Source organism: Somniosus microcephalus, chromosome 4 (assembly GCF_052327205.1).
Source record: "Somniosus microcephalus isolate GS21.2 chromosome 4, FLI_Smic_1.0, whole genome shotgun sequence".
Lineage (NCBI taxonomy): Eukaryota > Metazoa > Chordata > Chondrichthyes > Squaliformes > Somniosidae > Somniosus > Somniosus microcephalus.
In genome coordinates, this window is record NC_140990.1 from 281,264,168 (window position 1) to 281,336,256 (window position 72,089).

The 72,089-nt window shown below is 45.5% G+C and overlaps 1 protein-coding gene across 1 annotated transcript; it reads right to left on the reverse strand.

The window, feature by feature from the left end:
- Positions 1 to 2,407: 2,407 nt before the first annotated feature.
- Positions 2,408 to 46,069, reverse strand: tmem37 (transmembrane protein 37). Its single transcript, XM_085986540.1, has 2 exons — positions 45,616 to 46,069; positions 2,408 to 7,486 (listed from the first exon to the last, which is right to left on the reverse strand). The coding sequence occupies exons 1-2, from the start codon at positions 45,637 to 45,639 to the stop codon at positions 6,911 to 6,913; spliced, it is 600 nt and encodes a 199-aa protein (XP_085842666.1). The 5' UTR covers positions 45,640 to 46,069; the 3' UTR covers positions 2,408 to 6,910.
- Positions 46,070 to 72,089: the final 26,020 nt, after the last annotated feature.

Here is a 72,089-nt window from a genome sequence, read left to right on the forward strand (position 1 = left end):
AAGTTAGGAACTGTGGATGAGCAGAGAGCTTTTGGGGTTCAAGTACAGAAATCACTAAAAGCTAGTAGACAGGTACAAAAATCATTTAAAAGGCTAATGGAATATTGGCCTTTATCTCAATAGGGCTGGAATACAAAGGGGTGGAAGTTATGTTACAGCTGTACAGAGCTCTGGTTAGACCCCGACGGGAGTAACTGCAATGAGTTCTGGGCACCGCATCTCAGGACGGATAGATTGGCCTTGGAGGGGGTGCAGCACAAATTCACCAGAATTATACCTGGGCTAAAAAGAGTTATGAGGACAGGTTGCATAAACTAGGCTTATATTCCTGTGAGTATAGAAGATTAAGAGGTGAACTAATTGAGGTTTTTAAGACGATTAAAGGATTTGATAGGGTAGATAGAGAGAAACTATTTCCTCTGATGGGAGAGTCCAGAACAAAGGGTCTTAAGCTTAAAATTAGTGCTAGGCTGTTCTCATGTCAGAAAACACTTCTTCACACAAAGAGTAGTGGAAATATGGAACACTCTTCCCTCAAAAAGTTGTTGAGGCTAGGTCAATCGAAAGATTCAAAACTGAGATTGATATGTTAGGCAAGGGTATTAAGGGTTATGGAACTAAGGCGAGTAGATGGAGTTAAGATACTGATCAGCATGATCAAATTGAACAGTGGAACAGGCTTGAGGGGCTGAATGGCTTACCTCTGTTTCCATGTTCCTATGATGTATAACTTGTTGATCAATTATCAGAATTAATTTAACAAGTTGTATAAAACAATACTTTATAGGGTACTGATGAATTATTGTCTTGTATTTGAGAAAATTCAACTTATGACCTCAGGTTTTGCACCTGTAAATTGGGCGTTTTGCATCCGAATTATGTGTCGTGATCTGTCACACTCACTCTGGGCCAAGAATGCACCGGACACCATATTGGCTTAAGGCACTCACCTGAAACAGGCGTTAAACTGCTAAAATGTTCAATTGGGTATTACACCAATTGTAGGACCGCAAATGTGAAATTCAGATACAAATGGGTAGAGCTTGCACTGTGCATGCTAGCTGTATCAGGTCTTGAGCGGGCTAACCAGCCATCCTTAAAAGGGACTGATATAGGCCACTCTAAAAAAAAGTCCCAAGATATTTGCTGCTCCTGGGTACATTAAAAAATGCCAGAAGTTCAAGGCCTCTTCCCCCACCTTCCCAGGATCCCCTTCCTCCACCAGACCTGACCTGCAGGCTGCTTCCATGTGAGAGCTTGCCAATTTCCTGCCCTTTCCAACAGATGAACTTCAGTGGGGTACCCATTTCATGCCTGCAGGTTGCCAACAGCATTTAAATGGGACCCAAAACCAAATTTAGCTTGGGCCTCAGAGTGGCACAGACCAGTGCACAGGGCAGTCGCTCTGCCGACTTCATGCCTATTTTGAGTTCAGGATCTCCAAATGTTAATACAAGATCATTTTTATTATAGGTCTTGGCATAAATGTATTGATCTGCTTTTCCAGTTAGGACAGGGTCCGTTGATCAGGCCGGATCATTGATTTAAATTGCTAATAGCTACGCTGATGATAACAGAGGTTTCCTGAAATCTGAGAACTGGCCATTAACAATGCCTTAACGGTCCTTAATAAACAAGTTTTTTCTCTTAATTTGCATCAACACAGTTTATGATGGGAGCAAGACTCGGGTACAAATGAACAAAAAGCCTTCTGGGTTTCTATTGGTTTCGCTCCCCTATTTGAGTTGCTCTATTTCTAGTTAAAATTAACAGAGAGAGAAAAATCTAGCCCTGAAGGGCCTTTTATTATACATTGACAACTATGGAATATCCACCCAGTAGCAATTGGTGCATCTTACACAACAAACATTTACAATGCAGTGTTTAATCTATTCATCTTATTTTTCACTTGAACATATATAAAATAGCATCAGATGTAATTTGCAAAGTATTGACCTTATTGTATCATTAATCATGTTCTCATAAATTCAGTTATTTAGATTACCTTTTAAAAAGTTAAACTATCTGCTATCAGTTTAGACTGGAGAACTGGGGGGAAGTTTTCAGTGCTTTTTATGGTTGAAAATAGGGGTATACTTAAATGCCTGTATCAAACATGAACACACAAACATGCAGGTGTTATAGATGTCTTGTGCAATAGCTGTTTTCATGGGAGAGATGGTTTAAAGATTGCAAATCATAAATAAGGAAATATGAATACACACTAGAGAAATATGAGTTTTTTATGCAATGCTTTAAGACTTTTTCAGAATGAAGCTAACAGGAGTGATTATCACATAAAATTAACTGGAATTGTGCTAATATACTAACTTCCTTAATTAATAATTAAAATAGAACACCATTGAAAAATAGATTAATTAAGTAAATAAGTTCCAAAAGGTTAAAGTAAAAGCATAACTGTAAACAATATGCTTTATTGCAAAATAGTTGATTAGGTAAATAGTACAAGTAAAACACAATAAACGTTACCCTAAATGATCTATAACTAAATGTAAGCTCTCAATTTAAGTAATTATGAAATTCCAACATATAAAATGATTCTCAGACACATATAATTTTTAATAGTAATAGGATTTCTGAACCTTTTCCAAGGCTATTACTAAATTAAAAACCAAACTGAAAATTCAGCTGGAATTGATGAAGTTCTATACAAAATAAATCACCTAGAAGCTTGCCTAATAGCTCAGACATCTGTGCCAAATTAGCTTATCTCACCCAGGATACTACAATTGGCTTCAGCACAACTGGGTCAGGGAGGGGAAAAAACAGTCAGGCTCCCAGTAATAATTACTATCCGGAAACTCCTGCTGAAAGTTTGCATATGTGAATGTTGGGTGATAACTTAGCTATGATTCCCTCATTATCAATTAGCTTACCACCACTCATTGTCAAGATTCATACATGAATAAAGCCACTCAGGTGAGGTGTGTGAGAGCAATAAAAACTCATGGCATCATATCTTAGCAAGGAGTCAATGCAAGGAGAGCAGCTGAGGGGGAAAAAATTGGAAGAAAAAATTTGAAAAACAAACGACAAAATACAGCACAGGACTAAATTTGAGGATGTGTATCCAAAAATGTCCATTCAGGATGAATAAACCGCAAGAATTTTCAGGATGATCAGCAGAAATGCTGTTTTCAAACTCCAAGATTTGCTTGGAAATAAAAGTCAACATAAATTGTTTACAGATGTTTGAATTTGATGAGAAGGATACCTCACGCAGACAGACAAACACAGACAGATCCTTTGCTCACAAATAGTGTAGCTATGAGACAACCATATAGTTTTATTCCCAAGAGTGAAAGTCTAGGATGTTCAACTGCCTTGATGAGGAGTTCCTTTCACTTTACAGGCTTCTCTTCCCCTGTTCCCATTAGTGCCAGTATGATCATACCCTATCACCTTGAAAAAAAATGTTTTTTTGGAAAGTATAAAATTATCTGCACCCACAAACATGATTATGGAATGCTTGAAAATTATACAAAATTTTAAAGGGATTCTATTTAGGCTACATATGAAAGAATACTCAGCCTATAGCTTCAAATTTAAATAAACAGACCTTAGCAACGAGGCACAATTTGTTGTCAAAATAACAGGAAGGCTAATGGCGCTCCCCGTTATTTATGCGCAAATGATACAGCAATTTCAGGCGAGTTGCTGTCCGAGTTGCGCCGCTCCACCGTTAACTTCACAAAATCGGCACCTTGCTGTCTGCCTCACCAGTGAAATGTATTGAATGGCGTGACGTTTCTGTATTTGTGTGGTACAGAAAATTAAGTCTAGTCCATTTCAGTCCAAGTACCCTTTTAACGATGCAATAAATATTAATTACTGTCAAACTCTCTGGCACTGAAAATTAACTATTACAAGTGTGGAACTTAATTGTTGTTGGAGATTTTTTAAATTGAAGTTTTACATTTTTATATTTTTTTTACTTTTCCTTTCTTTCCCTCTTTCTTTCTCTTTCTGTACCTGATTTTGCATTGAATTCACCCACTCTAATGTACACTTCCTTCTCAGTCCTTGCGCTATTAATTTCACAATCCTTCAATCTGATTGGTTAATGAGATACACAGTTGTTTGCCCTGTTCGCTCAGGTTCCAGATGCTCGGTTTCCCTTGCTACAATGTTATCAGCTCGCACTTTCAGCAACTTGCCACACAAAAAAATTAAAAATCTAAATGTGCAAGGGCAATTCTAACTAACGCCAGATTCCATTAGATGACCTGTTACAGCAAATTCTGGCCCAATGAAATGGAATCTGCCAATAGGTTCTAGTCTAAAGCAAACTGTCTGACATTGTATGTATAATCTGACATCCATTTGGCTGAGATGGGATTAAACCACCACACTGGCATGTCACATGAAATAAATTTAAATTTGCAATTAAAAACAATTAAACAGTATGGAGAACTTGGCCACCTCTTTACAGTACTGATAAATGGTGTATATTTAAGTGTGGAAATACAGCATTGAGTAGCACTTCAAAAACAAAATTGGAAACAATGTTTTGTTATTAACGTAGGTAAGTTATGCAATTTTTATCAACCTGAAAATGAACCAACAGTGTCTGGAAAATGCAGAGCATGTCTAAATTAAATTGCTTATAATATTTTTTTAAAGTTATATTCAGAGAAAACAATCTTTTTACAATAAACGTACAATTCAGAGGAGAAAAAAAAGGAAAAAAATAGACTGACTTCACAACAGTGCAAATTTGCAGTCCATCAATCCAAATCAGTATAACTTAAAGCCATTCACAAAATGATACAAGTACAATAGAAATAATTCAGTATATCCGTGTTAATTCAGTAGAGATGATCCAAGCTAGGTGAGATGCAGTCAGTTTGATCAGGCTAAATTCACCTGCAGTTTCATTGTGAAACAGCAGAATTCTTAATTTTATAACAAATCATTGCCAATAAAAATCTTGGTGCAGAGCAAGTCTTAAAATTGTTTAAGATCTTCCTCAATGTGTTTGATCAGTTTAGATCGGATGGTTTAGGAGTTTTGAATTGTATAAAACTTACTAAACCTGCAGTCTGGATAAAGTACAATTTTTCTTGAATGGCACTTCCATTGCAAAAGTAATAACATTATAAAACAAGCAAGTTATTTAAGTGAATTATTAACTGAAGAGTTTATAAATGCATATCATTTAAAATAATTATATTCCATGAGGATATTATGCCTACTCTACACTACCCACTTACAATCTCATCAATATCATAACTTCCTGTAGGAGGTTAGATTTGATTCAGAAGCATGTTATTTGTTAAGTACAGTATTATAGTAAAAGTCTTGAATGTGATCACTTGCTTTTGAAAACAATTATTTTTCTTGTATAAAACTGAAATTTGATGTGATGGCCTTTCCATGTGAATGTGTTTCGTTCTTAATCACTGCATAAACTAGTAAATGTAACTTACAAATGCTTTTCTTCAGACTACCTGTTGCCAACTGTGATGTTTATGAAAGTTCAAAGTTTCTTCCATATGTCATACAATGATCTCTCCAATGTGTGTGATCAAACCAAGAAGTTCCAGGAGATGATGGTGGAAGAAAGTATGAATCACATAAGATGCTTTTACTGTATAAAAACATCAGTTCAGTCTATCGTTATTAGAGTTACTGTTAAATTTGTATTGTGTAGGTCACAAACTACACTGATCAACTCTAATCCATTAAACCCAATGTTTTAATTTTATTCCTGATCATTTATTTCCTGAATTATTGTAAGCATCATTCTTTCCCACAGTGGGCATCACAGGAGTACTTTTGCATGCCTGCACTGTTGGCAGGGAACCTTTTCTGGTGGCAGGACACATCTGAAATTCAGGCACTAGATGCTTGCCATAATTTTCCAAACATATGGGGCAATTTTCCACTATGCCCTGCCACCAGGAGAGGCTCCCCACAGGCAGCACAGACTGATAAAATTACCATCAAGCACTCACATGTCAGGTATACTTTAGTGAGATACAGAGCAAAGTTCCCTCTGTTCTTCCCCAACAATGTACCTCAACACAATCTCAGAAGAGCGCCTGCATTTCACCAGTATTCATTCTTCTAATTCCCCCATTCTCAAAACTTCTCAGTGATTCAGCCAATTTATTGCCAACTTGTGGACAGTTTTATGCAGTGAGCCTATCCCCACCAGAATTGGTTTAAGAACTTTCCACATTCATTTTGCTCATAGCCCTTGCAGTCAAAGCAGAGGAGACTTTCATCCAGCAAATCGGTGTTGGATTCAAATCCAAACCCCAAGAAGGTAAAAAGCACAGTGTTGTAAGCCACGGTGCCATTGTTAATTCATAAAGGATAGCAGTCTTCAAAATAATGCCCTGTGCAGCTGTTATTCCTAAGCCAAGATCCCTTAAAAGATCCAAAGAAAATGGTGAGAATTTTCAAACCGTTTTTAGTTTTGTTAATAATGTTCTCACCTCCCCCACACCACCATAAAAGTAAATCATCTAGATTTGAGTAGTCAGCCAAGTGAGTACTTTTTAATATCACTGCAATGTTTCTAGAAATTAATTTCAGTGAGATTATAAACCCAAGGTGGGGGTAATCCCTCCCACACCCACAAAATATCACTCATATTAAGGTGCTATGATTTGTTGTCTAATTTCTGCATTAAAATTGTTGATTTTTTTAACATATAGAAAAATAGAAACAAAAAACTGCACATTACAATACAAAATACAGAATAATTTTAAAAAGTTAAATGATGAGCTTTGGCCATTTTCACTGAGATTCTAAAAATAGCCAATAATAGCGATACTCATCAAATATTTGAGTACCTGCACTTCACATATACAGATTCTGAGATCAATTTATTTTACCTAAGAAACTAGAGTAAGAATAAACATTAAGCAAATATAATTATTCATATGTCTGCTGAATTATCTTTAACTGAGGGCGTCATGCTGTAAATGTGAAGCCCACTAATACTATTGAGGAAAAAAAGGGAAGCTGCAATGAACTCGCACCAGTACGCTAAACTGAAGCCTGTGAGTGTAATAACGTTCCGCAACTGAATGGCAAAGGTCAACACACCAACAGATGTCATGAAAAAAGCCAGGAGAATTAGCCCTGAGCCATATGCCCACTTGCGCCTGGAGTAGGCATCTTGACAAACTTGAGAGGTGATTAGCATGTCCAGACCAAACATTGCCAGCACTACAGCAATAGTGACGATGATCCGTGTGAAAACTAGACCGGTGTTTAAACCATCAACCTCAGCAACACTGAAATCTGTTGTACATTGAGGCTTGCGGTCATGCTCTATAGTGCAGAAATACCAGAGTCCAAATATCTTCCTGTCTACAAACAGCCAGTGACCATAGCACACAGAAATGGAGGAGAGAACAACTGCTATTGCTGTGCAGAGAATTATCAGACACCTGATGAATGCCTCCAGTACGAATTTTCCAGCCTTCCTGCGTTGGAGCTCTTCCTGTACCTAGAATGAAATGTGCATATTATTAGTGAGAGACATGTCTTCAGAATTCACATTCAACTAATTTTATTTTTTGCTTTCAGTTGTTACACTTAGACAATAGGGCCCATTTCGCCATCCCACAGGGAGCTTCACACTCAGGTAGTGCATCATGGAAAATTTTAATGGATTGGAAAATCACAGACTGCATGTCTGTAATGCACTCCCTGAAGGATTGTGGAATAGGCCCTTATGGCTATAAGCACAATTAAGTGGTTCAGATATCATCATAAACCTTGACAGTGGAATGTCAGATGACAGTGCAAGACAGAGGCACAATCTTGTGCATATACACACACATACACCCTAAATAATTTGAAGGGTAAAAGCTGTGATTTTGACCGTGCAAGTCTCCTGAATCCACCATTATATTGTATGCATTTTATTAGTCTGTATGCAATCGGTTATGCCCATTTTTTAAAAGAGTATTACATTTCTGGGCCTCTTCAGGCCCTGGCTCCTGTTTGGCTTGAGGGCTTCCCGGGGCAGACTTGGGGTTAATATTCCAATCGGGTCCTGATACCATATCGGAACCTGAATTGCATATTTAAATAAGGAAACCCAGTTTCCGCTGGGTGAGGGGGTTATAATTCCCCCTGCCCAGTGTCAGCATCAACACAAGAACATAGGACATTCAGTCCCTCGAGTCTTTTCCGCCATTCAATTTGATCATGGCTGATTTTACCTCGATCCCATTTGCTCCTGATACCCTTACCTAACATTTTAAATCTATCCATAGCCTTTTGGGGAATGGGAGTTCCAGATACCTACCAGCTATTGTGTGAATTAGTGCTCCCTGTTTTCACTCCTGAATGTCCTGGCTCAAATTTTAAGATTATGTCCCCTTGTTCTGGATTTCCTCACCAGAGGAAATCGTTTCTCTTCAGCTATTCTATCGAATCCTTTTATCACCTCGATTAAACCACTCCTCAATCTTCTATACTCAAGGGAATACAAGCCAAGTTTATGCAACCTGTCCTCCTAATTTAACCCTCTAAACCCCAGTATCATTTTGGTGAATCTGTGCTGTACCCACCCCCCCCCAGGCTAATATATTCTTCCTGAGGTGTGGTGCCCAAAACTGCACAGTACTCCAAGGGGGTCTAGGATAACTCCCACCCCCCTTTGTATTCCAGTCCCCTTGAGAAAAAGGCTAACATTTGATTAGCCATTTTAAATGTTTTTATATCTGTCCACTAGCTTTTAGTGATTCCTGTATATGGACCCCAAAATCTCCCTGCTTTTCCATAGTTCCTAGTTTCTTACCATTTAGAAAATTAAAGTATTACAAAATTCCACTTGAAAAATTAACTTACCCATTTTTTAAATGAAAGACCTATTCCTGTCTGCTAAAAGCTACTTAGCATCCAAAGACTGTTCCAAGGTTACTTCCCAAGTCCAAGGTTTCATTTATGATATTTTTTGTCACATTCATTGCTAAAGAATGGACGTGCTGAAGGTGGTTCACCTGCCTTACATTATCCATTATCCAAATTTTGTTCATTCATATACTGCTGCAGATGGATGTTTACAGGAATTCATGAATAAGATTTGTAAACAAGGATATCCATTATTATATATTAAAAACAGTGAGTGATTTCAAGATGTTAAAAGTTATTGCACCCATAGATGGTGCTGTAAAATTAGTTGATTACAATTGGGTCGGAACTAACGTTACATGACAGCTCCTTGCAGGGCACACAGGAATCCCAACTGAGGCAGAACTTCCCCCCTTTTCATCTCAACAGTCTGAGCTAGATTGGAACTAAATCCCAGATGTGAAAGGCCTCTGCTAACCCATTGCACCACCCAGATCCCCAGTTTATAAATCAGGAAGCACTTTGGTTTCTGAATGGCCATTTATATTGGCTGCTGAGTGAAAGGTTGCCTGCACTACTTAAATTGGAGGTGCTTTGTGAAGAAGTACCTCATTCTGAGTGGAGCTAAGCAAAGCGGAAGTTAGCAATGTCACAACAGGGCAGGAAAAGGGCACCTCGGTTCTTGGACACAGCGCTGGAAACTTGGGGCACCGGGTTGATAGGAGGAGACAGGTTCTCTACCCACAGGGGGCCAGGAGGCCTTCCAGACAGACTGTACAAAGGCAGTGGGAGCAGATTGCTGAAGCGGTCAGTGCCACCAGTCTTTCCCCCAGGACCTGGATCCAGTGTTGGAAGAAGTTCAATGACCTCACACAAGTGGTCAAGGTCGATGAATGCGGCTTCAAATGCCATATCTCACCAACTGCATCACTAGCCTCACACACTGCTCAATGCACCAGACACCCATCATTCACCTAACAACAATCTCTTATCAATCACGACTCATATCTCACAATCATAGCTTCAGCTCACCCTCATACATTTACCACTGTTGCAAGACTCACACCCACATCTCACACCTTGCACACAATGACAGCTATTCAACTATGGCAGGCATATCACCCAAACACATTGCTCCACACTCACTCACATACTTTCCTTTCGCTTGCAGGCCAAGGTGGCTCACAACAGGAGGGAGCAGGAGCGCACAGGCAGGGGACAAGCCCACACCCATCCACTGTCTGCGCTGGAAAATAGAGTGCTGCAGATTATTGGGCACCAGGTGGTGGGCGCCGTGGCCACTGGTGACATTGACCCTCTTGGGAACAACAACTGTTTGTTCATCTTTCTTCTCACATCTGACTTGCCCCTCACCTCACAAGCATTTCACACTCTCCAGCTAATCATGCTATATGCATGCATTTCTCCCTTCCTGCTCCCCTCCCCTCACCTGAACGTGACTCTTGTGCCTTTATGCCTTCAGATAATGAGAAAGCACCTGAGGAGCCTGTTCCTGAGGGCACCGTAGAGAGCGAGGCGGGAGAAGAGGAGGAGAGAGAACACACCGCATCACTGCATGTCTCACCCACAGGCACCAGCTCAGATACTGGCACTACGCGTTCTTTAGAGGCTAGTATAGTAGCAGGATCTGCACAAGGTGAGGCACCGGGGATGAGTGGGCTGCAGCAAGGCCAGTGGGAAAGGGTAGCTCAGGGGCCAACTCCCCAGAGAGCGAGATCGCGCGTGAGGTCTGCTGCACAGAACTCAGATGAGGACCTCGATGGGGAGGCCTTTAGAAGAAGGGTGATGGGCATGCACACGGAAATGATAGGTGCAATGGCAAGGGTGCCCGAGAGCCTCTCGGCAATGATAAGGAGCATGGAGGAGTCCGCCTCCAACATTGCACAAGGCTCTGCGCACACCATGGAGCCCATCATTTCCAGTCTGCAAAGGATGGTAGACTCCCAGAGAGACTGTGGCGACCCAGACCCAGATGCCACGTGTGATGGGCGATCTGGCAGCTTCCATTGCAGCACAGGCGGAAGCGACGCAACGTCTTAGTGCTGTAATGCTGTCTATGCTTGATGGCATCCAATCTCAGACTGCTCTCATGCATTCTAAGCTTGATGCCACGCAAGCTCTGACTGCTGTCATCGTGGCTGGGTCTACCACCGTCGACCGGGGCTTTCACGGTGTTGCAGCAGGCCAGCAATCTGTGCTGCAACAGATTGCTAGGGATGTTGAGGTGCTGCTCCGGGGGAGTGGCAGTGGGTCAGTGGAGCAGGAACCTGCTGCCCTCTCTCAGGATGACAGCATTCTTGCTCCCACCACTGGCACTCCGCCATTGTCCTTGTCGCTGCCTGTCATCCAGCCAGCTAAGACTGCTGCCGCCTATGCTGAGGTGGTGCAGTCTACAGCTGGGCCTTCCAAGCCCAGAGCTGGTCGAGGGCGTCCTCCAAGGCCACCGGAAGTCACCCACAAGGACTTCCACCAGTCCTACTGCAGCCACTGGACCAACACTTCGTAGGAGCACTAAAGTAGACAAAGGCACAGTAACGAGAGGCACTAAGGGATTGCACAAGGGTGAATAGTTAATATTTTTGTTGTAAATATGTGTTCACTGATTATTGATAAATTTATTAATTCAGTTTGCATTATTTTGTGGTGTGAGTCATTTCAGCTTTGCGTTGTGATATGGCCTGCGACAGGGATGGAATGATGGGGATGTGATGATGGGGATGTGGTGAACAATGGGGATCTGAAGTTTAATTCATTCAAACCGCAGTCTGATGAGGCGATCACGGAAGGCCAATTGAGTGGCTGCCTCCTCCCTCGCTCCTTTTCCTCCTCATCCTCGTCCTCCTCTTCATCCTCGCCCACCTCCTCCTCCTCTCCCTCCTCCTCCTCTCCCTCCTCCTGAGGTGGTCCCGCAATCCCTGGTGGCAAGGGCTGGGCCCTCATGACGCTTAAGTTGTGGAACATGCAGCAGACCACGATGAAATGGGACATCCGCTCCAGCGAGTACTAGAGGGCTCTTCCTGAGCGATCAAGGCAGCGGAACCGTTGCTTCAGCAGGCCAATGGTCTGCTCGATGATGTTGCTGGTGGCAGCATGGCTCTCATTATATGAGTGCTGGGCAGGAGTGTTGGGGTTGCGGAGGGGAGTCATGAGCAAGGTGGAGAGCAGCCAGCCACAAGCTTAACGTGGTGGCTGGAAGAGTGCTGGCACTCACCGGTCTGGCGCAGGATGAAGGCATCATGGCTGCTGTCAGGACAGAGGACATTGACATTGAGGAATCGCTCTCTGTGGTTGCACACCAACTACACATTAATTGAGTGGTAGCGTTTGCGGTTATGGAAGATCTCAGGATTGTTATACAGTGCCTGCAAAGCCATGTGGATGCAGTCAATGGTACCTTGCACCATGGGGAATCCTGCTATCCTGGCAAAGTTTCATGCAGGCTCATCCTGCTTCTCTCTGGTGACGGCGAAGGAAATGTAGTCCCTTCTCCTACTGTAGAGAACCTCTGTGACAGCGATGGATGGCGAACTGCCGGATGTTAGCTATGTCTCCTGTTGCAGACTGGAAGTATCCGCTGGCGAAGAAATTGAGGGTGACGGTGATCTTGACTGCCACTGAGAGAGCCATGGTCACCCTGATCTGAGGCTGGAGGTCTGGTTGCAGGAGGTGGCAGAGTTCTGTGACCACCTCCTTAGTGAAGCGGATCCTTCTAATACACTGCTCCTCGCTTAATTGGAGGTAGGAGAAGTGCTCTTGGCATACCCTTGGAGGGTAAGGCCTCCTGTTGAGAGCCCTGATGGCCCTCCTCCTCACTCTGGGCAGATGTTTGAGTCCTTCTCGCTGCCTCCGCTCCCTCTGCTGTAGATCCTGGAGGGTGAGGTCAATTGCCAGTACAGCCCCCATTAATGTAACCAAGTGTAGCAGTTTGATTTGTTTAAGAATAAATGTAGCTACTTTTTAGTTGCCACAACACTTCTGATACGAAATTACTGAATGAAACTGTTGGACTATGTGAAACTGACAAGAAACCACTGAAACTCCATTAACCTGATAGCTGTGACTCATTACTGATGATTCCTTTAAATAACGTCCCTGGAGCCAGTTTCCTCGTTCTTCATGTCAGCTCTCCCTGTCGCTGTTTACTCCAGGCACTAAGGTTGGTGGTGACAATCAATTTTGCAGATCGGGCGGTCAGTGAGCATTGCACACTCACTGACGTCACAATCCACCTAGCGTTGAGGTTCCCGCCGATAACTGTTACCGATGGCACTGTGGGGGTGGGGGGGGGATTTGGCATGCGGCGTTGGATTCGCCTCGCCCCGGTGATAATGCTCTAGCACCCTGTTAGCACCATCTACTGGCACTAACAGGAGGCACTAAGGTACCGAATTTTTCCCCCTTTGCTTCTTTTCAATGTTCACTGTAAGCTTTCTTAATTTTACTTCTTTCTTTCACAAAATGCATGTTTAGAACACACAGTTACACTATGTGTGGAACATGTTTTACTTCCTCCCTCTTTTCAGCCAATCCCCTTATGTTGTGTCTATCATTCTCACTGATTCTAAAGATCACCTGTCCTTGTTTGTAATTTTCTTCCTGCCACAACTTCTGTTGCTGAATAGAAGTATTTACCCAGACTATTCCTGCCATAAATGCACAGCGAGCTTTTGCCGGGAGCAACTGGTTTCCTCAAGCGGGCTCCCTTCAACTGCTGGTTGGGTGAAGCGGTCCAGTCCAATCCTATCAGACTTACAAAAGGGGGAATTTTGACTCTCTCTGCTGGCCATGGCTCACCTCATAAAACAATTGCCCGTTAATAAAATGTAGCGGTGATATTAGTCCCATTCAATTTTTTTCAAGCTATTTTCTACCCAATAATCAAGATTACCACTATTTCTAAAAGCAAAACACAGCTGGGATAATGGACACAATCCTTTTCTTTCTGTATAAATAAACTGATCTGCTGGAAAAAAAATTGCTGTTTGTGTGACCGCAGCAATGTTTGGAACAGGTTTGTAATACAATTTTCTCATCCCCCCTTCTCTTACGCTATGCAACAGGCTCCTGCGCCTGTTTGCACCAGACGTAAATATTTTCAGGGTAATTCATTCACAGTAGGTGGGCAATTAGCCCAATTTTTCACCAAGACATTGATTTGAATGAGGAGGTGAAACATGCAGTGAAACCTATGTGCAATCGGAATGTGACAGATCGCAAGTTCGGGATTAGAAAATCTCTGCGAGTAGGGCGTCATACAGACCGTGAATTTAGTGCCATTATATTCTAGAATATCTACAGTGATTATTTGAGTAGATCTAAAGTCCAGTTCTATTTCAGTACATGTGGCCGCCGTTACAGCCTTGTATAAAGCACTAGCATCAGGTCCTGTCAGTTTTCAACTCTTTGTTTTCATTTTATGTAAGCTATATGGAAGTTTATCCAAATAGACCTGTATTGATTCCTAACTAATACCTTAAATTAATCCTTAATAACCTATGGATCCACCATTCACAACTTCTTAAACATGTGATTCTTACCTTGATAGCAGCATCATTAGCAACATTAGTTTCAGCCTGAAGGATTAGTCAGCTGCAGGCTTTAATTGTGTTTGATTTGGCGGAAGGATAGAATTGTTTATGGACTTATCCACTGCTTTTCCCCCAAGGTAATATTAGTTTTATTAGGTTCAGAATATTGTTGAAGCTTTTTTTTTAAAATCCACCTCTCCATCAATTGTAGCTTTCATTGTGTCAATGTGCGTGGAAAACTTTGTTTTTTGTTCACTGAACTCAGGAATTGAGGAAGTCTCCGCAGTTATTTGGGTTATAGTAAAAGAGGATCTTCGGTAGCCTGGTCGCAAAGCAGCATATAACAAAATAGCTAATGGAATGTTTTAGCTATTGTAACATTTAGCTGGTATGTTTCAAAGATCCAGATTAAGGGCTAATTTACTCTTTTCATTGACTGCTTCTTGGGCTCTCTTAGTTAGGTTTCCATTGACAGTATCTGTAAGGTAGCTATGTGGAGTATCCTTCACATTTAGCCTGACATTATAATTTAAATTTGGACAACATCCAGGACAGTGTTTTCAACTAATCTGTTTAGGCAGCAGAGATTGGGGCCTCCTAGTTGAAACTTCTCTCCTCTTAATTGGTGTTACTTTGGAACGGCTTCCACAGTGTATGATGGATGCCAGAATGATGAAGAAAGTAAGATTAAGTACCTTGTAGAGTCTTCATTGCTATGATGTACAGAGGGGCCCATTTTCATTTTAGGAGGTCATCCGCAGAACAAAAGAGGCACAGCAAAGGTAAGTTTGAAATTATTTTTGTCAGGCCAGCAGAAGCAGGAGCTTCCCTCCAGGCCCCACAAAAATAATCTGGGCCACTTCCAGATGCGCTAAATCCCGAACTTGCGATCTGTCAAGTTCTAACTTGACAAATCATCCGCTGTGACTGTAAAATCCTTATTGCTGGTGCAGAGTTGGGCTAATTGCCCACCAACTGTCCAGCAATTATGCAGGAAAATTTTATGGCTGGTGCAAATAGGCTCAGGAGCCTGTTTGCACAGCGTAAGGGGAGGGGGATATGCAGCAGCTTGAAATATACATCCGTCAGGATAAAAAAATCTTCCAAGAAATATCTATATCCACTTAACTAGCAACTCTTTTTAATTATTACAACTGATCCCAACAAAACTTGCAGAGACAAATAGGCAAAGGGGGAAAACAGTCTACCAAGAATGAGAAACGGATTTATTTATTAATATAACTGGGGTGAGTGAGAGACTGAATTATTTATTAATATAACTGGGGTGAGTGAGAAACTGATTTATTTATTTATATAACTGGGGTGAGTGAGAGACTGCTTTATTTATTAATATAACTGGGGTGAATGAGACGAAAAAAATCATGAATGGACATTGGAGATTTATGTTTCTTGACTGGAGCACCGCCCCACGTGATCCCAGGTACGTTTACGCACAGTGTGCCCCAGGAAATCTGTGGGCCACTACACCGCGCTCAACTCCGCAGTGAAACAATGCAAGTTTTAGAAGGGGGCCTAGAATTAGGTAAGTGCGGATTTCCTTTGGAGGTAGGCGATGTACTCCTTAGTTACACAGCTGACCGTAATTTCAGGGCCATTATTCCACTAAATTAGTTGGTAATTTAAAAAAAAAATCTACAGTATAAACTGAACTGAACACAAGCATGTCTATACTGTATATCATAGAGAATCATAGAAAGTTACAGCACGGAAGGAGGCCATTTCAGCCCATCGTGTCTGCACCGGCCAACAAAGAGCTATCCTGCCTGATCCCAATTCCCAGCTCTTGGTCCGTAGCCCTGCAGGTTACAGCATCCCAAGTGCACATCCAAGTACTTTTTAAATGTGGTTAGGGTTCCTGCCTCTACCACCCTTTCAGGCAGTGAGTTCCAGACCCCCACAACACTCTGGGTGAAGAAATTTCCCCTAAAATCCCCTCTAAACCTTCCACCAATTACTTTAAATCTGTGCCCCCTGGTTTTTGATCCCTCTGCTAAGTGAAATAGGTCCTTTCTATCCACTTTATCTAGGCCCCTCATAATTTTATACACCTCAATAATGTCTCTCCTCAGCCTCCTCTGTTCCAAGGAAAACAGACCCAGTCTATCCTCATAGCGAAGATTCTCTACTCCCGGCAACATCCTTGTAAATCTCCTCTGTACCCTCTCTAGTGCAATCATATCTTTCCTGTAATGTGGTGACCAGAACTGCACGCAGTACTCTAGCTGAGGCCTAACTAGTGTTTTATACAGTTGAAGCATAACCCCCCTGCTCTTGTATTCTATGCCACAGCTAATAAAGGCAAGCATTCCGTATGCCTTCTTAACCACCTTATCTACCTGGCCTGCTACCTTCAGGGATCTGTGGACATGCACTCCAAGGTCCTTTTGTTCCTCTACACTACTCAGTGCCCTACCATTTAATGTGTATTCCCTTTCCTTGTTAGCCCTCCCCAAATCCATTCTCCGGATTGCATTCCATTTGCTACTGTTCTGCCCACCTGACCAATGTATTGATATCTTCCTGCAGTCTATAGCTTCCTTCTTCAGTATCAACCACACAGCCGATTTTAGTATCATCTGCAAACTTCTTAATCATACCCCCTAAATTCAAGTCAAGATCGTTGATATATACCACAAAAAGCAAGGGACCTAGTACTGAGCCCTGCGGAACCCCACTGGAAACAGCCTTCCAGTCACAAAAACACCCATCAACCATTACCCTCTGCTTCCTGTCTCCGAGCCAGTTTTGAATCCAACTTGACACTTTGCTCTGGATCCCATGGGCTTTTAACTTCGTGACCAGTCTGCCATGTGGAACCTTATCAAAAGCCTTGCTAAAGTCAATATACACTACATCAAATGCACTACCCTCATCTGCCCTCGTTGTTATCTCCTCAAAAAATTCAATCAAGTTTGTCAGACACGACCTTCCCTTAACAAATCCGTGCTGACTATCCTTGATTAATCCGTGTCTTTCTAAATGAAAATTTATTCTGTCCTTTAGAATTCTTTCCAATAATTTTCCCACCACCGAGGTTAGGCTGACTGGCCTGTAATTACTCGGTCTATCTTTTTCTCCCTTTTTAAACAAGGGTACCACATAAGCAGTCCTCCAGCACCACACCTGAAGCCAGAGAGGATTGAAAAATGATGGTCAGGGCCTCTGCTATTTCCTCTTTTGCTTTGCTTAACAGCCTGGGATACATTTCATCCGGGCCTGGGGATTTATCCACTTTTAAAGCTGCTAAACCCCTTAATACTTCCTCTCTCACTATGTTTATTTCATCTAAAATTCCACACTCCTCCCCCCCGATAGCAATGTCTACTTCGCCCCTCTCCTTTGTGAAAACAGACGCAAATTATTCATTAAGAACCCTACCGACGTCTCCCGCCTCCACACACAGATTACCCTCATGATCTCGAATAGGCCCTATACTTTCTTTAGTTATCCTCTTACTCTTAATATATTTATAAAACATCTTTGGGTTTTCCTTGATTTTACTTGCCAAGAATTTTTCATGTTCACTCTTTGCTTTCCTAATATCATTTTTAATTGCACCCCTGTACTTTCTGTACTCCTCTAAAGATTCTGGAGTATTTAGCCCTCGGTAACTGTCATACGCCTCCTTTTTTTTCTTTATCCTACCCTTTATGTCTCTCGATATCCGGGGGGCTCTAGATTTGTTAGTCCCACCTTTTTTATTTAAGAGCACATGTTTGGTCTGAACCCTCCGGATCTCCTCCTTGAATGCCTCCCACTGCTCTGACACTGATTTACCTTCAAGTAGCTGTTTCCAGTCCACTATGGCTAAATCCCCTCGGAGCTTAGCAAAATTTGCTTTTCCCCAATTTAGAATTTTTATTCCTGGTCTATCCTTGTCCTTTTCCATAACTACCTTAAATCTGACAGAATTATGGTCACTAGCACCAAAATGCTCCCCCACTGATATGCCTTCTACCTGCCCAGCTTCATTCCCTAAAACTAAGTCCAGAACCACCCCCTCCCTTGTTGGGCTTCCTACATACTGGCTAAAAAACTTCTCCTGGATGCATTTTAGGAATTCCGCACCTTCAATACCCTTCACACTAATTTTATCCCTGGTGTGAAGATGCCGGTGTTGGACTGGGGTGGACAAATGTAAGAAGTCACACAACACCAGGTTATAGTCCAACAGTTTTATTTGAAATCACAAGCTTTCGGAGCGCTGCTCCTTCATCACCTGATGAAGGAGCAGCGCTCCGAAAGCTTGTGATTTCAAATAAAACTGTTGGACTATAACCTGGTGTTGTGTAATTTTATCCCAGTTAATATTGGGGTAGTTGAAATCCCCTACTATTACTGCCCTATAGTTTTTGCACTTCTCAGAAATTTGTCCACATATTTGTTCTTCTATCTCCCTCTCACTGTTTGGGGGTCTGGAGTACACTCCCAGCAGTGTGATCGCCCCTTTTTTGTTTTTCAATTCGACCCATATGGCCTCGTTTGATGATCCCTCCAACATATCATCCCTCCTCACAGCTGTAATAGTTTCTTTAATCAATACCACGACCCTGCCTCCCTTTTTACCTCCCTCTCTATCCCGTCTGAAAATCCTGTAACCAGGAATGTTGAGCTGCCATACCTGCCCCTCTTTCAGCCACATCTCTGTAATAGCTATAATATCATAGTCCCAAGTATCTACTTGTGCCCTCAGCTCATCTGCCTTGTTCGCTATACTCCTTGCACTGAAGTATATACCATTTAGTACAGGCAAACCTCCTTGTTGACTACCATCTAGCCCTTGATTCCTCTGTCCTTCCAATTTACTTTCTACATTTTTGTTTTCCAATTCCAGTTTTTCTTCCCTCCCTATTGACTCTATACTTAGGTTCCCATCCCCCTGCCAAGCTAGTGTAAACCCTCCCCAACAGCATTAGCAAACCCTCCCGTGAGGATATTGGTCCCATTCCCATTGAGGTGCAACCCATCTGGCTTGTAGAGGTCCCACCTCCCCCAGAAACAATTCCAATTCCTCAGGAATCTAAAGCCCTTCCTCCTACACCATCTCTCCAGCCACGCATTCATCTGCTCTATCTTCCTATTTCTGAACTCACTAGCACGTGGCACTGGTAGTAATCCGAAGATTACTACTTTTGAGGTTGTGCTTTTTAACCTCTTTCCTAGCTTCCTAAACTCTGCCTGCAGGACCTCATCCCTCTTCCTACCTATGTCATTGGTATCGATATACCACGACCTCTAGCTGTTCACCCTCCCCCCTCAGAATGCCCTGCAGCCGTTCAGTGATATCCTTGACCCTGGAACCAGGGAGGCAACATACCATCCTGGAGTCACATCTGCGGCCACAGAAACGCCTGTCTGCTCCCCTACCTATTGAATCCCCTATCACTATTGCTCTCCCTCTCCTCTTCCCCCCGCCGCCTGTGCAGCTGAACCTTCCATGGTGCTGTGGACTTGGCTCTGGCTGCACTCCCCAGAGGAACCATCACCCTCACCAGTACTCAGCACTGAATACTGGCTGGTGAGCAAGATGGGCTCAGGGGACTCCTGCACTACCTGCCTGGTCCTCCTCTTCTGTCTGGTGGTCACCCATTCCCTCTCTGCCTGCACACTCTTAAGCTGCGGGGTGACCACCTCCCGAAACGTGCTATCCAAGTAGCTCTCAGCCTTGCGAATGCACAGCAGTGACTATAGTTGCCGCTCAAGCTCCATAACCCGGTGCTCGAGCTGCTGTAGCTGGCGACACTTCCCGCACATGTGGTCATCCAGACCACGGGAGGTGTCCAGGACTTCCCACATGGCACAGGATGTGCATTCCACGGGTGTTAGCTGCCCTGCCGTACCTCTAATTAACCTCTAATTTACTAACCTAACTGGAATAAACTTAAAAACTTTAAGAAAGCCAAGTAAAAACTTACCAGATACTCACCAGTCAGTTCTCTCCTCTTGTGCCGACATCACTTTTGACTTCTGATGTCACTCTTTGAAAATTCTGCCGGTGCCAAGTTGGTACCGCCGCTGCCGCCTCGCCGCTCCGCCCAGGTCCGCACTGCCGCTGCTGCTGCTGTGGGGCCTACCTGCGCCTCAGGCTCTCTTTATACCGCCGCTGCTGCCTCGCCGCTCCTCCCAGGCCCACACTGCCGCTGCTGCTGTGGCTCATATTTCAAGTAGGCCAAAAGGAGGGTTTGACTAACTCGCAGATATCATAAAACTCACAGTAAACACATAGGGGGTCATTTTAACTCTTGCTGCAATTAAAATACCCGGGTTAGTTGCCCACCGGAAAGCCACCTGGATCCTTTGTGTAATTATTAACTTCTTTAAGAGTGTCGTTTTAGAAAGGCTGGCTCATATTTTATACTTTGTTGGAACTTGGGCTCGAGTATTTTTTTTTAGCTGCTTGGTTGAATTTTTATTTTCTTCCTGTCATCATACATGTGTAAATAATTTTACATGTTATAGACTTTTGGGGTGACGTAGACTTTTAGGGCTAGAAATTGCGTAGCGCACCGTTTGGGACGAAAACCATTGCGGGAGCGCAAAAGTATCACCGGGCGCTACACAATTGATTCCGACGGGAACTTGTGGTTTAGCGCTCCAAGAGGGAAGTGGTGCGCTAAATCAAGCGCTACCACTTCCCTTCGAGCATTAAAGGGAGCGAGAGGGGCGGGAGCAGCAGAGCGCTGCACAATGTTCCGCGCAGCGCTGCCGGTTTTACAGGCTCCTTCCCTCCCTTAAAGAGAAGGGCCAATGCTGCGGTCATTGAAGGCTAAGGCTGGGAATGGTTGTCAACGGCACCTGCGATATGCGCATAGCAACCCCAAGCACTCTAAGAGAGTGCAGGTCTGATCAATTGCGGGCTGGAAAAAAAATCAAAATACAGCACACTGGGGACATTATTACATTTTGGCCTATCTGACCACCACTGCCTTTAATTAGCGCTCCCCAAGCGGCCAGCTGAGGTAACAACACCTCCTGCAGCTGCTGGTGTTGATGCCCGGCGATGCTGCAGGGGGCAGAAGCGAATTTTGCATCCGGGGCGATAACAGGGTGCTACGCACCGGATGATGTCACGATCTCTGGCGCGCAGGAGATCGAGGTGGTAAGTTTTAGCGCCAGGGCTAACCCGCCATGGAGGTTCGCGGGCGTCGGTAATTTCACCGTGCCCGGTCGGTAAGCCCTTAGCGCCCTGTTATCGCCCCCGGAGGCGCTAACGGGAGGCGCAAAGGGGGACAATTTCTCCCCCTTAGAATATATAAAATGTCTGTTCTATAAAATTTCTAATTTACTCACTGTAGGAAGAATATGTAATGTCCATATCCAGTGCACATAATAAATCGCTGGTCAATCAGAAATGTGACAATGATCAAACCGTGCCTACACCCAAAGTATGTATATATAAGTACCCGGTCACCTATAATTTATCTGAATTGATATTTATCAAACAAAGACCATTTTTTTTGATAAGCTGAAAGTTTCTCTGCTTGCTTAAAACTTCAATGAGCATAGTTTAAAAATGCAAAAATATTTATCAAATATTTTGACCCACAAAATGGCATTATCTTTTATTTTCCTATCCTCTTAAACTTCATTATTTAAGTTCTTCAGGACCATATCACCTGGGCTCACGAATTGTATTTTTTTAATATTCATTCTGGGGATTTGGGCAAGGCCAGCATTTATTGTCCATCCCTAGTTGCCCTTAAGGTGGTGGCGAGCCTTCTTTTTGAACCGCTGCAGTCCATGTGGTGAAGGTACTCGCACAGTGCGGTTAAGTAGAACCAGGATTTTGACGCAGCAACCATGAAGGAACTGCAATATATGTCCAAATCGGGATGGTGTGTGACTTGGAGGGGAACTTGGAGGTGATGGTGTTCCCATGCACCTGCTGCCCTTGTCCTTCTAGGTGGTGGAGGTCATGAGTTTGGGAGGTGCTGCCGAAGAAGCCTTGGCGAGTTGCGCAGTGCATCTTGTAGATGGTACACACTGCAGCCATGGAGCGGCGGTGGCGGAGGGAGTAGATGTTTAAGGTGGTGGACAGGCTGCCGATCAAGCGGACTGCTTTGTCCTAGCTTCTTGAGTATTGTTGCAGTTGCATCTATCCAAGTAAGTGGAGGGTAACCCATCACACTCCTGACTGGTGCCTGTAGGTGGTGGAGAGGCTTTGGGAGTCAGGAGGTGAGGAACTTGCCACAGAATATCCAGCCTCTGACCTGCTCTAGTAGCTACAAATTGTTGGCTGGTTCAGTTTTGTTTCTGGTCAATTCTCACCTCAACTCTGGAATTCAGCTCTTTCATCCATGTTTGGACCAAGGCTGTTAATAGGTCTGAAGCAAAGTGGTCCTGGTGAACCCAAACTGAGCATCAGTGAGCAGGTTATTGATGAGTAAGTACTGCTTGATAGAACTGTTAATGACTCCACTGTATATCTGTATCACTCCAAGAACATGTGTATATTTTGTATAATTCTATAAAAATATATGATTTAAAAATGAGCTTCAAAAACCTGAGACTTTGTTGCTGCCATTCATTCTTATTTACCTAGACCAACTGCTATAATTATGGATGTAAATGTTACTTTCTGGAGGGGAGTATTGATGTGTTCTGAATCAAAAATCTATGTTCATTCCAAGCAACATGCCTAGCCTACACTCATTGACATAACAAACTAGTTTAAAAACAAAAGGTTTATCACTAGGCTAAAACAACTTTGCATCTTTTCAATGCAAGTAACTACAGTACTGGTAAAATAGTGCTGAATTTAAAATTAGTCTTTACTCCTGTAATTTCTCCAGGGAGCTTGTTTGAACTAGCTCAATCGCAAGCAAATTATTTGCAAAGTAGCCATTTCTTAATAAAGGAAATAAAACATTGAGCTTGAGTTTAAAACATAGCTGGATTTTCAGTTCACACTCAGAATAGCTAATGATTGTAGTGAACAATCGTATATTTACAATTGTATTATTTATATATACGAACAAGTTGTATATTTTCCTTAAAATGTTGTTTCCAGTAGGTGGCACAATTTGATGCAGAAAAACAAAGCACAATCGCAAATCAATAAGATGTTGCAGTACTACTCAGTTATTCTGCAACACATTGCCAGTGCAATTTGTACAAGAAGATGACAAAGCAAAGATTTGAAAATCACATTGACAATCAATTTTCCAATCCTTTGGGTGAGATACGGGTGATTCACATTAAGAATTAGTGATTTATGGGAAGAAAACCAAATGGTACCAATTAAATAATATGACTGGCAGGATACAAGTGAGCTAAGACAAGTGTTATTTTTCACAAACCACCAATCCCTAAATGTAATTCTTCACCAATTACAAACAAAAAATTGGGATTGAGGGGAACACCCAGGATACATTCCCTGTAGGAGCTTTGATACACTTGCATCCGATATTCTCCCCTATCTCCGTATCTAAAGCCTCATTATGAGCTGCATGCTCAATGTAATTTGGTAATCTTCTGCTTTTAAGATGTCTCTAGCAAGATTTGAGGTATTTTAATTTTTTTTAAAACTTATTTTCAGCAAAGTATCTATTCTGTTTAGGCATGAACACTTTTGCCTTTTTATAGTGTGCACTTGTCATGTGTTCCACTACTAGTCTGCAAAGGTACAATTTGGAGAGGTAATCTCAGCTCAGCATTTGACTTCAAGATTTGTGCTGAAAGTTAAAGATCCATTCCAGCTATTGACACCCAAGATACCTCTCTTGATCTGTAGATTTCATATGATGTCCAAGCCCTGTGAAGCTTGTGCAAAGTTCAACAAAAGGACTTCTTGTGGTTATTTCATAAGTGGAAGGCCAGCCTGATTATCAATGTCTCAGCTCAACTCATCTCAATTTAAGAAACAGGTTTAGATATAGGTGATTGTCTAAAGTAATCCACAAAAATGAACGGATCCAAGTATTATGCGTGAGCTTACAAGCTGAGAAGCAGAAGTTAGGATCTTCTGAGGTTGACTAAACCTCCTTCAGCTCCAATCACAGAGTTGCTTGATCATAAGACCTTCCAACTGTTCCATTGGCAAGAAACCTCAAACTTTAAAAAGTAAAAATTTCCCTGCCTAATTCTGTCAGTAACATTGCCACTAGAGTAAACTTGCGTAACAGTGCTACCATTAGCACTTCGGCTCCAGCCAAGATACCTATCATGGTTGGCACCAACATTTAAATATCAATTACATGGCAAGAGGATCCAGTTGTGCTTAGGAAACTTAATTATAAATGCTCTACCGCTCACAAATGCAAGAGAAAATATTAACCGAGAAAAAGTCTTAAATAGAATATCTATAGGTTTCTCTTAAAACCATGTCCATTTCCATTTTGACTCTCGTAAGGTAGAGTAAGATTTCTTCAATCAGCTGAAGCTCCTGCATTAATGCAGATGTTGGTGTGACAAAAATAGAATTCTTGTCTTGATATGATTATATCATTTTTAAAACGTAATGGCAACCTAACTTAAAATTGGTCTGCTGGAAACGTCTTTAGGAAATTTAATTTGTTCTGAAGTAAGGTATTAAAAATTGGGCATAAAAAGGGCAAGACAGACAGGATTCACCTGCAGAAAAGCAGGTTTATAACGGGCAAAGCCACAGAATGTTCGAGGCTGAAATATACTAACCACACCTATGCTTGACTTGCAGAAATGAAACTTACAGAGGCAAGACAGGCATGACTCATTTCCAGGAAAATGAAACTTAGAGGCAAGACAGGCATGACTCATTTCCAGGAAAATGAAACTTAGAGGCAAGACAGGCATGACTCATTTCCAGGAAAATGAAACTTGTACTATGTGTTAACTCTGTATGAACAGCCACTTGTACTATGTGTTAACTCTGTATGAACAGCCACTCCCGGATAGTGATTAATGTGTAAACTTTTAAATTGATTGGATCTCCGAGGAGGTATGGCTGGCAAAATGTGTATAAATGTGTGGATCTTTGAAAGGCTCGTTGGAGTTGGACTCATGTAGGGACGTGAGAAGTTCTCCCCAGGTCTGAATAAACCGTTGTGACTTCAATTATTTGGTCTGTCTTTCTTACAACAAGCCGGTGACATCAACCTTGTATATCACTTGGTCCACACTTTGGGGGCTTACTTCAATTGGCGACGAGGATGGGATGCGCGATCGGAACAAAACTCTCGGTTAACGATAACCTAAGACGGGTGAGTACGTTTAAATTACCACCTATAAAATTAGAGGTTAATTGCTGGCAAGACATCAAGTAAGATCGACGTACAAAAAGAACTATAAAAAGAAAGACACCTTTAATTTAAGGCGGTTAAAACTGCCGGACTGTGGTACTGGAAAACAGGGGTTTAGAAACCTGGTAGGCCCACGAGATACGGCTCTTAAGAAATAGTTAAACGGGTTGTTTTAACACTTGGTGAAGGACGAGTCCTTCTGGCCGAAAAAAAAAGTAAGCCGGCAGGGGCGGCAAATCCCCTAACCCAGGGAGGCGGGAAATCCTGTTAAGCCGAGAGGCGATGAAACATCAGTAAATGAATGAATGATTGTACAATCGTGAGTAAATGAAATAACTCAATAGTCACAAAGAGGTTAAAACGGACAAGGGCGAGGTCTGTCCCAAACGCCTAGCCTGAGCCGGAATTAAGAGGACAGTAGTCCCACGTGATGGCCAGGATCAAGTAGGACGTAGGGAGTTACAGACCCCACAGTAACAAAATCTCGTGACTAAAGGGGTGGTGTGTGTGGAACGAAACAGAGTGATTGACAGGAACTAACTAAGGTAACGCTATAGTGGCAAACAACATAACGTACAAACCTAATTTACCAACGTGAATTAAGTATTAAACGTAACATTTGGATATGGCTAAGAAAGGAGGAGAAGAACCCTGGGGAGAAATCTGGGGGGACCCGGGTTCTGTAACACGCTATGTCTTTGACAAAAATAAAAAGTTAATAAAGAAAATGAAAAAGGCAGGGTGGGATGCAGACGATAAACCAGAGGTACAGAGAGAATGGTGGAAGAAACAAACAAAAGATCAATTGGAAAAAGCGCACATTATTGTAGCAGCATGTTATAACTGGGAATGCCTGTTCTAGCGACAGGATCATAAACAGTGTCCAGTAGCCGCAACTGCCCCAAAACCGGATGACTCTCGGGAAAGGCTATATCCGGAGCCGACCTGGGAAACCGTATTCAGGACACGAGTCGGCAGCCCAGGAACTGGTTCCAGTGGCACCGATAGCTTTACAATATAGACCAGCAGTCCCTGCAGCCCCGGCGGCAGGTGGGAACCCAGCAACAGCGGGCAGGCCGGCCTCAACAACGCTGACCTATACACCATTGAGCTTGCAGGATCGGGTAATTCTCCTTAACGAATTACCAATCTTAAAACACCGCCAGAATAATAAGACGTTTTGGCACAAATTGCGCAAAATACGCATAAATCATGCCCTACATAATATAGATCTCGATCAATTGGTACGGGCCAAATATCCTGAGGAACAGTGGAGATTGGTATTGGGCAATCACGGGAATGGCCAGTGGGCCACACCCACGGGACAAACAATCCGACAATTAACCACTGAGTTTGACCAATTCAAGGCCACGGTGGAAACAGCAATGGGACAGGCCCCCGTAAATTGGGCAGCTATAAGCGGGATCACACAGAAAAATGGAGAAAGCGCCATCGATTATGGGAAACGAAAGTGGGCAGCCTTTGAGGGTAACTGTGGAATTCCAGGCCCCCTAAACAAAGACAACGCTTGCTTTCTGCAAACATTTAAACAAGGACTAAGTCCGATGCACCAGAGTGCAATAAAAATGGGGCTAGTGGTCCACAATAATTGGGATGATTTAATACAATGGACGTGTGAAGTAGATAATCAGGCCCAAGAACAAGCCAAACTTAAAATAGCTGCCCTAAAGATGGATAGCGACCATGAAGATGCATTAAGTGTGGCGGCATGCTTCAGTTGCGGGCAGGAGGGCCACATGAAAAGGGATTGCCCGAAGCAACAAAATGAGGGAGGTAATCAGACATCTCAGCAAAAGGTTTCCTGTCATAATTGTGGAAAACCAGGACATAGGAAACAACAATGTTGGAAGAAAGGAGGAAGAAGGGAAGGTAAGGGACCTAGACAAGGAGGAAAACCGGGGTTCAGCATTGGAGGGTCAGAGAGTAGTGAGGAAAACGTGGCAAAATTGATCAAGAAGGGATCCAAGACAGCATGCGCCATCAGCGCTCTCCGAATAATAGACCCCAAGTGGGACAAAAAGGGAGGGTGGGAGGAAATTTGCCACCGATTCCCCAAACTATGGGCCAAACACAAACAGGACTGCGGACTGGTTAAGATTAACCCAGTCAGAGTCCCCGGACCAACCCACCGACCCCATAAACAATACCCACTTAAAGCGGAGGCACGGACAGCCGTACTGAGTATCGTATTGGAACTAGTTAAACAAGGAATTTTGTGAGAAACAGTGTCCGGCACCAACTCTCTAGTATGGCCCGTAAAGAAACCTGATGCGTCATATCGACTTACAATCGATTACACAGCCTTAAATAAAGTGACCCCAAAGGAATATCCGATTGTAACAAGCCCAGCTACTATCTTTAACGGTTTAAAACCAGAACATAAAATATTCACTGTGTTAGACATCGCAAACGGATTCTGGTCTATTCCCCTGCATGAGGAATCACAAGAAAAATTTGCCTTTACAGTGGACGGCAAACAGTATACATGGACATGGGTCCCACAAGGATTCCATAATAGTCCAGCCATTTTTCACCGCCACATGGCCAGAGCTCTGGAAGACCTAAATTTAGAGGATGAAAATAGTACCCTCTTACAATACGTGAATGACCTCCTAATAGCGTCAGAAACGAAAGAGGGACATAAGGGGGTCCTAACAAAGGTCTTTTCAGCCCTACGGGATGCGGGTTTTAAGGCAAACCCAGCCAAAGCCCAGGTAGGAAAATTGGAAGTCACATACCTGGGGTATAGGGTCAGCATGGAAAAAAGGGCTATGCCAGAGGAAAGGAAAGAGGCAATCAGCCGAATGCCCAGGCCCGTAAACGAGAGAAGAGTACGGCTGGTACTCGGTCTCTAACTTTAGCAGGAACTTTATAGAAGGCTTCTCACACATGGCAGCGCCCCTATATGAATTAACAAAGGGGGGCAGGGCAGCAGAAGAACCCATGGAGTGGACAAACACACAGGAAGAAGCATTTTCCAAACTTAAATACACCCTGACTGCCGCCCCCACGTTAGGATTACCTGACCAAGAAAGACCGTATCACATATTCTGTCACAATCATGATGGACACTATAGCGGCGTAGTAGCCCAGGAACACGGAGGAAACATGAGATCGGTGGCCTACTATTCTACTAGACGATCCCCCATCAGGCAGGTCTGCCCCGCTGTGTGGCCGCTATAGATTGTGCCAGATGGTCAGTACAAGTCAGTGAACCGATCATAATGACCGGAGATATTGTATTACACACCCAGCACACCCTGGTAGAATTACTTAATACGGGACGACTGAAGTCTGTCTCGACTGCTCGACGAGCAGCCTGGGAGGCGGTACTATTACCTAGGAACATCAATACAGATAGTCAGGGATATGGGGCAGAACCCTGCCTCCATGATGATCATGGAAGGGGAGGACCACCAATGTATTAATGAGGCAGAGCCAGAAAATGACCTAGATAAAATGAAGGAAATACCATTGGCCGAAGCGGACTTGGAGTTATATGTAGATGGATCCCAAAAATATGTACAGGGAAAGCCGAGGACAGGCTGGGCAGTGGTGACTGAGGATGGAACGGTGTTACAAGCCGGAACCCTCCCCGGGGATAAATCCGCTCAAGTAGCGGAATTGACAGCTCTGACGAAAGCCCTGAGGATGGCCGCGGGAAAAAGGGCCAATATCTATACAGACAGCCGCTATGCCTTCGGAATAGTGCACGATTACATGGCCTCCTGGAGCAGGAGGGGATATGTCATCTCCGGGGGAACTCCCATCCAACATTTAAACATAGTAAAATCATTGGTGGAAGCCGCGCACGGGCCAACTGAGGTAGCCGTAGTAACATAGAAACATAGAAGATAGGAGCAGGAGTAGGCCATTCGGCCCTTCGAGCCTGCTCCGCCATTCAATGAGATCATGGCTGATCATCAAAATTCAGTACCCTGTCCCTGCCTTCTCCCCATATCCCTTGATCCCTTTAGCCTCAAGAAATATATCCAACTCTTTCTTGAATATATTTAATGAATTGGCCTCCACCGCCCTCTGTGGCAGAGAATTCCACAGGTTCACCACTCTCTGGGTGAAGAAATTCCTCCTCATTTCAGTCCTAAATGGCTTACCCCTTATCCTTAGACTATGACCCCTGGTTCTAGACTCCCCGGCCATCAGAAACATCCTTTCTGTATCTAGTCTGTCCAGACCTGACAGAATTTTATAGGTTTCGATGAGATCCCCTCTCAATCTTCGAAACTCCAGTGAGTATAAGCCCAATCGACACAATCTCTCCTCGTACGTCATTCCTGCCATCCCAGGTATCAGCCTGGTGAATCTTCGCTGCACTCCCTCCCTCAGGTAAGGTGACCAAAACTGCACACAATACTCAAGGTGCGGTCTCACCAAGGCCCTGTACAACTGCAGCAAGACATCCTTCTTCTTGTACTCGAACCCTCTTGCTACGAAGGCCAACTTACCATTTGCCTTCTTAACCGCCTGCTGCACCTGCATGCTTACCTTCAGCGACTGGTGCACAATAACACCCAGGTCTCTTTGCACTTCCCCTTCTCCCAATCTATTGCCATTCAAATAATAATCTGCCTTCCTGTTTTTGCCACCAAAGTGGATAACCTCACATTTATCCACATTATACTGCATTTGCCATGTTTCTGCCCAATCACCCAACCTGTCCAAATCGTACTGGAGTTTCTCGACATCCTCCTCACAGCTTACCCTCCCAACCAGCTTTGTGTCGTCTGCAAATTTGGAGATATTACATCCAATTCCCTCGTCCAGATCATTAATATATATTGTGAACAGCTGGGGTCCTAGGACCGATCCTTGCGGTACCCCACTAGTCACTGCCTGACATTTGGAAAACGACCCGTTTATTCCAACTCTTTGCTTTCTGTCCGCCAACCAGTTCTCTATCCAAGTCAATACCTTGCCCCCAATCCCATGTGCCTTAATTTTGCACGCTAATCTCTTATGCGGGACCTTATCAAAAGCCTTCTGAAAGTCCAAATACACCACATCCACTGGTTCTCCCTTATCTATTTTACCAGTTACATCCTCAAAACATTCCAGTAGATTAGTCAAGCATGATTTACCTTTTGTAAATCCATGTTGACTTTGTCCGATCCTGTCACTGCTTTCCAAGTGCTCTGCTATTACATCTTTTATAATAGACTCTAGCATTTTCCCCACTACCGATGTCAGGCTTACCGGTCTATAATTCCCCGCTTTTTCTCTACCACCTTTTTTGAATAGTGGGGTAACATTAGCTACCCGCCAATCCATGGGTACTGTTCCAGAGTCTATCGAGTTCTGGAAGATGACCAGCAATGCATCTACTATCTCTAGGGCCACTTCCTTAAGTACCCTGGGATGTAGACCATCAGGCCCTGGGGATTTATCGGCCTTCAGTCCCATCAATTTTCCTAACACCATTTCCCTACAGATATTGATTTCTTTCAGTTCCTCACTCTCATTAGACCCTATGTTCCCCGGCATCTCTGGGAGGTTATTTGTGTCCTCCTTTGTGAAGACAGAACCAAAGTATGTATTTAGTTGGTCTGCCATTTCTTTGTTCCCCATTATAAATTCCCCTGATTCTGACTGTAAGGGACCTATTGTAGGATTCGCAAAATCCAGAAAATACAGTCTAGGTTGGTAAAACCCCTGAAATGGCCACATTGTGAGAACACAAGATGGAGTTGGCAGTTCTCATGGCTCAGTTCAAAAGGACACACCAACAGTATCTTACAGCAGCCTGAGTCATCACCAATTAGAAGATTCCAGAACTTACTGCTATTGATATGATAATATGGTTACAGCAGTACCGAACTCGTAAACAAAAGTATTTGCACCTGGAGGTGCGCTAATTGCTAGCAAAATGCAAACCCATCTCTGAAATCGCTGAGCACAGAAAAAAAAACATTATCTGTACCAAACTCAGAGGGACACAGGACAGATCCCATCAGTTTCATTTACAAGACATTAAAATAAAGTACTTGCTTTTGTCAAAGCAGCCTGCCCATTACCTTGACAAAAGAAAACCCCTGATTTGGCGCCGAGATAAGGACAAGGAAACAGTATAACTGTGGAGGGAGAATCGACAGCAAGACTTCTTTTTCATTCAGTGAGATTCAGACAGATCCATCACAGATTCACACAGACACAAGGTCAAGGACAGAGCGAGGAGGACCCACAAGATTGTGCAGGAGAGCAGATTCAGAAGTTCAGTCCAGATCCAAGACCATCAGGAGTTCGAAGGCCGAGTGGAGAGGAGACGGTTCGAGGAGTTCGGAGGACTTTCAAGATTGTGCAGGAGAGATATTCAGCCAGACTCAGACAGATCCACAAGATTCACCAGAAGCAGTGAAGTCCAAGTCCAGATACCATCAGGAGTTCGAAGACCGTGCGGAAGAGGAGACGGCTTGAGGAGTTCGGAGGACTTCCAAGTTTGTGCAGGAGAGCGGGTCCAGGAGCCGGTCCCATAAGGAAGATTGGAAATCCCGGACGTAACAAGGAGTACGAGGGTTTTAAAATTCTGGTGAGCATAAAGGCCCAACTCTACCTAACTGACATAGTTGAGGTATATTTTAGCAACGGGAGGGTTTGTAACATTAAGGGTTTTGTAATTCAGGAGTGTGATTTATCCCTCGATGTGTCCGTGCGCTTTTCCCACCCCCGTTTTAGTATACCGCTGATTAAGAATTGTTGTATGATTTAAGATAGTCAAAGTTATTCCTTGTGTGTTAAATTTTTGTTCCCATTGGGAGACGTGCTAATGATTTTTGTCTAAATTGATTCTTGCATTCTCTGTGTTTATTCTCCTTGAAAATAAAGATATTTCTGATTTAAAACTCACCTTGTCTCACCTGATCCATTTGTCTTCCGAGTCACAAGTTGGGCCACACATCAAGGCTGTCTGGCAATAAGCCCAGTGTATAGAACCGGTGAGGGGGGAGCGCTTCGGAACCGCTCACGAGCAGTGCGAAATCAAAACCGATCTAGCACACCATAAGCTCGTTAAAACGACCCCTTACACTATGGGTCAAAGCGCACACCAAGGGAAAGACCCCTCAAGAACAAGGTAATAGGGCAGCAGATTTAGCCGCCAAAGCCATAACTGAAGTACCATGTGCCAGCGCAAAACCAATAGGAGGAACCCCAGTACCCCTTGCGCCCATCGAGTATAATATTGTCAAATTGCATCAAGAAATACCAGAAGTCGAGTTAAAAATCTGGGAAGAAAAGGGAGTGGCACGGTCAAGGGATGGGGTGTGGAGAAAGGAAGGTCGGGTATGTGCACCCAGCTGTATCCAACAAGAACTAATGAGGTTGTACCATGGGCAGGCCCACACCGGGGCCAGCCGAATGACAGGTAACCTAGGCCGATGTTGGTGGTGGCCCGGACTGTCAAACAGTGTGAGGAAGTACTGCAAGGATTGCCACATTTGCGCGCAATGCAATACTGGGAAGCCGGTGAAGGTAAAGTGGGGTAGACAGCCAAGACCAAAGGGACCCTGGGAGAAAATACAAATTGACTTCACGGGGCCCCTAGTTAAAAGCAAAGGAAAGATGTATTGCTTGGTGGTAATTGACCAGTTCACCCGGTGGGTGGATACTTTCGCCACCCGAAACTGTACCGCTGGCACAGTAGCCTGGATCATGGCAGAATAAATAATACCTAGGTGGGGAGTCCCCTTACAAATAGACTCAGATAACGGGGCACACTTTACTGGAAAGGTAATGAAGGAAGCTAGTGCCCTGCTAGGGGTAAAACAAAGGTTCCATATACCATGTCATCCAGAGAGTTCGGGTATGGTAGAGAGGATGAACCAGACACTCAAACGATCCCTCACCAAAGTAATTGAAGAAACAGGACAAGGGTGGGCAGAGTTGTTACCCATGATTCTGATGAGGCTGAGAGCCACACCAAATAGGACAACCGGAGCTAATGACGGGACGGGCCATGGCACTCCCCGAAGGAATAGCCACAGGGGGGGGGAGGAAGTAGGACCTTTGAAAGACAGAATTGGTAGCTTTGCGAAACAATTATGCACAGAACTACACGGGTTAAGGCAGGAGGCCAGAGACCAGCAGATAATTAGGGACCTAGAAAAGGACACAGAGGAACAAAGGAAAGTGTTACCTGGGGTGGGAAGCCAGGTAATGGGGCAGTAATTCCTCCCCAAACGCGTGAGTACGGAAGGGGTACTCACGTGTCTGGCCGGAGGAAATGCCGGTTTTCAGCATGCACAGCGCATGCGCTGAAAACCGGCATTTCCTCTCCTCTCACCCAAGAGTTGAAGAGGCTAGCGCGTGCGCTGTAGGGGGCAGCGCGTGCGTCTTGGATTTCCTCTGTTTTGGGGGATTTGCGCATGTGTAAAGGCCTCCGGTCTTTACGCTTGTAAAAAGCACACGTAAGTATTTATTTTTACAGGTAAGTGGTGTTTTAGTGCAATTTAGAAAAAGAATTTCCACAGGTTTATTATTTTAAAGAATCTACAATAAGGCAAGTTTAGTTTTAGACCCTTTTAAAAAAAAAAATTTTCAACAAAAAAAAATTATTGTTTAAATTATTTTTTTAAACTTATTTATACTTAATTTAATGATTGGGGTGTTTTTAAAAATTTTATTTAAAGTTTAAGTAGTGTTTTGGGGTGCAGTACTTCTCATGAGTTTGAAAGTTCTTACTCTCAAACTTATGAATGAAGTTTCCCCTCCCCTGATTGGCTGAACAGTGCTCACCTGATCCCAGCCGGCACATCGCACTAACTACGCCGCTGGGTCAGGTTAGCACAGCGCGCCGACATCAGAACCTGGCCACTGAAAGGAAATCCACTGCGGGCCAGGTTTCAGATGTCGGCGTGCAGGGTGAGTGCATATCGGGGGCTTGCACGCGCGGCAAGCTCCCGACACCAAATTCTGGGCCAATGTCTAAAATCCTGCTAGTGAAACCGGGACTAAGGCTCCGGTGGGAAGGACCATATGAGGTGCTATGACCAGTGATACATGTGCGTGTGTAGACATACACGGCACAGGAAAAGGGAGGTGGAAACACTGGACACAGCTGAAATTATATAAGGATTCCAATGAGTAACCCGGAAATCGCACCTTACATGGAGAGCGAGGATTACTGGCATAGGGTCCAACAGGAAAGGGATAACCTCATGCTCGCACTAACAACATCATGCTGCATGATGCTAGTAGTATTCTTCGTAGTATGTATATTTAAATACCTCTGGGAAATTAGCCAGGAGAGAAGGGGCATGCATCCACCAGCAAACCAACCAAGAGAAGGGATTGAATTAGTGAGGATAAATTGAAAATTAGAATAAGTACAACAACTCTTTAAAAATCCATAGAAATGGAACACCAAATGCTGGATGACTGTGGGACTAATGTGTGCATATCAGGAAATATGGCAGGATAATACAGGGCCCGAAATGATAAAAGTAGTAAAATTGGAATAATTAATCGCTGGTGACGACCAGCCTTGTATTTCCACAGGACACACCAGAGGAGGAACCGAACGACGAAGACAGCCGACAGGCAACAAACAGAATGATTAAATAGTTGTTTTTATATGGCCTTTTAGGCCTAAGGGCGCCCGATAATGTGGAAGGAAACCCCGATACGACAGGGAATAGTTGTCATGGAAGTTCGCCAGTCAGCTAAATCTCTCGAGTTGTTGGGTTTGCATCGGGGTCCCAACACACTCGAGGGGAGGGATCCCCATGATGGCAGGCAAGGGATACGAGTACCCCGAGATAGTCGAATGGCTGGTAAGACAGAACGCCAGCTATGGTAACTATTCATGGGTAAACAACATGTGGACGGGGATGTGGAGGTCAGCTGGATACCCACTGAACAAATTTGAGGGCTGGTACCTGACTACCTTCGATGCAACCAGGCCACCTCCCTCGTTGACACTGATGGGAGAGCACCAGGGAGTATGGTGTCTTAACAAAACCAGGAACAAGGGACAGTTAATGGGGTGGAGCATCTGTGATAACTTCAATGAAGTAGTGTTGGACTATAAAATCAAAAATAATGTAGTCGTTCCATCAGGCGATTTTATTTCCTTAGACTGGACCAATGTAACCAATAAGACAAGCGGAGGAAAGTGGGATGATCGGAATACCGCATTGCAATCATGGAGCGATGTGTTCCGGGCTAATCAAACCATACACGCCTATAATGGCACGTATTTTATATGCGGGGAAAGGGCGTACCCCTGGCTGCCATCCAACTGGAGAGGATCATGCTACCTCGGCTATGTACAGCCGTATGTAACCCACCACAGAACCCTAACCGACGCCCAACAAGAGGTCCCAATGGGCAGGAGCAAGCGGGCGGTGCAAACCTGGGAAAAGGGTATGGCCATAATGTGGCCTTTTTATGGGGTACATTGAAACGGACCAATTAAATACATTATTTGAACAAGTAGCCAATGATACGGCCGGGGTAGCCAGATCAATAAATGAAGAATTGGTAGCCGAGTGTACAGTATCAATGCAGAACCGGATGGCCCTAGATTACTTATTAGCTAAAGAAGGAGGGACCTGCGCCATAATAGGGCCATCATGTTGTACTTACATTCCAGATAACTCGGAGAAGATTGAGGATCTCGCCAACCACATACAGGAAGTGGCTAGGAAAACTAGAAATTCCCCCACCTCCTCCTATTTTGATAATTGGGGGATCAGGATGGTCGGGGACGTTGGGCGCCTCAGTGATACAAGGCATAATGATATTCCTCATGATTGTTATTACAATATACTGTGTATTTTTGCTGCTCAAGTGCCTCTGCACCAGAGTGAGTAAAGCCGAAATTGGTGCCGTGACAGAAGCCGAAACTAAAGGGAGGGAGGTTGAGAAGTTAATTGTAGAAAACTCCTCCACCTCTCCAAGGCAAATGGTGTAGGAATTGATCTGAAGCCCTTAAATTACAAGGGATTAATTGGGCATGGTAAATAATGACCAGGCCAGCCAACCGTAAGACGGAGGTGGCAGAAGGAGGAGTGGGGAATGAGGATTGGTGAGTGATGACAGTCTCGAATGGGCACGCCACACACCCGACGCGGGAACGAAGGGCAAGCTTGAATAGAAAGCTTAAACCATTAATGCAGGGTCTAAGGGGCCCTGGGAATGGTTACACCGGAATGAATGTATAAAAGGAAAGACCACCACAAAGGAAAGACCACCATACCGCGTGGGGGGAAGTGGGCCGCCAGATTGATAGCCTATATACACATGTATAACCTAGACTGGTAGAAGGCCAGAAAGTGCACCTCAGGCAGACATCAGGAAGTGGAAGTACATGTTGACCTGTTTTGGAACAATTGTCCAAAAGGTCAAAAGGGGGGACTGAAGTAAGATATTAAAAATTGGACATAAAAAGGGCAAGACACACAGGATTCACCTGCAGAAAAGCAGGTTTATAATGGGCAAAGCCACAGAATGTTCGAAGATGAAATATACTAACTACTCCTATGCTTGACTCGCAGAAACGAAACTTAGAGGCAAGACAGGCATGCCTCATTTCCAGGAAAATGAACCTTACAGAGGCAAGACAGGCATGACTCATTTCCAGGAAAATGAAACTTGTACTATGTGTTAACTCTGTATGAACAGCCACTTGTACTATGTGTTAACTCTGTATGAACAGCCACTTGTACTATGTGTTAACTCTGTATGAACAGCCACTCCCGGATAGTGATTAATGTGTAAACTTTTTAATTGATTGGATCTCCGAGGAGGTATGGCTGGCAAAATGTGTATAAATGAGTGGATCTTTGAAAGACTCATTGGAGTTGGACTTGCGTAGGGACGTGAGAAGTTCTCCCCAGGCCTGAATAAACCGTTATGACTTCAATTATTTGGTTTGTCTTTCTTACAACAAGCCAGTGACGTCGACCTTGTATATCACTTGGTCCGCACTTTGGGGGCTTACTTCAGTTCTGTGGTAAAGGTTAATCTGTGGATAGCTAATCAATGTTCCTGCTGCAATGCAAATAACCTGTATTATTGTTAGATTAGCTAAGCATACTTTGTGCTAAGTATTCATCTGAATCATCGGTCAAACTTTAACCTTGCTATCTTATTTAATGTGGTCCCCTCCTATTTCTCATCTTATTGCTGCCCCTCAGCAACATCATCCGAAAACACAATGTCAGATTCCATATGTACGCTGATAACACCCAGCTCTACCTCACCACCACCTCTCTCAGCCCCTCCTCTGTCTCTGATTTTTTACACTGCTTGACCGACATCCAGTCCTGGATGAGCAGAAATTTCCTCCAACTAAAAATTAGGAAGCCCAAAGCCATTGTCTTCAATCCCTGCCAAGGGAATGGTAGCATAGTGGTAATGTTACTGGGCTAGTAATCCAGAGGCCTGGACTAATGATCCAGAGACATAAGTTCAAATCCCACCATAGTAGCTGGGGAATTTAAATTGAATTAAATAAATCTGGAATAAAAAGCTAGTATCAGTAATGGTGACCATGAAACTAATAGATTGTCGTAAAAACCCATCTGGTTCGTTAATGCCCTTTAGGGAAGGAAATCTGCGGTCCTTACCTGGTCTGGCCTATATGTGACTCCAAACCCACAGCAATGTGGTTGACTGTTAACTGCCCTATGAAATGGCCTAGTAAGCCACTCAGTACCGGACCAGCACATTCAACCCTGCAAAGTCCTCCTCACCAACATCTGGGGGCTTGTGCCAAAATTGGGAGAGCTGTCCCACAGACTAGTCAAGCAACAGCCTGACATAGTCATATTAACAGATTCATGCCTTTCAGCCAATTGTCCTAAACTCCTCCATCACCATCCCTTGGTATGTCCTGTCCCACCAGCAGGACAGACCCTCCAGGGTGGCTGGTACAGTTGGGAAGGAGTGGCCCTGGGAGTCCTCAACATTGACTCCTGACCCCATGAAGTCTCATGGCTTCAGGTCAAGCATGGGCAAGGAAATCTCCTGCTGATTACCACCTACTGCCCTCCCTCAGCTGATGAATCAGTACTCCTCCATGTTGAACACCACTTGGAAGAAGCACTGAGAGTAGCAAGGGCACAGAATGTACTCTGGGTGGGGGACTTCAATGTCCATCACCAAGAGTGGCTCAGTAGCACCACTACTGGCCGAGTCCTGAAGGACATAGCTTGTGACTGGTGGTGAGGGAAAAACCTACTTGACCTCGTCCTCACCAAACTACCTGTTGGAGATGCATCTGTCCATGACAGCATTGACCACAGTCATTGTGGCGACGAAGTCCCGTCTTCACACTGATGACACCCTCCATCATGTTGTGTGGCACTACCACCTTGCTAAATGGGAAAGATTCAGAACAGATCTAGCAGCTCAAAACTGAGCATTCATGAGGCGCTGTGGGCCATCAGCAGCAGCAAAATTGTATTCCACCACAATCTGTAACCTCATTGCCTGGCATATCCCTCACTCTACCATTATCATCAAGCCAGGTGACCACCCCTGGTTCAATAAGGAGTGTAGAAGAGGTGTACCTAAATATGAGGTGCCAACTTGGGGAAGTGGCAACACAGGACTACATGCATGCTAAAAAGTGGAAGCAGCATGCTATAGACATGGCTAAGCGATCCCACAATCAATGGATCAGATCAAAGCTCGACAGTCCTGCCAGCCACAGCCAGTCGTGAATGGTGGTGGACCTTTAAACAACTAAGGGGAGGAGGAGGCTCTATGAATATCCCTATCCTCAATGATGGTGGAGCCCAGCACGTGAGTGTAAAAGACAAGGCTGAAGCGTTTGCAACCATCTTTAGCCAGAAGTTGCCGACTGGATGTTCCATATCACCCTCCTCATGAGGTCCCCGCCATCATGAAAGCCAGTCTTCAGCCAATTCGATTCACTCCATATGATATCAAGAAACGGCTGAGCGCACTGGATACAGCAAAAGCTATGGGCCCCAACAACATCCCGGCTGTTGTGCTCCAGAATTAGCCACGCATTTAGCCAAGTTGTTCCAGTACAGCTACAACACTGGCATCTATCCGACAATGTGGAAAACTGCCCAGGTATGTCCTGTCCACAAAAAGCAGGACAAATCCAACCCAGACAATTACAGCCCCATCAGTCTACTCTCAATCATTAGCAAAGTGATGAAAAGTGTCATCGACAGTGCTATCAAGCGGCACCTACTCACTGATGTCCAGTTTGGGTTCCGCCAAGACCACTCGGCTACCGACCTCATTACAGCTTTGGTCCAAACATGGACAAAGGAGCTGAATTTGAGAGGCGGGGTGAGAGTGACTGCCCTTGACATCAAGGCAGCATTTGACCGAGTGCGACATCAAGGAGCCCTAGTAAAACTGAAGTCAATGGGAATCGGGGGAAAAACTCTCCACTGGCTGGAATCATACCTAGCACAAAGGAAGATGGTTGTGGTGGTTGGTGGTCAATCATCACAGCCCCAGGACATCGCTGCAGGTGTTCCTCAGGGCAGTGTCCTATGCCCAACCATCTTCATCAATGACCTTTCCTCAATCTTAAGGTAAAAAATGGGGACGTTCGCTGATGACTGCACTATGTTCAGTGCCATTCGCAACTCCTCAGATAATGAAGCAGTCCGTGCCCACACGCAACAAGACCTGCACGGCATTCAGGCTTGGGCTGATAAGTGGCAGGTAACATTCGCGCCACAGAAGTGCCAGGCAATGACTTTCTCCAACAAGCGAGAGTCTAACCACCGCCCCTTGACATTCAACGGCATTACCATCACCGAATCCCACACCATCAACATCCTGGGGTCACCATTGACCAGAAACTTAACTGGACCAGCCACATAAATACTGTCATAACAAGAGCAGGTCAGAGGCTGGGTATTCTGCGGTGAGTGTCTCAGCTCCTGACTCCCCAAAGCCTTTCCACCATCTACAAGGCACAAGTAAGGAGTGTAATGGAATACTCTCCACTTGCCTGGTTGAGTGCAGCTCCACCAATACTCAAGAAGCTCTACACCATCCAGGACAAAGCAGCCCGCTTGATAGGCACCCCATCCACCACCTTAAACATTCACTCCCTCCACCACCGGCATACCGTGGCTGCAGTGTGTACCATCTACAAGATGCACTGCAGCAACTCGCCAAGGCTCCTTCGACAGCACCTCCCAAACCCGCGACCTCTACCACCTAGAAGGATAAGAGCAGCGGGCGCATGGGAACACCACCACCTCCAAGTTCCCCTCCAAGTCACACACCATCCTGACTTGGAAGTATATCGCCGATCCTTCATGGTTGCTGGGTCAAAATCTTGGAACTCCCTCCCTAACAGCACTGTGGGAGTACCTTCACTGCACGGACTGCAGCAGTTCAAGAAGGTGACTCAGCACCATCTTCTCAAGGGCAACTAGGGATGGGCAATAAATGCTGGCCTTGCCAGCGACGCCCAGGTCCCATGAACAAATTTTAAAAAACTCTGTTCCCTAGCCACCGACTACATCCCTTTTCCTGGTCACTGTCTGTGGCTGAACCATACATTTCACAACCTTGGCATCCCATTTGCTCCTTCACCAAGACCGTTTACTATCACCTTCATAACATTGTCCAATTCCGCTCATGCCTCAGCTCATCTGCTGCTGAAACCCTCATCCATTACCTCTAGACTTGACTATTCCAATGCTCTCCTGACTGGCCACCCATCTTACATTCTCCATAAACTTGAACTCGTCTAAAACTCTTCTGCCCGTATCCTAACTTGCACCAAGTCCCATTCATCCATCACACATGTGCTCGCTGACCTACATCGGTTTCCGGGCCAGCAACGCCTCGAATTTTTAATTTTCATCCTTGTTTTCAAATCCATCCATGGCCTCACCCCTCTCTATCTCTGTAACCTCGTCCAACTCTACAACCTTCCGAGATTTCTGCATTCTTCCAATTATGGCCTCTTGCGCATCCCTGATATTAATCGCTCCACCATTGATGGCCGTGCTTTCAGCTGACTGGGCCCTTGGCTCTGGAATTCCCTCGCTCAGCCTCTCTACTTCTTTCTCCTCCTTTAAGATGCCCCTTAAAACCTACCTCTTTGACCAAACCTTTGGTCACCTATCTCCTTATGTGGCTTGGTGTCAAATTTTGTTTGATAACGCTCCTGTGATGCACCTTGGGACGTTTAACTACATTAAAGATGCTATATAAATGCAAGATGTTAATGTTGTCTGACATAAATGCATTTTCATTGTTATTTCATGTCAATGCCTAGTTGCCCAAAAGATAGCCATTGTTAAATTTCCTGGGATTGATGTGACCACATGTCATTCATCAACCTACTGCCCTGTTAATGTAGGTGATTGCTCCCTTCATCAAATTTGGCTGCTGAGGAAGACCTTCAAAGAAATCACTTTTAACTTCAAAAGGAAAAGCATCCCAACTAGCCAGAGACTCTCTAAGCCTGAGCATGTCAGAAGGGTGTAACAAAATGCATTATGAAAAAGAAATCCTGAAACGAAAAATTTTGTTGGTGTTAAGTTTTTGGGACTATTTCATCTACCTGCAGCAAGTGTGACATTTAAAAAGGACAAATTGACCACATGTGCACTGTTTCAAAATCTTTTACACAATTATTGTACCGCTTAATATTTTGTTTATATCTTTGCTTCTGTATATTGTTTAAGCATAAATAAATTTGATTGGTAATTTTATCTAGTACTAAAGTTGCGATATTTTCCATCTTCCAGATTAACAGGAAACTTTGTAGGAACCCTCATAAATTTCAGTGCACAATATTACTGCTAAAAAGCCCTGTGCTACACTAGCTCAGTATGGCAGAGTGAAGGGTACAAGTTTCAGATTGTAAGGTAAGGAGGGGACAGTCTGGTTATAGAAATTATTGTCCGACTGTTTGAATGAGAGAAGGGTGTTAGAAACCGTAGCAGTCAGCATTGAGGTGCCAGCCCAGCACTGCTGCCTTCACTGCCACCAGTAGATTCGGGTTTTTCATCAGTTCAAGAATGCCTGGTTCTCTGGTAGTCATTCAGAGTGGCTGGGTAACTTCCCTAAGCACAAGTCACTGGAGCTTTCAAAGAACAGAAAATGTTGGAAATACATAGCAGGTCAATCAGCATCTGTAAAGAGAAAAGACGGGCTGTAATGTTTCAGGTGTGTACCCTACATCAGACTCAATAAAGGTTACACACTCAAAATGTCACAGCTTGTCTTTTCTCTTTACAGATGCTGGCTGACCTGCAGTGTATGTCTAGCATTTACTATTTATATTTCAGATTTCCACCTTTTAACATTTTTCCTTTTTATTTCACAGGAATTCTTTACTGATAAATAAGGGCACAAGGGATGATGATTAGGAAGATCAGATACTTAATTTCCCAAAACATTATTAAAGAGGGAATAGTAACATCCTCCTCCCCCCTTTAATATAAACATATAACTACTTGTCTTGAGCTTTATGTCCCAGAGAGCTCTGAAACTAGCATGGTGGACTTATCCATCAAATATGCCTCCCAGCTTTTCACCTTTCACCCATTCTTCATCCATATGTCCTTTCATGAGAAAAGCATTGGAACGCTTAGGTTGATTCATATCAGGCCTATATTGATGCAATAGACTACACAGAGCTCCCATGATTACTGACGTACAATCTATGGTTGACTTTACCTGTGGTGTTCAGATGCAGCTTCAGTTTGGAATTTCTTTGATGCAGTGGAAACCCCCCAAAAAAGGAATCTAATAATTTAGATAACTAAATAATACTTTAGCAAGTTTCTAGCAGCAGCAACAAATTCCAAAAGCTATCCCCGGACATGGTCCTACCCACCTCATGAAACCTGTGTATATTCACGTATCTATCTCTCCAAAAGTGGCTCCTTTCAGATCAAGAGAAGTTTTATGTCAAGAGCCAAAAGGTTCAGACAAGAAGGACAGCAAGGAGCCATGAAGGGGTTCAATCTGCCCTGATTCTCTGTAAACATGACTCTCAGGGTATATTTTAACTGGGAGTGGAGTTCAGGCAGGCAGGGGGCGGGGTGAGCATCAATAGCCTTCTCCTCAAGGCGAATAGTATAGATGCATTTAAAGGGCAGCTTAATAAGTACATGAGGGAGAAAGAAATAGAAGAAATGCTGAGTTAGTGAGAGGAAGTATGGTTTGAGGCTCGTGTGGAGCATCAACACTAACATAGACCAGTTGGGCCGAATGTCCTGTTTCTATGCTGTAAATTCTATGCCATTCTGTATGGTAAACTACAAATAAGATTTATTAAAATGTAAAAATTAAGCAGTAACAGAAAATCAATAGAGCATACTCCTTTTGATCAGACGTTTTAATTTACACTTCCTCGTATATAAAAAAAAATGCAACACTTCACTAACTTTTCTAATATTACTGAACCTGGGCCAGCGCCCATTAAAAATTTATGCATGGCCCTGAATCTAATCTCAGAGCCTTCAGAAGTTTGTCTCTGTATCAACAGAACCAGAAGAACTAAGGCTCCTGAGTATGTATCAGCCTAAGCATGGGGGCTGTCAATCTAGCTCTACTCTCAGACACACCCCTGCTGGACATCAGTCATACTGTCATCGGTCTGAGGTGATTGAATAAACAATCAAAATACTGAGGTGATTGCTTACAGTCACCACCCAAACAAAAAGCAGACTGACTCCCCATAAGAAAAATGTGGATTGCTTTTGCAGTAAAATGTCAAACTGGCCTAACCATTGATGGTTCCATGACATACATAGGACAGCTTTCTGATTGATTTATTTTAGTGGGGATGGCTGAGGAAGGAATGCGACCAGGACACTGACGGAATTCCCTGATCTTTAAATGGTGCCACGGGATCTTTTACATCCACTGGCACAGACAGATAGGCCCTCAGATTAACATACCATCTGAAAGACAGCACTGCATACAATTACAGCACTCCCTCAGTGCTACAATGAAGTGTCAGCAAGTATTCTTATTTGTATATGGAGTTGAGTGAATCAGAAAGGATATTAGGATATCAGTATGTGAGGAAATATTCCTCATCCTGAGAATGTAAATTAATTCTGCATACAAACGTTCCCTCCCACCTTTCTTCCCTTGTTTCTGTTGTAGTTGTTCATTTTTGTATGAGGTGCTTGAGGAAAGATTATTCTATCTGACTGTCTTACTATTTAGATATACTTACTTTCACTGTTCTTTTTTCCAAAATGTATTATGTCTTATTTTTCTTTAATGAACTCCATCTGCTACATATCTGTTCACCCTGCTATTGTTTATGTCTGCCTCCCCTGTTATTGTTTATGTCTGCCTCCCCTGCTATTGTTTATGTCTGCCTCCCCTGCTATTGTTTATGTCTGCCTCCCCTGCTATTGTTTATGTCTGCCTCCCCTGTTATTGTTTATGTCTGCCTCCCCTGCTATTGTTTATGTCTGCCTCCCCTGTTATTGTTTATGTCTGCCTCCCCTGTTATTGTTTATGTCTGCCTCCCCTGCTATTGTTTATGTCTGCCTCCCCTGTTATTGTTTATGTCTGCCTCCCCTGCTATTGTTTATGTCTGCCTCCCCTGTTATTGTTTATGTCTGCCTCTCCTGCTATTGTTTATGTCTGCCTCCCCTGTTATTGTTTATGTCTGCCTCCCCTGTTATTGTTTATGTCTGCCTCCCCTGCTATTGTTTATGTCTGCCTCCCCTGCTATTGTTTATGTCTGCCTCTTGCATTCTTCCTCACAATCTGCCCTTAATTTGGTCTCATCAGGAAACTTCACTTGTCTTGTGCCTAGATCATTTATATAGTGGAAAAAAGATCCCTGGGTGCATCACTACCCATATCAATCTTACATTAACATTTTTAATTTGGTGCTTCTCACATCTGTTAAGCTTCCCCTCTACCTAAACTCATCCAATGCCTTTCAAATCTGAAAAGGCACTATATAAATACAAGTTGTTGTTGTTGTAAAAAAAAACTGTTGAGAGCGAGTATACCTTTAACAGGAGAGCAGTCTTCATGATGTTTGGAGTGAAAAGACAGCACGGCGGGCAGCAGTGATCAGGGAAGGCGAAGCTGCTTCTTTCCAGACATCGAAGAATTCTCGATCATTTCTGGAGTCAAAAGTCCGACAAACATTGGACTGGGTTTTATGATTAACGAGCTGCGGTAGGCAGAGGCTGAGGAAACGGCCAGGTTGCAAAACTCTTTTGCTGACTTGGCTGGAACAGCAGGCGCTCTGCGGTTCGTTGGTAAACCGGGGGAGGCGGGTCTGTGTCTGATTTCAGTGGGCCCCGGTGATGCAGAAACATCGGTTTACTGGTGCTCTGTAAACGCTACGTGCTTTCACGCACGGATGAGGTTTATGAGCCGGTGACTTATCACCGGTTATCAGGTTGAAAAGTCCAGTTTAAAACTGCATTAGATTACGGGTGAATGATTCCAACCCTTGTAAACCCACCCCCTTCTATATATGTAAAGTCCCCATGTAAAACCCCCTAATATACAATTCAGTGTAAACATGAGTGAGAAGAAATGTGTTGAGAAAGTACATAGGCCAGTTACACTCAGGGTACCGAGGAATCCTCAGCAACTCCAACTTAATTCTGTGGCAGGAGATGCACATTTACACTGTAATGGTAACAAAGTAGTGTTGCTGCAACTAACTTCAGAGTGAACCAGAGTAAGACTTCCGCCTGCAGGGAGGATATCACATGTTAAAGAAAGGGATGATCTGCATCGATTTCTTAAGCGTTTTTAAACAACATAAACCAATCTTTAGCATTTGGAGCAAATAGGTTGTGTGACACATTTGGGGCTGTATGATATGAAACTGTTGGTTGAGCGGTGACTGTAGTTGTGAAATGATTGCCGCAATTCCTACACGCAGTCACCATGGATGGGAAGCAATGGGCGTGTGTGACAGAAGTGGGCTGATTAGACAGCTCTCAAGCAGTGCCAGTGGCTCATTTACATAACTGTCAGGAACAAAACTAAGGGGAGGTTTTTAACATTGTATAGTTTGACAGGGTGGTTGGGAGAAGCTGTTTCCACTTGTGGGTGAGTCCAGAGCAAGGGGCATAAATATAAGATAGCTGCTAACCGATCTTAAAAGAATTTAGGAGGAATTTCTTTACATAGTGAGTGGTGAGAATCTAGAACATTGCCACCTGTTGTGGTTGCAATAGATAGCAATGACGCATTTAAGTGGACAAATGTAAGAAGTCACACAACACCAGGTTATAGTCCAACAGCTTTATTTGAAATCACAAATGGCAGTTGGAAAGGTTACCTGTAAACATCTGACATGATTCTCTGACTATATAAGCTGTGTCTTTATGCATTTCTCCACTTCACCTGATGAAGGAGCAGCCCGAAAGCTTGTGATTTCAAATAAAGCTGTTGGACTATAACCTGGTGTTGTGTGACTTCTTACATTTGTCCACCCCAGTCCAACTCCGGCATCTCCACACCATGGCATTTAAGTGGAGATTTGATGTACTCATGAGGGAGAAAGGTTTAGAGGAATACAGGGTTTAGGGTGGGAATTAGAGTGGGTGGAGGCTCCTGTGGAGTACAAACATCAGCATAGACCAGTTGGGCTCAATGGCTTGCTCCTGTGCTATAGCTTTTATGTAATTCAATGTACTATTTCATGGCTGTTAAAGCAGCATCCCCTCAGAGTGATTCAGGCAGCAGAAATGGTGATCTGGATTTTGCGGTGGTTATGGCGGGGTACTCTCGGATTACGCCATCATACCGCCTTTGAAATCCACCACAAGTTCAGGATTTCCGCCTGTGCTTGCGTATGTGCGAAATCTTGAACTTGCGGTCTGTCAACGTATGCGCATAGCCAAAGAAACACGAAGTGTGGAGTTGGCTATTTGCCCACCAACTGACCAGCAATTGTGCACGAAAATTTTATGGTTGATGCGAACAGGCGCAGGGCCTGTTTGCATCAGCGTAAGGGGGTACCTCAGGCATGTTTTAAACATTTTCATCTCGGAAATCATATAGTTTAACTATATCAAATGTGTTTTTCTTGTTTCTGGAAATATTAGTTTTAATGATGTCGATAATTATTATCAGCAAAATTAAATTTTTAGTGAAGTTGGTGGAATGAAGCTAATTAGGAAATTAAATTCCAATCCTGTAAATTGTAATTAAATCTGATTACGGGATGTCATTAAATCTGATTACGATGCAAAATCTAATTCAGTTTTCTGATTGGAGGTCCAGGCCCACGTGATCCCAGGTACGCTTCCGCACAGGCTGTGTCCCTGGGATCCGTGGGCCATTACGCTGCCCTCCTACTCGCAGCATCAGAGCGCATGTTTTCGCAGGAAGGCCGCCATCAGGTAGGTGTGTATTCTTTTCGTAGGTCGGCGGCGTACTCCAGAGGTATGCTGCCGACCACAATTTATGGCCCATTGAGTAGTCCAGTAGTGTGTTCTGTTTTGTCCTGATAAAGGGTATCTGCCTCATTATAATTTCTTTCAATTGCTGTTATCAGACAGGGCTCCAGAGGTATCCCTGATCTCCCAAGATCCATCCATTTATGGTCAGGAACAACAGTAGGAATCTAGACTGGTGTAGAATGAATTATGTCAGCTTCCTGGATACCTGGCATGATGCAATTTTGATGGTCACATACAACCTTCATGTAGATCAAATACAAGCCCTTCCTGTTTATTTATGCATTAGCATTGTTGAAAGGAGCCCATAAAGCCATGTAGGTTACATCAATGCGGCCTTGCGCCTTGGGGAATTCAGCCACTATGAAAAGTAGACACCTCCCCCATCGATCTTCCTCATCCTTCAGAAAATCAATGAAATTATTGGCCTTGGCAAGCTATGCTGCATTGACCTACTGAATGCAGCAATGCACTGTATGCAGACTGATGTGCCATGTACCACCTCTGAAAGGAGTCAGCGGCATAAAAGCTTCAAGGCAGTAATGACTTTTACCACCACAGGTAAAGATGTGCAAGTCATAAAGGAGGTTTGAAGGAGATGGGAAAATTCCTTGCCTGTTTCCCCGATGAGAGATGAGCACCAAGAAACAGTGGCTGCGATTTACCCTACCTCGGCCGGTCCGTGGCGTGCAATGTCAGTGGCAGGTCTCGGCCCCACTGTCTCCATCCTGACCTCTGAAATGACTTTCTGAAGATTGGACTTGTTAAGTCCGGCCAGCAAGTTTCCCGGTCAATTGGAGGAAACGGGTCTGATGATGACACATCATCAGCCTGTTTCCTTAAAGGGAACTTGCCCAAATTTATTTTGACATTTGTGCCGTCAGTGTTCTACAGCATTGAGGTGCTGCAAACACTGACAAGCACTGCAAAAAGGCACAGGACTGCGCCCAGATTTTCCCATGATTCCCTCCATATACTTATGGAGGGAGTCACAGCACGCAGGGAGGTCCCCTTCCCTTCCCATTGGCAAAAGAAACCTCCCCAGGACACCAACACAGCCTGTTTGCACATTGCACAGGAGGGCACAAGCAGGGATGTCGTCAGGAGGACCAGGCTGCAGTGGCGCAAACCTTACAATGATCTCAGTAGATCAGGAACCGTTACTGCAAAGCCACACTCAACCTCATCCTGCTGTGCCACTCATCACATCCCCATCACTCTGCCATCCCTACCCTACTCCTGCACATCCTTACACCAACCTACCTTGCATGTCCACCCATCCCTCTCTACCTATATTATCACTTCCCCATTTCACTAGCCACCCCTCATACTCATCGTAGTGCAATCATACCAACTAACGACACACAACGGTTGGCACTTGGAGGTTTCAGTCAATGTTCATGTAAAGTTTCTGTTAATGTGCTGTCAAACATTGAAATCTTTATTTTCAACACTTTGCATTCTTGGACAGATTTGTGTGTACCTGTGGAAGTGGCTTAGTGAGTTGCAGTGAATGGTGAGACATAATGGTACCCCCCGCAATGCTGATGAGTGTGAAAGGAATGGCTTGGGCAATGTAGGGATGCTTTATGTTGTTGGTGTGGGGTAGTGCCAACCTGGTGCATCGTATGGCAGTCAGGGTGTACAGCATCAAGTGAAGTAAATCTGGCCATGGTGAGGCCATCCCTGGCCTCCCGGGCAGCAATGTGGTCGGGTGCTGATGCCCTCCTATGCAGCATCAGCTGATTGCGGAGAAGGTTGGTTGTTGGTGCTGCTGGTGATGCTGGTGTTGGGGCTGATCGTGATGTGATTCTGAGGATCAAGGTGAGAGAGTTTCAAGGGCACCCATGCTGATGGAATAGATGGTAGGTGAAGTATAGATGACAGAAGCAATCTGTGAATGGTAATGAGGTCAGACTGGATGGAGACTTGTGTGAAGACTTGCAACATCCTGAAACTGTAGTGGGAATGCAGGTTAGAGAAGCTAGTGGTTAAGGGAACATTTCTCAATCAGCTGGGAGCTTTGAGTTGACATTTGAAGCTGACCACTCATCAGCTGATTCAATGGCCACTGACCTCCCGCCTCAGCTTCACAGACGAGGTCTAGGCACAGTGGGAAACTACTAATGATTTTAATTGCCATCCCCGCCGCTGCCTGACTGGTCTGCTCCGCGCTGGCAGACCCGACATTGGGAAAGTCCAGTGTGCGCATTTTGACAGAGCGTTCCCGACCCACTGCCAATCATTTTAAATTTAACATTTGACCCGCCACCCAACCCGTCCGCTGAGCACCGGCAAAATTCTGGCTAGCTTTTCTGAAATGTCCAGGTAACTGTGTGATCTGCACACAGAGCTTTTTAGATAGTTGTGGATCCGCTGACCCTTCTCCGATGCACGTGTAGTTGCCTTTGCGTTACACTGAGGAGCTCCTCTTTCTCATCTTCTTAAGGGCAAGGGGAATTCCCCAAGGAATGCCCATGGCATGCTCAGGGTGATTTGTGTTACAAACTTCAGATCTGCTTTAGATATTCTGGCAGCTACAGCGGTGCTGATCACTTCCATAAATGATCTGAGTGTCTTATATTCAGGAGTGTGCCTGTACTGCCAAATATCTAATTGTACAATAACATAACTGGAGGGTTGTAACAAATGACCCCCTTTGTGATCCGAACTGCATATTATATCTTTTGCATGTGTCCTCAGCCTGTGGCTTTTTAAATCTGTGCAAAATCACTAAATCATAGCTTATTCTCAAATCCTTTCCATAAAGACCAAAACAAGATCAAAAATCCCAAAATGCGACACTATGTTAGGCAAAGTGTCCTGAATGGCAGATGATCCAATTCAAACCAAACAAAAGATCCAGAAACATAGAAGCATAGAAGATAGGAGCAGGAGTAGGCCATTCGGCCCCTCGAGCCTGCTCCGCCATTTAATGAGATCATGGCTGATCATCCAAATTCAGTACCCTGTCCCTGCTTTCTCCCCATATCCCTTGATCCCTTTAGCCTTAAGAAATATATCTAACTCCTTCTTGGATATATTTAATGAATTGGCCTCAACTGCCTTCTGTGGTAGAGAATTCCACAGGTTCACCACGCTCTGGGTGAAGAAATTCCTCCTCATCTCAGTCCTAAATGGCTTACCCCTTATCTTTAGGCTGTGACCCCTGGTTCTGGACTCTCCCGCCATCAGGAACATCCTTCCTGCATCTAGTCTGTCTAGTCCTGTTAGAAATTTATAAGTTTCAATGAGATCCCCTCTCATTCTTCTAAACTCTAGTGAATATAAGCCTAATCAACCCAATCTCTCTTCATACGTCATTCCTGCCATCCCAGGTATCAGTCTGGTGAATCTTCGCTGCACTCCCTCCATGGCAAGAACATCCTCAGATAAGGCAACCAAAACTGCACACAATACTCAATGTGTGGTCTCACCAAGGCCCTGTACAACTGCAGCAAGACATCCTTGCTCCTGTACTCGAATCCTCTTGCTATGAAGGCCAGCATACCATTTGCCTTCTTAACCGTCTGCTGCACCTGCATGCTTACCTTCAGCGACTGGTGCACAAGGACACCCTGGTCTCGTTGCACTTCCCCTTCTCCCAATCTATTGCCGTTCAGATAATCATCTGCCTTCCTGTTTTTGCCACCAAAGTGGATAACCTCGCATTTATCCACATTATACTGCATCTGCCATGCATCTGCCCAATCACCCAACCTGTCCAAATCATACTGGAGTTTCTCTGCATCCTCCTCACAGCACACACGCCCAGCCAGCTTTGTGTCGTCTGCAAACTTGGAGATATTACATCTAGTTCCCTTGTCTAGATCATTAATATATATTGTGAAATAGCTGGGGTCTGTTAGATCCGTGGTTCAGTGGATAAATAATTACACGGATGCTGTACATAAACAAATAACAGGTCTTTACTGGAGGAGGGTCATCTCTAGACTGGGGTACAGAGGCATGCGCACAGCTTATATACCGGTGTGGTTACTGCCGGTACTACAGTATACAGCAGCTGTAAAAAGTAGTTCTGACTTAAAGCACATATACTACAATTCCTCCCTTTTTAGATTAATAATACCCCCTTAATATTCAAATAACAATTACATTTTTACATGTACATTCAATAACAAAAGTCCATTTATAGATTCAGTCTTTGGGGTGGCTTCCTGACCCTTTCGGGATAGCGCCTTTCCGGAGGTTCTTGTTCTTGGTGCAGAGGCGATTCTGACCCCTTTTCATCGGGTAGTTCATCGGGTTCCACTGCTACTGGGTCTGAAGTAGATGCTACCGGTATGTCGGGTTCATCCCCAGGTACTCGAGACATGGGGTTGACGCCTTCCTGTGACGCTAAGATCTGATCGATGTGGCGTCTCACAATGTTCTCCCCGACATCCACTGTGTACATTAATGGCCCCTGCCTTGTACATATCGTTCCGGGTTGCCACTTCTCTGTTCGATAGTCACGGGCCAAGACTGGTTGCCCTACATTGAAGCTCCTTGTCGGCTTCTCGTTGATGTGCTGGAATTGTTTGTCCTCAACATTTCTTCGCACATTTGGTCTGAGCAAGTCCAGATGAGATCTCAACCTTTGGTTAAAGAACATCATGGCCGGGGTCTGGTTGGTAACTGCATGTGTCGCGTTTCGGTAGGCTAATAAGAAATTGTCCATCTTATGCTGTAGTGGAATTTCCTCGTCGCACATGGCCTTTATCGCCTTCTTAAAGGCTTGTACGAACCTCTCAGCCAATCCATTGGTTGCTGGATGATACGGGGCGGATGTGTAATGCCTTACCCCATTCCTTTTCATGAATTTTTGGAACTCGTCGGACACAAACTGTGGTCCATTATGAGAGCAGATCTGCTCTGGCAAACCATTTCTGGCAAATATGGTCCGTAGGACTGCAATCGTTTTCTCTGTAGTGGTTGAAGACATCTTTATCACCTCAGGCCACTTTGAATGAGCATCCACTGCTATTAAGAACATTGGGTCCATGAATGGACCAGCGAAATCAATGTGCACCCATTGCCATGGAGAGGAGGGCCACTCCCATGGGTGTAGAGGGGCATGTGGTGGTGCATTTTGGACCTTCTGGCATCCTAAGCAGCTCTTAGTTAGGTCTTCGATTTGTTGATCGATTCCCGGCCACCACACATAAGCCCTAGCAAGGCTTTTCATTTTCACTCCCCCCAGATGACCTTCATGTAGCTCCTTTAGCACTCTCTCCCTTAACTTGGGTGGAATCACCACTCTGGATCCACACATCACTGTCCCCTGGCATACTGACAGCTGTTCTCTTCTGGATGAGAATGCTGGCAACAGTGAGTCGCCATGTGTTGGCCATCCCCTCACCGGCAATTCATATACCCGTGACAGCGTCGGATCATTGTGGGTCTCCTTCTCTATATCTGCGTTTGTTACTGGCAATCGTTCAATTATCGACGAATAAAATATCTCGATAGGGTTCACTGCTGGTGCTTCCTCCACCATAGGCAGTGGCAGGCGCGATAGCCCATCAGCGTTCCCATGCTGTTTCGTGCGTTTATATTCTATTTCATATTGAGTCGCCCCCAGAAACAGGGACCATCTTTGTAACCGCTGTGCAGTCATTACTGGCACGCCCTTCTTAGGATTAAAGATGGAAACAAGTGGTTGGTGGTCCGTCAGCAAGGTGAACTTCTGCCCATGCAGATAATGGTAGAATTTTTTTACTCCCCATACTAGGCTGAGGGCCTCCCTGTCAATCTGGGTGTAGTTGCGCTTGGCTGAGGTTAGTGACCGAGACGCAAAGGCTACTAGCCTCTCCAACCCGTCTGGGAATTTGTGCGACAGCACCGCTTCAATGCCATAGGGTGATGCATCACATGCCAAACAAATTGGTAGTGCTGGGTTGAAATGGGCCAACACCTCTTTTGATGTGATCAATTCTTTACACTTCTGGAAAGCTCGTCTACGTTCGTCATCCCACTTCCATGGTACCCCTGTTTGCAGTAGGGTGTTCAGCGGGTGTAATACCGTAGACAAATTTGGTAAGAATTTGTGGTAATAGTTTACCAGCCCGAGGAACGACTTCAGTTGTGACACATTTTCCGGTGCTGGAGCCTTGACTACTGCCTCAATCTTGTCAGGGGACTTATGTAACCACTCTTCATTGATGACATGGCCGCAATACGAGATCTGTTTCTGGAAAAACTCGCACTTGTGGCGATTAGCTCGTAGCCCATGTTCCTTTAATCCTTCTCCAAGTTGGCGAGGTGATCACTGTCATTTTCGCCTGTGACCAAGATGTCGTCCAAATAACACTGGGTCCCTGGAATCCCTTGCAGGACCTGATCCATCGCCCTTTGCCAGATAGCCAGAGCCGAGGCTATTCCAAACACCAGCCAGTTGTATTGATAGAGACCTTTATGGGTGTTGATCGTAAGGTAATGTTTCGAAGCTTCTTCTACCTCCATTTGCAAGTACGCCTGGGCTAGATCAATTTTGGTGAAGCGTTTACCACCAGATAGCGAGGCAAAAATATCCTCAATTCGTGGAAGCGGATATTGCATCGTGTGAAGGACTGGGTTCACTGTCACCTTAAAGTCCCCACAGATGCGGACCTTCTTTGGTTCCCCAGGCGTATTACTCAACGACCTCTTCATTACAGGAACGATGGGTGTAGCCCACTCACTCCAGTCCACTTTGGACAGTACTCCTGAACGTTCCAACCCTTCCAGCTCTGCTTCAACCGCTGGTCTGATCGCATAAGGCACTGGTCTGGCCTTCAGAAACTTTGGGCTTGCATTATCCTCTATTTTAATTGTTGCTGTTATTCCTTTTAGTGTTCCTAGTCCCTCCTGGAACACTTCTTTTGCGTCAGTTAGCATTTTTGACAGTCGTCCAGGTGTGACGTCGTCATCCTTTTTGGCCTCCACCTTCAGTGCCTGTATGGAATGCCAATCTAAATGTATCTTCCGGATCCATTCACGTCCTAGCAGTGGTGGTCCTCCATTTGGCAATACATATATATCTATTTTAGGTATTTCCTGACCTTTATATGTCACTTTCACCCTTATTTTTCCTTTGGGGTAGACCTTTTGCACCGTATACGTCTTCAAGACAATCTCTGTAGCTTTCAAGGGTATGTGTGAAAATAGCCGCTTGTAGTCTCTTTGATTTATGACTGTTAGAGCTGACCCTGTGTCCAATTCCATTTCCACTTGGACTCCGTCTATCTTGAGTGTAACCCAGATAGTCTGGTGATCCTCCATTTCGGTTACATTATGTAGTTTCAGACAACCCAGCTCCTTGCTTCCGGAGTCTGTGTCACTTTTCTGTTCGTCTGAACCACTGCCCTTCACCTGGTGTACCTTTTTGTACTTCTCCTGTGGAGATTTCTTACTGTTGGTTTTCTTCCCAGACCTGCAGACTCTTGCTATGTGTCCTGCTTTTCCACACTGTCTGCACACTTGGTCCTTGAACCAACAATCCTTCTGGTCATGTGTTGTTCTGCCGCAGCGATAACACTTCCCTGTTCCATAGGTCATTTCGTTGGTGCCATATTCTTGCGGTCTCCGTTGTATCTCTGCAGTGCCCCTTGCGGCTGCTTCGTGTGCTACTGCCATACTGAAAGCTTTGTCCAGCGTAAGGTCCTTTTCTGATAGAAGCCGTTTCTGGGTTCCTTCACTTTGTAGCCCACACACAAACTTGTCCCTTAACGTGTCTGCTAGTCCCGCTCCAAACTGGCAGTATTTTGATAGCTTGCGCAGTTCCGTTAGGTACTCAGCATTGCTTTTGTCTTTGTGTTGGTTCCTTTTATGGAACTTAAATCGTTCTGCTATCAGCAGCGGTGTGGTCCTGTAGGATTTCTACTATGTTTTCAAAATTCTTGTTTACCGGCTTCTCTGGGGTTATTAGATTTCGCAGTAACCCATAAGTTTTTGCACCCATGGAATTTAACAGAACCAGTGCTTTATTAGCATCTGGCACTTCATTCGCCCTGCAGTACACCTCAATATGTTCCACATATGTCGCCCAATCTTTGACTTCATTGTCGAATGTAGAGATACTGCCACTCTTCAGCATCCTTGGTTGTGCGTTAACTATCCCCAATGGCGCCTCCCGCGCTTCCCCTTCTTCTCCGCTGGCACAAAATGGCATCTCCTGCGCTTTCCTTCCTTCCCGCGCTCGCCCGTCTTCTCCGCTGCGGCTTCACAAAATGGCGTCTCCCGCGCTCTTCCTTCTTCTCCGCGGCTCAATGGCGCCTCCCGCACTCTCCCTGCTTCTCCGCGGCTCAATGGTGTCTCCCCTTGCTTCGCCCCACGGACCCTGATCAGCCCGTGATCCCTGGCTGTGCTCTGCGCGTTCTTCTCTTGATATTTGTCGACGCCACTCAGTCTAGAACCCGGCTGTTTCTTACCCTCTCTCTCTCCGGTTTGCAGTATTTTCCCTCTTTCTTACCCCGTCAACGCTGCCCGGCTCTCTCTCTCTGCCGTCGGTCGGCTCCAGCCGCCGCTGCTCGGGAAGGGTCTGCTCTGGACCTGTCATCGGTCTCTTACTGCTCGTTGTGGCTGGGGAACCAAGCCCGGCTCTCCACAGCCTCCCCAGCAAAGTTGGATCTCTGCCTGACTGCTGGGCGGTTGCTCGCGGTCGACGCCCGTGTTCCTGGACTCAACTATTTTTTTTGTTTTTTTTTATGTTGCAGGTAGATTCGCATCAACACTCGTCGCCACTGTTAGATCCGTGGTTCAGTGGATAAATAATTACACGGATGCTGTACATAAACAAATAACAGGTCTTTACTGGAGAAGGGTCATCTCTAGACTGGGGTACAGAGGCATGCGCACAGCTTATATACCGGTGTGGTTACTGCCGGCACTACAGTATACAGGAGCTGTAAAAAGTAGTTCTGACTTAAAGCACATACACTACAGGGTCCTAGCACCGATCCCTGCGGTACCCCACCAGTCACTGCCTGCCACTTGGAAAAAGACCCATTTATTCCAACTCTTTGCTTCCTGTCTGCCAACCAGTTCTCTATCCAAGTCAGTACCTTACCCCCAATCCCATGTGCTTTACCTTTGCACGCTAATCTCTTATGCGGGACCTTATCGAAAGCCTTCTGAAAGTCCAAATACACCACATCCACTGATTCTCCCTTGTCTATTCTACCAGTTACATCCTCAAAAAATTCCAGTAGATTAGTCAAGCATGATTTACCTTTTGTAAATCCATGTTGACTTTGTCCGATCCTGTCGCTGTTTTCCAAGTGCTTTGCTATTACATCTTTTATAATGGACTCTAGCATTTTCCCCACTACCGATGTCAGGCTTACCGGTCTATACAGTAATTCCCTGTTTTCTCTATAGCACCTTTTTTAAATAGCGGGGTTACATTAGCTACCCTCCAATCCATGGGTACTGTTCCAGAGTCTATCGAATTTTGGAAGATGACCAGCAATGCATCTACTATTTCTAGGGCCACTTCCTTAAGTACCCTAGAATGTAGATTATCAGGAGAAAAAGGGTAAATTAAAGATCCAATCTAACAATAGTGCAATGCAAAGAAACCAAAAAGCCCCCAAAATAAAGATGGCTAAATCTCAGCCTGTGCAGCTGCAGTAGTGTGCTGTGCTCCGAATTGTACAGATGCACCAAGGTGATGTTACCAGTGATGCAATGTATCTGAATTTATGGGGCAACGAGATCACACCCCCAAATATATAAAATGAGATCTGTTTCACAGAGCAGTGCAATCTCCTGCTTCCCCAGTGCAAGCCTATCAGAAAACTCAGAGCAAGTGCAATTCTGGTCCATGGCCTCTGTCCACAGTACTCCACAGCCTCTGCACTTAGCAGGACATTCCCTGCCATCACGTGGAATTTCAGCCCATATTCCAAAAGGAATAGTTAATTCTGCAATTGCTGCCAACCTACTGTTTTTCTCGGCTACTGTTGCTATCTAATTGCTGTTAATAAATTTATTTTGTACTTTATAGCCTAAACCATGGTCTGAATCTTTATTCACTACAATTTCCTAGATATTGAGCAGATAAAGGCACACTCCAATTCATACAGCATGAAGGCTCACCTATTCGAGTGGTCTTCGGCATTGAACTTGAGGAGAATATTGTAACGTCCGTGTGTAATTGAGACACGGACTGCAGGAGTTGGTTATAACGGGTGTTTACTGAATGGAGACAAAACTGGAACTACTATACAAAGTTACTGTACAGGCTTATATACCGGGGTGGTCACTACTGGTACTGCAGTATACAGGGGCTGCAGAATATAGTTCCTTCTTCAAAGTACATACACTACAATTCCTCCCCTTTTAGCTAAACAGTACATAACATTCGATTAATAATTAAATAACATATTTACAATTACAGTTGCTATATACATTAGCTGAAGTTAAGCAATTATAAATTCAGTCTTTGAGGAGGCTTCCTGATTCTGTCCGGATAACGCCTCTTTGGGTTATCAGGTTCTTCTGGCAAAGTTGATTCAGGATCAACGTCGTTGTTTGGTTCGCCTGCTTCCAATATCACCGATTCTGAGGTAGATGCAATTGGTACTTTGGTTTCATCACCAGGTGTATCGGATCGTGGTGTGGATTTGACGTTTTCCAGTGACTCTAGAATCTGGTCAGCATGGCGTCTTACAATGCTCTCTCCAACGTCCACGGTATATATTAGAGGTCCTTGCCGTGTGCAGATCGTTCCTGGCTGCCATTTCTCTGAGCGGTAGTCCCGGGCCAAAACTGGTTGACCTATCTTAAAACTCCTGGTCGGCCTTTCATTCATATTCTGAAACTGCCTGTTCTCCACATCTCTTCTGACGTTTGGCTTAACCAAATCCAAGCAGCATCGTAGTCTTCGATTGAAGAACATCATGGCTGGAGTTTGGTTGGTAACCGCATGTGTCGCATTCCGGTAGGCAAACAAGAAGTTATCCACCTTGTGTTGTAGGGGTATGTCTTCATTACACATTGCCTTGATAGCCTTCTTGAATGTTTGAACAAACCTCTCAGCCAATCCATTGGTGGCTGGATGATATGGGGCGGATGTGTAATGCTTAACACCATTGTTCTTTAAGAACCTCCGGAACTCTTCAGACACAAACTGTGGTCCATTGTCGGAACAAATCTGTTCAGGCAGCCCATTTCTGGCGAATATGGTTCGTAAGACTGTGATGGTTTTTTCTGTGGTGGTTGAGGACATTTTTATTACCTCTGGCCACTTTGAATGTGCATCCACCAGAATTAAAAACATCGAGTCCATAAATGGACCAGCAAAATCAATGTGTACCCTTTGCCATGGAGATGAGGGCCACTCCCATGGATGTAGAGGGGCTTGTGGTGGGGCGTTTTGGACCTTCTGGCATCCTGTACAGCTCTTGGTCATCTCTTCGATTTCTCTATCGATTCCCGGCCACCACACAAACGCTCTGGCTAAGTTCTTCATTTTTACCCCTCCCAGATCACCCTCATGAAGCTCATTGAGCACTCTATCCTTCAATTTGGGTGGAATTACTACTCTGGATCCACACATCAAGGTTCCTCGGCACACTGACAGCTGTTCTCTTCTCGGCGAGAATGCTGGCAACAGTGGTTCGCCATGTGCTGGCCATCCCTTCACCGTTAAATCATAGACCCTGGAGAGTGTCGGGTCATTTCGTGTTTCCTTTTCTATGTTTGCATTCGTCACAGGTAGACATTCGACTATGGTCGAGTGGAATATCTCCACAGGATCCACTGCAGGTGCTTCTTCCACCGTCGGCAACGGTAGGCGCGACAATCCATCAGCATTCCCATGCTGTTTAGTTCTTTTGTACTCGATGTCATATTGGTGTGCCCCTAGGAAAAGGGACCACCTCTGTAGCCGTTGTGCTGTCATTATCGGGACGCCCTTCTTAGGGTTGAAAATGGAGACAAGAGGTTGATGATCAGTTAGTAGAGTAAATTTCTGTCCGTGCAGGTAGTGATTGAACTTCTTCACCCCCCACACCAGGCTGAGGGCCTCTCTGTCAATCTGGGTGTAGTTACGCTCGGCTGCAGTTAACGAGCGTGACGCAAAAGCTATCGGCCTCTCTGAACCATCAAGGAATTTATGTGACAGTACCGCTCCAACGCCGTAGGGAGACGCATCACACGCCAGTCTTATCGGTAGTGATGGGTTGTAGTGAGCCAATACTTCTCTTGAAGTGATCAGGCCTTTACACTTCTGAAAGGCCCGCTTACATTCATCGCTCCATTTCCATGCTACTCCAGTTTGTAGCAGGGCGTTCAGTGGGTGCAGAATTGTGGACAAATTCGGCAAAAACTTATGGTAGTAATTCACCAATCCGAGGAATGACCTCAGTTGCGACACATTTTCAGGCGCTGGAGCCTTAACTACCGCTTCAATTTTGTCTGGGGACTTATGTAACCCCTCTTCATCAATCACGTGGCCACAATACGATATTTGTTTCTTAAAAAACTCGCACTTGGGGCGATTGGCTCGTAGCCCATGTTCTCTTAGTCTAGTGAGCACCTGCTCTAGGTTGGCAAGGTGTTCACTGTCATTTTCACCTGTCACTAGGATGTCGTCCAAGTAACACTGAGTCCCCGGAATCCCTTGCAGGACTTGTTCCATCGCTCTTTGCCATATAGCCGGAGCTGATGCAACTCCGAATACCAGTCGATTATACTGGTAAAGACCTTTGTGAGTGTTTATCGTGAGATATTTCCTAGAGGATTCTTCAACCTCCATCTGCAAATATGCTTGCGCTAGGTCAATTTTTGTAAAACATTTCCCTCCAGATAGTGAGGTGAAAATATCTTCTATCCTCGGAAGAGGATACTGTACTGTGTGAAGGACTGGGTTCACAGTCACCTTGAAGTCCCCACAGATGTGAACCATCCTTGGCTCCTCAGACTTATTGTTTAACGTTTTCTTCATGACAGGAATGATGGGTGTTGCCCACTCGCTCCAGTCTACCTTAGTTAGCACGCCTGCATTCTCCAGATTCTCCAGCTCTGCCTTGACGGCTGGGCGAATTGCATACGGTACCGGTCTTGCTTTGAAAAACTTGGGAATTGCATTCTCTTCTATTTTTATCGAGGCGGTTACGCCTTTAAGAGTTCCCAGTTCTTGTTGAAATACCTCTTTAGCGTTAGCCAAGATTTTTGACAATCGTCCAGGTGTGACGTCGTCTTCCTTTTTACCAGCCACCGTCAGTGCCTGAATGGAGTGCCAGTCTAAACTTATCTTTCTGATCCATTCACGTCCCAATAACGGTGGTCCACCATCTTCCAGTATGTACAGATACAATTTCTGTATTTCCTTGCCATTGTATTCGACAGGCACCCTTATTTTCCCTCTGGGGTATACTTTCTGCCCCGTATATGTCTTCAAGACAATGGATGTGTCTTTCAAGGGTATGTGTGAGAATAGCCGCTTGTAGTCTCGTCGATTCATGACGGTCAGGGCTGATCCTGTATCCAATTCCATTTTGACTTGGGACCCTGCTATCGTGAGGGTGACCCAAATGGTTCGGTGATCCTCTTTTGTGATTACGTTGTGTAGTTTCAGACAGCTTAGTTTCTTGTTCCCAGATTCACTATCGCTCTTCTGGTCTTCGGAACTACTGTCCGTCATCTTTTGTACTTTCCTGTACTTTTCCTTAGTTGTCTTTTTGTTGTCGTTAGTCTTCTTCCCGGACCTGCAAACTCGTGCAATGTGTCCCATCTTTCCGCATTGCCTGCATGTTTTGTCCTTGGACCAGCAGTCCTTTTGGTCATGGGTTGTTCTGCCGCAGCGATAACATTTTTCAAATCCCCGTGTCATTTCATGGGTGCCGTATTCCTGTGGCTTTTGCTGTATTTCCGCAGCTCCCCTTGCTGCTGCTTCGTACGATACTGCCACGTTGAAAGCCTTATCTAGCGTCAGCTCTTTCTCTGAGAGTAACCTCTTCTGGGTTCCTTCACTCAGGAGTCCACAGACAAATTTGTCCCATAGGGTATCTGCCAGTCCTGCTCCGAACTGGCAGTGCTTTGATAGCTTGCGTAGTTCCGTAAGGTAATCAGCATTGCTCTCATCTTTATGCTGATTTCTCTTGTGGAATTTAAACCTTTCTGCTATCAGCAGCGGTGTAGGATTTAGTTGTTCCTGTAGGATAACAACAATTTCATTAAAACTCTTCGCCATCGGTTTGACTGGAGTGATCAGGTTCCGCAATAGGCCGTACGTTCTTGCGCCCATTAAGTTTAGTAGTACCGATGCCTTTTTCTCATCGGCTACTTCATTTGCCTCGCAATATACTCCGACTCTTTCCACATACGTGGTCCAGTCTTCTATTGCATTATCGAAGGCAGTGATATTGCCAGTCTTCGGCATCTTGGAGATCTAAGATGGCGCCTCCCGCGCTTTGCCTTCTTCCCCGATTGAACAAAATGGCGCCTCCCGCGCTTTGCCTTCTTCCCCGCTGGATTAAGATGGCGCCTCCCGCGCTTTCTGTCTTTTCCGCTGCTGCTAGCGCTGTTGCTGGCATTTTTATGCCTTGATGGCGACGCCCTATAGCCTTCGCGCACTTCCCCCCCCCCCGCGCTGCTGCCAACGCCGCTCTCCGCAGTCCCCGTGGCAAACTGCAGCTCCTCGCGGCTTTCTGCGCTTCTAATTTCTTTTATTTTAATTACTGTTCCCGTCATCAGAGCAGACCCTATGGGACACTTTCCTCCCTCTTCTCGGGTCTGTACGCTGCCCGGCTTCGTAGCACCGGCCGCGCCCTATGTGCTCCACCCTCTCTCTCTCTCGCTCCTCTTCCCGACAACGCTGCTCGGCCCCGTTGAAAAGCCACCCGATCGAGCTCTAGCCCGCCGCAGCCCAGGAAGGATCAGTGTGCTACCTGCCACCAGCCTGATTCGCTGGAACACCATAGACTGGATAACCAAGCCCAGCTCTCGACAGCCTCTCCTGCAAATCTTCGAATTCGATGAATCAGAGGGCGGTTGCCCACGGTCGACGCCCGTTTCTTCTGTTTGTTTTTTTTTCTTTTTGGATTTCTTCTTTCTGGCCTCGACCTCTAACAACTTCGCTTCAGGGATGGATCCCCGTGAGGTGGTGCAGAACTGTAGGTAAGTTCGGATCTGTTCGTCGCCAGTGTAACGTCCGTGTGTAATTGAGACACGGACTGCAGGAGTTGGTTATAACAGGTGTTTACTGAATGGAGACAAAACTGGAACTACTATACAAAGTTACTACACAGGCTTATATACCGGGGTGGTCACTACTGGTACTGCAGTATACAGGGGCTGCAGAATATAGTTCCTTCTTCAAAGTACATACACTACAAATATATGAGGTAAAAGTCTCAAAGCTTAACCCCCACACCAGCCCCCCTCCACTGTTAGACTCAGAAATTACTCAGTAAGCCAAACCACACATTTTACCCCCTGGTGTTACTATTCCCCAGGTTTCACCTTTGCCATGCTGCCATACCTGAGAATGAATCCCCCCAGTGCTACCAAAGCCCAACACTTCCCATAATTGTTGTTAAATCGCACAACACTCTCCCCGCTTCCCATTCGTGCCAACAACAAGAAGTTGCATTTATATAGCGTATTTAACATAGTAAAACGTATCAAGGCGCTTCACAGGAGCGATTATCAAACAATTACCAACGTTTAAATACCTATCTCTAATTTGACTGTGATCTTGCTGTGAATCCTGTGTTTTAAAAAACTTGAGGTAAAAATTAATAAAGGTAGATAAAGGAACATTTAATAATAATCAAGGCCAATGATTTACATTTTTTCATGGAATAGATGATAGAATTAAGGGCCAGAATCTTTACCTGAGCGGGAGGCGGGTGCATGTGGGCCGCGTAGCGGGTCGTCATTCCGAAGTTTTCAACAGCACGTTCTGCACTGCGCGTTTAACTCAATTACATCAATCGAAACAGTCATGTGGGTTTCCCGGCCCAGTTAAATGGAGCGGGTCTGTTGATGTCACCGATGACTCATTTTCAGCTCGGATAACTAAAGCAGCCTTGCACACATCCCAGTTGAAGGTTGTTGGAGGAGACATAAAGGTGGTTGGGAGAGGTGGCACTTGCTGGCTATCATAGAGATTTGTGTGGGTCATGGAGTCACACCGACAGAAGGCTGCGCCCAGATTCACTGATGCCTCCCTGGAAGTCCTGGTCCAGGGAGTCAGAGCACGCAGGGAGATCCTGTTCCCTGGGGATGGGCGCAAAAGAGCAGCCAGAGACACCAAGAAGGCATGACTGGAGATATCGTGGAGGAGGTCAGCAGCAGGGATGTCATGAGGCGGTCCTGGATCCAGTGTCGGAAAAGATTTAATGACCTCATGAGGTCAGGAAAGATGAGTGCAATGGCACATTCAACTACATCCTGATGTGTGTGTCACCCTAACCCATAACTCTGTCTTTCCAAGCCTGCTCCTGCACATCAATCCTCACACCAACCTACCTTGCAAGGTGCACCCATCCCTCACTCTCTATGCACCTACTCGCATCCCCATCTGACTAACTACCACTGACACTCACCCCCATCCTAATGCAATCATAGGAAGTAACAGAAGGAGGCCATTTGGCAATGTCACACCCCTCCCTCATAGTCACCCTCTACAGATGTAGCCCATCCATTCCTTACACTCATTCCAGCTGCACATTGAGGGAGTGGAAGCCCTTGCAGCTCACAAACACTCCTGGGTGATGTGGGGGTGCCCTGATGGCCACATGTGTGCAGTCAATGATGCACTCCACCTGTGCGAAGCCAGCCAGAGCCGCAAAGCCGAGCGCCCGCTCAGTAACACTGGCTTCATCAGTGGCAAAGTTCACATAATTGGCTGACTTGTGAAACATAGCATTGGTCGCCTGGGGTTATCTGTGAGCGGCCGACTGTGAGATCTTGCATATGTCTGTTGCCGATCCCTGGAAGGAGCCTGAGGGAAAGAAGTTGAGGGCGGTGGTGACTTTGACAGCTACTGGTAAGGCATGCCCACCAGGTCCTCTGGGCAGCAGGTCTTGTTCCAGCAAGTTACAAATGTCTGCAACAACCTGGCGCGATAGCCTGAGCCTCCTGAAGCACTGCTGCTCAGTCATGTCCAGGAAGCTCATCGCTCTGCTTGTATACCCTGTGTGGGGGTATCGCCTCCAGCGAGGTGCACCCTTGTGCTGACCCCCTCTCTCCTGTGGAGCATCAGTTCGGTGAGGAGAAGGCTGCTGGTGTGGTTGCTGCTGCTGCTGCTGGTGCGGCTGGTGTTGTTGGTGCTGGGGCTCATCTTCGTCCAATACTGAGGTCCAAGGTGAGACAGCATAAGCGGCACCCATGCTGATGTAATAGCTGGCAGGTAAAGTGGAGATCAGAGGCACAATCCTCCAATGTAGTGACAGTGACTAGCAATGTAGTGAGAGTGGCTTCAGAGGTTGCAGAAATGACCTGCAAACGCCTGAAAGCTAAATCTCTGCACAAAATGGAGTCAGCAAGAGCTTTTCCCTTAGGCAAGGAAGCAGGTGTAAGGTGAGAGTATTTATGTGTTTTTCCAGCTGCTGCTTAATGAACTCGCACAATGGCCACTGAGCTTCTGCCTCCCCTTCACAGGCGAGGTTCCCGAGTGTGATGAAATATTCCATTCATCACTCATCAGTATTTCTCTGCCTGTGACTGTGGTTGGTTTCAGTTTCATTTCCATTGTATTGTACTGTGTGTAGGGCTCCGCCCATACCTGGCTCCTATGTAAGCTGGCCCAGCCTGCAGCACATCCAGTACGGCAGACCTCTGGATGGAAGATACATTCTCCTCTGTGTGTTACCTTCTAAGTCAATAAAAGCCTTGTTTTGTTTCGCTAACATCGAGTCTCGGATTTATTGAGGCACATCAATTTTATTGACTTAATTTTCAACACAATGGATCAACTCTTGAAACCCGAACGTTTGGATTTGGACCAGCATGCTTCGGACGCATCGGCATGCTTCGGACACAGGTTTATGTGTATGGAATTCTTCCTGGACAATTCCGCAGCTGTCAAAGACGCTACGGACGCTGCGAGTATGAAACTCGGAATTCTGCGGAATTGGGTAAGCCACTGGGTTTACCTCCTCATCCAAGATGCCGACACGTACCCGGCTGCCTGCGACATCTTAAAGGTGCATTACCAGCAGCCTACGAATGAGGTGTATGCTAGGCATCTGCTCGCTACTCGCGCACAGCGACCTGGGGAATCGGTGGAGGAGTTCCTAGGCACCCTGAAAATGCTTGGCAAAGACTGCAAGTGCCAAGATGTAAAAGCCGCAGTGTACACTGACGAGCTTGTTCGTGATGCCTTTATCACAGGCCTCAGCTCCACTTACATCCGGCAGAGACTGCTGGAAAAAACGGGATTGGACCTGAAACAGGCTGCGGACACAGCACGATCCCTGGATGTGGCCCAGAGAAACTCGGACACCTACTCTTCAGCCCGCGCCGTCCACGCCGCCACGTGTGCACCAAGGGCGCCGCCATCTTGGAAGGCATCTTCCCCGCCCGGCAGCCCGACACCGTCGGGGCCCCGCTCTCCCCCCAGAAGCTCTACGACAGCCGCGATGCGTCGGGGACCCAACTGCTACTTCTGCGGGCAGCCGAAGCACACCAGAAACCTGTGCCCGGCGAAAGGCACCACCTGCTTTAAGTGCGGTAAGAAGGGGCACTTCGGGAAGGTGTGCAGAGGGAACCCCGCCGGAAAGCCCGCCACCGCCGCATGTGCGCCGTGGGAGCGGCCATCTTGGACGCCATCTTGCCCGACCTCGTGGGGTCCGCCATCTTGTGAGCAGACAGCGTGGATGCCATCTTGTCTCGATCAGGGCCCTACAGTGGCATCGGTCACAGTGGACCAGACCAGGCCGCACCCGCTATCCAAATCAATGGTGGACATCGAGGTAAACGGGTGCAGGGTTAAATGTTTAATTGACAGTGGAAGCACGGAGAGTTTTATCCACCCTGAACTGGTACAACAACTCTCCCTAAAGGTGGTCCCTACTCGGGGTACCATCTCTATGGCTGATAAAACCCAGACATCAACCATTATGGGTTACTGCACGGTACAATTGTCCGTTAACGGAACTGTATATGATAATTTTAAAGTATTAATCATGAAGAATCTATGTGCGAGCGTGATCTTGGGCCTGGATTTCCAGTGCTACCACCAAAGCATCACGCTCAATTACGGTGGGTCCCAGCCGCCCCTCACAGTGTGCGGTCTGGCTACCCTGAAGGTAAAGCCGCCTTCGCTATTCGTGAACCTTACCCCTAACTGCCGGCCAATAGCGACCAAAAGCAGGAGGTACAGCTGGGAGGACAGGCGGTTTATCGCGACCGAGGTAGACAGGCTCCTGAAAGAGCGCATTATTGAACGCAGCAATAGCCCGTGGCGCGCCCAAGTGGTGGTGGTAAGGGGTAGCGAGAAGAAACGGATGGTGATCGACTATAGCCAAACGATCAACAGGTACACCCAACTAGACGCCTACCCGCTACCCCGCATATCAGAAATGGTGAACCAAATCGCCCAATACCGGGTGTTCTCCACCATCGACCTCAAGTCAGCGTACCACCAGCTCCCTATCAGACCAGAGGACCGCCCGTACACCGCCTTCGAGGCGAACGGACGCCTCTACCAATTCCTCAGAGTCCCCTTTGGGGTGACGAATGGGGTCTCGGTCTTCCAGAGGGAGATGGACCGCATGGTCGATGACCACCACTTGCAGGCAACCTTCCCCTACCTCGACAACGTCACCATCTGCGGTCACAACCAGCAGGATCACGACTCGAACCTCGAGAGGTTCCTGAAAACCGCACAAAAACTCAACCTCACCTACAACGAGGACAAGTGCGTTTTCAACACCACGCGCATCTGCATACTAGGCAGCGTGGTGGAGAATGGGGAAATCGGACCAGACCCCGACCGATTGCGCCCCCTACGGGAGCTGCCCCTGCCCAACACTCCCAAAGCCCTGAAAAGGTGCCTGGGGTTATTTTCTTATTATTCCCAATGGGTCCCCAACTACTCCGACAAAGCCCGCCCCCTCTTGAAAGCATCCTCTTTTCCGCTCTCTGCTGAGGCCCACGCCGCCTTCAAAAGCATTAAGCAGGATATTGAGCGGGCCACGCTACAGGCAGTGGATGAGAACACTCCATTTCAAGTGGAAAGTGATGCGTCTGACTTTGCCTTGGCGGCCACCCTCAACCAGGCGGGGCGGCCCGTAGCTTTCCTCTCGAGGACCCTCCAAGGGCCCGAGATCAGACACTTCTCCGTGGAAAAGGAGGCCCAAGCCATCGTGGAGGCAGTGCGCCACTGGCGCCACTACCTAGCCGGCAAACGCTTCACCCTACTTACCGACCAGCGGTCGGTAGCGTTTATGTTCAATAATAAACAGAGGGGGAAGATCAAAAATGATAAGATTCTTAGGTGGCGGATCGAGCTCTCCACCTTCGAGTATGACATCATTTACCGGCCAGGGGCCCTTAACGAATCCCCTGACGCCCTCTCACGAGGGATGTGTGCCAGCGCCACCGGGGATCAGCTACAGACCCTCCACAACGACCTCTGCCACCCAGGGGTCACGCGGCTGTTCCACTTCATAAAGTCCCGCAACTTACCCTACTCGATTGAGGAAGTTCGGTCTCTGACCAGGAACTGCCGCACTTGCGCTGAGTGCAAGCCTCGGTTCTACCGCCCAGATAGAGCCCACTTAATCAAAGCTACACGGCCCTTTGAGCAGCTCAGCTTAGATTTCAAGGGCGCCCTCCCGTCCGTCGACCGCAATGTTTACTTCCTGAACATTGTGGACGAATACTCTCGTTTCCCATTCGCCTTCCCCTGCCCAGACATGACCAGCGCCACGGTCATTAAATGCCTCAACAGCCTGTTCTGCCTGTTCGGTATGCCGAGCTACATCCATACGGATAGGGGGCGTCCTTCATGAGTGAAGAGCTACACCAGTACATGCTGTCCAGGGGGATCGCCACGAGCCGTACCACCAGCTACAACCCCCGGGGTAACGGTCAAGTGGAGCGAGAGAACGGGGCAGTATGGAAAGCAGTCACTCTAGCTCTAAGGACCAAAGGCCTCCCTATCTCCCGCTGGCTGGAAGTCCTCCCAGATGTGCTCCATTCGATACGGTCGCTATTGTGTACTGCCACTAATGCCACGCCCCACGAGCGAATGTTTGTCTTTCCCCGGAAATCCACCTCAGGAGTATCCATGCCGCCATGGCTCTCCACCCCAGGTCCGGTATTCGTGCGAAGGCATGTGAGGGGCCACAAGACGGACCCTCTCGTGGAGTCAGTGCACCTACTGCACGCCAACCCCCAATACGCGTATGTCCGGCACGCCGACGGAAGGGAGGACACCGTGTCCATAAAAGACGTCGCCCCAGCCGGTAACGACAACAACCACGACAACAGCAGCAACAACGACCACAGCAACTCTTACCCACCCACTATTCTTTCATCACCCCTGGAAGAACATCGACCAACGGTACCCCCACCAACTACCCCTTCAACAACCCTGGCGGCACCCCCGGCAGAGACCCAGGAGGCCACCGGGGACACCCAGCCGACACCCGCGGCACCACAACAGCCACGTCGGTCGCAGAGGACTATCAAACCCCCGAACAGACTAAATCTATAGAAGGGGTGAATGTGATGAAATATTCCATTCATCACTCATCAGTATTTCTCTGCCTGTGACTGTGGTTGGTTTCAGTTTCATTTCCATTGTATTGTACTGTGTGTAGGGCTCCGCCCATACCTGGCTCCTATGTAAGCTGGCCCAGCCTGCAGCACATCCAGTACGGCAGACCTCTGGATGGAAGATACATTCTCCTCTGTGTGTTACCTTCTAAGTCAATAAAAGCCTTGTTTTGTTTCGCTAACATCGAGTCTCGGATTTATTGAGGCACATCACCGAGGTGCGTAATTCCTGTGTGCAATCAGTTCAAGTTCAAACCTGACATTTAAAAAGGCAGTTAAGGGTCTGCAAATGAGCAGTTAAGTACCTCAATGAGGTCGCCCGCCTCTCCCGAGTGGGTCAGTGGCATGCCTCGAAACATGCCTGAGTTAAAGGCGGAAGTCGGCGGGATGACGGCAGATTCCTGACGCGCTGTCAATTTCTGTGCTTTTAACTGCCGACCTGCCCCCAAACCCACACGCTGTTCAATGTGAAAATTCCGGCCAGGGAATTTGATTCCCAAAACACACATACAAATTCTATATACCATGTAATAAAAACAGCATGTTACTTATTCAGTTACCTTAAATCCGTGGTCCTGCTAATTATTTGTGCTTAAAATGATGTAACATCCCTATATTTTGTTATATAAAGCACATATTCTCTGACTCACCATGGGGAGTGCCACAGGAAATCCATGCATATCTATAATTGGCTGAATCTTGGTATCATCAGAGGTGCTACCTGAGCACTTCTATAAAGTGTTGAGGGGCAGTGCCACAACTAAAAGGAGAATCCCTCCTGCTGATGTTAGCATTTTTTCATATTCAGGATGTATTCTGGATAGCGATGCTGAAGGAAAATACACATCAAATTGTATCAAGCGGTGCCAGTTGATGGGGGAAGGGGGTGGACTTTGAACTGCCAACTGCCCATTTCTCACCTGATAAAGGGGTGACTCTCAAGGAAAATCTGGTGGGTACCTTGGACACCCATTTGCCCACCTGATTTAATTTTCAGGCAGGCCTTTAAATGGGTGCCCAGCCCTCCTGCCCAAAACAAGTGGGAGGCTGTTTAAATATGCAAATTGGGGTTCTGGGCCATTTGTACAATCTCAATTGTAATTTTAATGTACAAATGGGCAGAGCATGTGTTGTACATGCAAGGCCCAGATGTATTAGTTATTGAGCAGGCCTAACTAATGGTTGTTAAAGGGACTGCTGGAGACCGCTCAGGAAAAGGTAAGTTCTACATTTTTTTTAGAACCTTGTTGTGACAGGAGGTTCATTGATGCTGCACAAAAAATTTTGTGGCATGTTGCCGGCTCATTCATGACCCCCAACCCTCCAGGACCTTCGCCTTCCCCTACAGGCTCTACCCGCTACTGGCTCCGTGCCGAGACCAGGTGATTTTCCGCTGTCAGTAGAGTGCCTGTTTGGCACGTGCAGCTCACCAGTAAAATTCATATGAGGTCTGAACCGGAAAATGGTTTGGGCCACCTGTGATAAATCCATGTAGTGGAACAAGAACTCGAAGAGGCGATATCTTAGAACTAGTACAAGTATTTTATTAAACAAACAGAGTAACAAACATCATGCCTGCATCCTGGCATTCCACCTTTGCTGACCTTGACAGGAAGCAAACCTCTGACCTTAACAGGAAGCAAACCTCTGACCTTAGCAGCAGCATTGGCTACAGCACCACCTGGTGGATAACCTTAATCATAACATCCCACATTACTATCCCTCCCCCCTTAAGATTTCAGTATGAATTTCTTAACAAACAACCATTCTTGAGGGTCACATAAGGAGTCTCCATTCATCATGTTCCATACTTGACGAATCTAACAGTTCAGTATCAATCTCTCTGGTGGCTTGCGAGTCCTTTGTGAATGTCTAACAGTAAAGTCCTTGCTTGTTTGTGGTGAAGCCACCAGCTGCTCCTGAGCAGTGCTCAAAGTACCTGACTCTGCAACGATGGTTTCCTCTTGACGAATAGGTTCCTGTGGAATTGTCTGTCCCTGGTGCTGGCACCACAGATGCACTTGGATAACTGGGGGCAACCCTGTCTTCAGTCATTGCATCTGGAACCTTCATTTCAATTTCACCTTGTCTGGGAAGTATCTGATCTACACATCTGCGTACTACCCTACCATCTCCCAACATGACCTTGTATGATACTGGACTTGTCATTGAGTCGATGAAGCCAGGAATCCACTTTGGTCCATAACTGAAATTCCTGGTGAGGACCGCATCTCCTTCTCCAATACTTCGGCTCTTTGTTCTTTTGTCATGGTTCTCTTTTTGTTTGTTTTGTCTGTTTTCCATTTTCCTTTTTAGGTCTGGGTGGACAAGGTCAA

Excerpts from the sequence above, each read along its gene's own strand:
- tmem37 (XM_085986540.1), bottom strand. The coding sequence starts at position 45,639 with ATGAAGACTGCTCTCCTGTTAAAG. Across the intron at positions 7,487-45,615 it reads AGACTGCTCTCCTGTTAAAG|GTACAGGAAGAGCTCCAACG; the intron begins GTATACTCGCTC and ends ATTTCATTCTAG.